Source organism: Castanea sativa, chromosome 5 (genome assembly GCF_040712315.1).
Source record: "Castanea sativa cultivar Marrone di Chiusa Pesio chromosome 5, ASM4071231v1".
Classification (NCBI taxonomy): domain Eukaryota; kingdom Viridiplantae; phylum Streptophyta; class Magnoliopsida; order Fagales; family Fagaceae; genus Castanea; species Castanea sativa.
This window is the reverse complement of record NC_134017.1, coordinates 38173328-38224633: the sequence shown is the minus strand read 5'-3', so window position 1 is coordinate 38224633 and position 51306 is coordinate 38173328. Positions and strand designations below refer to the sequence as shown.

The 51306-nt window shown below is 34.8% G+C and overlaps 1 long non-coding RNA gene across 1 annotated transcript; it reads left to right on the top strand.

The window, feature by feature from the left end:
• Positions 1-25958: 25958 nt before the first annotated feature.
• Positions 25959-26768, top strand: LOC142633338 (uncharacterized). The gene is made up of 2 exons (XR_012843884.1): positions 25959-26054; positions 26158-26768. It is a non-coding gene; the product is annotated as an uncharacterized LOC142633338 (long non-coding RNA).
• Positions 26769-51306: the final 24538 nt, after the last annotated feature.

The following is a 51306-nucleotide window of genomic DNA, read 5'->3' as shown; positions in this document are numbered from 1 at the left end:
TTTGTCTGCCAAGTGTTGGGTAATATGCTAGTTTTTCTATTTGTTGTTTCGCAACTCCTGCCATTCTTAGTGCATGTTATATATATCATTTTGAGTCACTGTTTTCTTTTATTTATCATAGTCCTTTTATCATTTTGCCTTACGTTACCTAAGTTTTGATTGTGCTTCTACCCTAACCACTTCTTTCGAATCTACTTTAGCTTTAACAATTGTTCGTTAGGGTTTTTGATTTTCTCTTTTACTTTATTAATTTATTTTTCGTTATGTGCTGCTTTAACTATGTTGCTGGGTATGTGTATTTTCAGTTTGCTACATGTGGTGGATTCAAAGCTTGCGCCACTAAGGGTTTACACTTTCCTCTTGTAAATTTGTCTACTTGTCTTGTTTCTATTAACGTTTTCTTTGTACAGGACATGGGAAACTTGTTGATGGCCGCATGCATGTCCCAACCGTTTTTCTGCTCCAAAAGGTTGAAACGCACTACCTCTAACACCGATCTCCTTCCACTTCCTCTCACGCTGATTCTCTTCTTCTTCTTCTTCTTCCTCCCATGCCGATCTTCTTCTTCCTATCATGCCGATCTCTTCTTCTTCTTCTTCTTTAGCTCTTAGATCTATAATCCTATTTCACTTTTACAGTTTTTCCCCTTTGCCCTTTCTGTCCATGTGTGCTTTTTATTGCTTTGTCTGCCTCACAGTGTCACGCATTAAGAGCACTTTTATCTCCAGCCACCCTCTTGAACAAAAAATGTGTAAATAATAACTAACGACTTGAGGATACCATCATTTTCTAACTTTTTTCTTTTCAAATAATGTTAATTTTAAAGCTACACTTTGCTCAAAAGTATAAGAACTTTTAGCTATGTGGTTGATATTTTGGCTCTTTCTCTACCTCCTAAGCCTTAGCCTACGCTTCTTTTGACTGTGGAGTCCCATGTGAACTTGATGCAGTATTACACATGTTCTTTTTTAAACATACAGTTTGGAATCTGATGGCATATTTAACCACTTCAGGTGTTTCACTTTTTATTCAGAACCAAACACTAATAATCTGTTCTTTTTTGTTGAGGATTTGTTATTTTGGAGAACATATCAGTTATTTGGTGTCTCACACATTATAGATTAAGGCAAGGAGCAAACGTAACCTAAAATCAGACCTTGTTCAAATTGTGCCAAATTTGTAAACTCATTGGTAATTATTTTTTCTTTTCTTGTTTTTCATTTAGGAATTCTCTTTATATTCTGTTTTCTTACTGTATTTCCAAAGGAGTTTAGATGAGTATGATTTCTTCACATAGATGGAGAAGGAAAGGATAATGTAACTTAGATTTTCTACTATTACCAATTTACATTTCTGTACCTAAAAATTAGTTTAGAAGGTGATGTATATGGTTGCTTTGCTGATAATTATAGAAATGTAGAAAATATTTTTAACAATTGAGGGAGTAGCATACCAACTAACAGTCAAAACACTGCAGGACTTTGCTAATAATTAGGGTATTATGTTCAGTTCCAATCTCCTGTAGACTTTAAGGTGATGTATTTTGATTATTCTAATTAGTTGGATTTATTTTTATCAGATTTGAAAGGAAAAATTTCGAGCATCAACATTGGGATTGGAATAATTGGCACCGACAAGAAATTTGGGTAAGCTTTGTTTTCCTTCCTCACTAAGCTTGTGGATGGTCTTACACTTGATGTGAATTGGTCTTGGTTTGGGTTGATATTTCAAATACCTTGCATAAATGTCACATTTATAAACTGTTTTTCAAGAAGATATAAACTGGTCTTGTGATTGCATGTTTTAAGATTTTTGGGAGAACATGTCTACATTACCATTCTCCATATGGCATGCTACTCACGGTTCCTTTGTTTTGAAATTTATTCCCTGAAGCTGAAAGTTCAGTACTGGTGTCTGGGTAGCTCTGGTCTATGCATGTTCATGTGATGGCATTTATCTTTTCTGTGTGCAAGGTCTTGAAGAATTGTGACGGAAAAATGTACCTGTGATCAACTGATCACAGTTTGTAACCTGGGTAAAATAGTTGTAACTGTTCACTTGCATGGGACTTGTAATGCTAGGCTAATACATGTCTACAGCTGGCTGATAGAACATCACAAATTTTGCTGAAGCTCTGGACCATGCATGATTTTTGGTAACAGTATGCACATATTGGTATGTAATCTTGGCTTACCTTAAAAAAAACATATATAATCTATGGACATGACTAGAAATATTCATATCATTAGTTAATTTTTTGTAAGCATACCACCTAATTTCGCCAATAGGGTCTAGCTCAATTAGCACTTCTTCTCCCTCAATAGTGGGACTGAGGTCGTGGATTTAAAACTCATATGGTGTGGCTTTCCAATAAAAAAACTAATTTAGAATGATAATGAAACGCTTCTGCATTGTCATTACTAATTTCAGAATGGCAACATAAAACTCCTTTTCCTTGATATCGTCTTTAATTAGCCTCCTTCCCATAAAAATTTATCATTTATGCTTCCTCTACTTATTATTGATACTGTCCTCGTTAAACTCTAATTTTCTTATCATTCCTAGACTTTTATGATTCTCTTATTTTGAAGTTTCTTTTGTAGTTTTAATTCATATTAGTTTTGTTGTACTTGCTTTTTGTAGAGAACCAACCCCAGCTGAAATTGATGATATTTAGCTCAAGTGGAGTAGCTTGCTGCTGGCTCTTCTTGCCTGCCATATGTCTTTGAAGAGATATTATTAATCAAATATATGTTGCATTCCTTCACATTGTAGCAGGGTGATCAATTTAATGTAGATTAATTGATAGGATTAAATTTCCAACCTGTCTGAATTGGAGCAGCAAACTGGTGAGCCTATTGAGCCTATTGCTATATATCCTCTGTCTATGGAGTGGTTTATTTTGGGCCTATTACTATATATCCTCTGTTTATTATTCAGAGATGAAAGTAAAATTACATCTTTTCTTCTATTACTGTGGCATACCTAGCACCGACAAGAAATTCAGGTAAGCTTTGTTTTCCTTCCTCACTAAGCATGTGGATGGTCTTACATTTGATGTGAATTGGCCTTGGTTTGGGTTGATATTCCAAGTACCTTGCATAAATGTTTCATTTATAAACTGTTTTCTATAATCCCTCTTTCTGTGTTCGATTTTTTGTCTTTTGCATGCGTCTTTCCCTTGCTTTCTGACTGAGTATATTTGTTTAATTTGTACATGTAGGGTATCTTTGAGTTTTATGCATACGGCTATTTTGATGCTGAAGCTGGGGTAAATGAATGGTAGGCTTTTTTTTTTTTTAAGAAATATATTTTCATTTAAAAAGCTGTGGTGGGGTGCAGCTAGAATGGTAAAATCTAGGGCATTAGTGGAGCTCGATGGAAATATATATGTAAGTCAGTGATAGTACTTTTTATCGTTGAGTTTTTTATTCATTATTCTTTCTTCGTCTCTAAAAAAATCAGGTTTCCTTCATGTTTAAATATTTTCTATATTGAGAACTATTTTCTGTTTGGCAATAGATTCTTTTGATATACAATATAGGCTTTACCTTTTGGTGCTTCTCTTACATGCATGCCTTGTTCTAAGATTGTGCCCTGTATTGCACCTTTTTATTGAAAATGTTTTACCTATAAAAATACAAAGCATCGTACAATGTATGCTTCTTTTTAGGGGGATGTCTTAATTTTCATTTGTCGCCTAATGTGTCTCCTCTCTCATAGTCTCTTGCTCAGCTTCCTCCCGATGCAGTTGCATCAATTATTGATGGCTTGTAGAGATTGTACATTGAAAAGCCAAAGCCACTAGAAGTTGCATATCTTTTGTTTGCAAAATGGAGATATTCTGATCTTTCTAGCTTTGTTGTCAAGTTTCAACTCTACTTTTTAAGAACTCTGTAATAGAGGATTGATTTTTATTTGTATTTTTGCAGAAGAACGGTGATTTTGTTGCTAAACCCATGGTCTTTTGGGTCAATATTCCACTGGAAAGACAAATTGAATAAACATTTGCTAAAATGCAACTATCTAGGTTACTTAAGGTTTATTTTTGTTTGTCCCTTCTGTTTTGTTAGTATGACTGGATCTCAAAGATGAATGTCCCTTTTGATTTGTTGTTGCCTGTATAGAGATTTATAAAATTGATTACTAGTAGCTAATTATGATGTCATGTATATACGGGATTCAAATTTTTCTTTATGCTTTTGATCCCCTGAAAATTTTTGTAAAAAGCATGAATCCATAAGCTATTGGACTTATCTTTGTAATTGCATCTGGCACTCTTGGAGTTCATGGGGGCTAACGGATCTACTGGATTTGAAGCTGTTGCTGCTGCAGAAAAGAATGCGGCTTTATTGACTGCAAGAGCTGGTTCCTTGGATCTATTTGCAATTCCCTCAATATTCCATGTTTCAGCTGCCCTTCAATATCCTGCTGGTGAGTCATGGCTTCTTTGTTTATACACGACATAAGTATAAAATACTAGGAAGCACCGTTATGGAATGGGTATAGGTATGCATTTACAGCTTATACAATGGCATTGCCATAACAACAGTTAACCTTTTTAATTTTGGTGGTTACATTCTAGAATTATTGTATAGGACCTTTGTTAACATTGTGACATACATTGTTAGTTGTAGCCTTTTGTTCTTTCTCAATCACTTATATCTTAGGGGAATTTTGCGTCGGGAGTTGCGTGGCAATTCTGTGCTATCCCCCTAGAGAGGGCAGATGACAAAACTAGTTTAGTTAATTTGCAGAGTTGTACCTTTAGGTTTAATGTAGGCCACATGGAGAGAGTGGAACAATAGAGCATTTAAAGGGTTAGAATGGTCCACGATGGGTTTTAAGATGCTTTTGTTGTATTCCTTATGTGAATGGATGACTGCTTTATCATTCCATTCATGTTCTAATACGTTCATGTTTCTTGATGATTATAATTTCCCTTTGATTTGACCGCTTGCTTGTAATTCTTGTGTGTAGGGTGATGTTCATATTTTCCCGTTCTATAATCTCTTGTTACAAAGTTTTGGTTTGTCCTGTGTCATCATGATAAAAAGTTCTCCGATATCCCAGGAAGTTTATTTTTGTGCCTTGTTGTGGAGTTTGGTAATACAATTTGAGTTTGCTAATACATCTTATTTATTGACATGGGGTTTTTGCTTTATCATGAGGTGGGCTTTCAGGTGTGTGTAAGAGATATTGTCCATAATCTTCCTTCCCTTTTACTGTCGAAATTGTTAGATATTGATTTGTTTCTTTGTAAATGTTCTCGAAACAGTGTTGATCACTGTAGTTGAGGATATCGAATGCTCCGATATAGCTGATGTTATTGTTGAACTGAATCTTCTGAGTGCTTCAAAAGAAGGTAATGTAATTCTTTCATTCCTTTGGTTTGTTTCTAGCAATTGCAATATGTAAATGTCATTAACACTTTCAGCACTATCAATAGTATATCAGGATTAATACGCTTTTGTATAATAGTGAGCTTATCTACTGATGTTGCAAAGTTGTTTTTCTTTATAAGAATTTTTGTCAACCAAGTATTGCAATTCTTTTCCTTTTTGTCTTTGGTGTGAGATTGAGAAAATATGGCAGGTTCACTGGTTTTTTGATTTCCAGATGGATGAAGAAGTCGACTTCGTCGTCAAGAACGAAAAAGAGTCCCCTTAAACAACGCGTCCTATAGGGTTCTTATTCTATCTCTGACTTTTATTTTCACAGATTTAAAAGTTAAATTAGATCTACTATATGTTTTCAACTTTTACAATTTCAATTGGGTTTGGTTCTAAATTTAAATTAAAGAAAAACTATTTTTATTAAATATTTTCAGTAATGGTTTTTTTTTTTGTTTTGAAACATGTCTATTGGATTTAAATCATTCAATTTCTTTCTCTGCAGAGATGAAGTGGAATCTTTCTACATTCTAGAGTTTCTAATTTCATTAAAGCAATGGTACTAATTTCTTTTCCTAATATTCTCTTCAATTATAGTTTGTTGTCAATTTAAGAATTTTGATTCATAACCCTTTTCCTCTCAATTTGTTGAAGTCAGGGAAAACCCTACAAGATGAAATTCTACCTAATGAGACCAAATTGGATGACATTTTCAGCTTTCTTTACATTTTATTTGCTTGTTTTGGTTTTTTTTTTTTCCCCTGCCTTGTCTTACAAAGGTATAATCCTATTCTCTGGGGGTTCCTATAGGAAGTCTTGCAAGTAACCCAAATGGTCCATGTCATATAGACGATTTTTAGAGGGTTATTTAGGTTTGGATTGTTAAAACTATTCGTTACATTAGCATTTTAGCTTTTGAAAACATATTTAGCGTGTGCTTCTGTTATTGCCTTTATTTGAATATTGCTCTTTGGCTTTCAGTTTAGAGAAGAGCTTGGCTTTCAGTGTTAATTGGATTTACCTTTATAGTTGTTGGGTAATATACTAGTTTTTCTATTTGTTGTCTTGCAACTCTTGCCTTTCTTAGTGCATGTTATAAATCTCATTTTGAGTCACTGTTATTTATCATGATCTTTTTAGCATTTTGCTTTAGATTACCTAAGTTTTGATTGTGCTTCTACCTTAACTACTTGTTTCCAATTTACTTTAACTTTAACAATTGTTTGTTGGAGTTGTTGATTTTCTCTTTTACTTTATTAATTTATTTTTCATTAAATGATGCTTGTGTATTTATTTTTTATTTTGTATATTCTATTTTATTCCAGGGCTGATGCGTTTGCATCCTTTTATGTAAGGTTGATTTGATTTTGTTGTTCTCTTTTGTATATTCTTCTAAGTTGAATTTGTTTTGTTATATTTTATATTCTTGGAAGTGTTTTTCTTGAACCATGTAGCTGGGTATGTGTTTTTTCAGTTTGCTATATGTGGTGGATTCAAAGCTTGCGCGACTAAGGGTTTGCACTTTCCTCTTGTACATTTGTTTGCTAAGTGTTGGGAAATATGCTAGTTTTTCTATTTGTTGTTTTGCAACTCCTGTCATTCTTAGTGCATGTTATATATCTCATTTTGAGTCACTTTTTACTGTAATTTATCATAGTCGTTTTAGCATTTTGCTTTAGGTTACCTAAGTTTTGATTGTGCTTCTACCCTAACCACTTGTTTCCAATCTACTTTAGCTTTAACAATTGTTCATTTGGGTTTTTGATTTTCTCTTTTGCTTTATTAATTTATTTTTCGTTAAATGCTGCTTAGACTATGTAGCTGGGTATGTGTATTTTCGGTTTGCTACATGTGATGGATTCAAAGCTTGTGCCACTAAGGGTTTGCACTTTCCTCTTGTAAATTTGTCTACTTGTCTTGTTTCTATTGACGTTTTCTTTGTACAGGACACAGGAAACTTGTTTGACATGGCTGCATGTGTGTCCCAACCATTTTTTTGCTCCAAAATAAAAGGCTGAAACGCACTACCTCTAACACTGATCTCCTTCCACTTCTTCCTCTCACGCTGATCTTCTTCTTCTTCTTCTTCCTCCCCCGTCGAACTTCTTCTTCCTATCACGCTGATCTCTTCTTCTTCTTCAGCTCTTAGATCTATAATCCTATTTCACTTTTATAGTTTTGCCCCTTTGCCCTTTTTGTCCATGTGTGCTTTTTATTGCTTTGTCTGCCTCATTGTGTCAAACATTAAGAGCTCTTTTATCTCCAGCCGCCCTCTTGAACAAAAGATGTGTAAATAGATGTTTCTTTTCAATTTTTTTTGTCTTTTATGAGTTAAAAGTCTACCACCTATCAAGCCAGGTAGTCAACATGTTTTCAATTCTTTTTTCATTATCTAGGTAGACAGTATCAGTGGCCAGACTTTAATATGCTTCTAAAAGATTTTTTAGCAATTATTTAAAAATATCTTTGTTGTAAAACAAATTTTTCAGTTTTGTCTTCTGTGTGTTTATTTGTAATTTTGTAAGTTTTAAGGTATTCATGTTCAAAAGATATGTTCTTTGGTGATTGCCATCTTTCAGTGTCTCTCTTATAGAATAATATTCTAATTGCATGATTTCCATATGTGATCAGTCTTTTAAAGAAATGGTTGTAATGTGTCTGGTGAAAGATTAAGGAAAGAGGCGGAATTTATCGAAACACACATTTTTCAAGCATGCAAAGTCTCTTGAGCTTTTTGTGAAGAAATGATTCGCTAACTTGCCACTCCTTTGGAATCATGTAAAAGCCCTCCAGATTTCCCATCATATTGCTGAGATGCACCTTCCGTATTTTCACTTGTCCTGGTAAGCTTGTCTCATGGCTGTGGTTAATTTTGCAGCTTAAAGATCAAGTGCAACTTTGTAAAGAACAAGAGGTAATATCACATATCATAAACATTTGTCCACGCCATTAAATTTGAACTTACAATGCATGTAGTAATATTTCTTTAATTTTTATCTATATTTACTACATATTTAATTCAATTGGATGCATTTCTTAAGAATAACTGATGTAGGATCTCTCACTTAACTTTAATTATCTGTCAAAACCATCCCCACCCCCTCTCTTTTCCCTAATTTTGTTTCTGTTAAGTTTTTCCAATTCTTCATATTGACAAAGGTTCCCTTTCCATTTAGTTACACTGATGATATGGAGCTTGATGATGTTGTGCATATGGCTATTTTGATGCTGAAGGAGGGGTAAATGAATGTTAAGCTTTAAAAAAAAAGAAGTATATTTTTATTTAAAAAGCTGTGGTGGGGTGCAGCTAGAATGGTAAAAGCTAGGGCATTGGTAGAGCTCGATGGAAATATATATATCAGTCAATGATAGTACTTTTTATCGTTGAGTTTTTTTATTCATTATTCTTTCTTCGTCTCTAAAAAAATCAGGTTTCCTTTATGTTTAAATATTTCTATTTTGAGAACTATCTTCTGTTTGGCAATAGATTCTTTTGATATACGATATAGGCTTTACCTTTTGGTGCTTCTCTTACATGCATGCCATGTTCTAGGATTGTGCCCTGTACTGCACCTTTTTTTTTGAAAACGTTTTACCTATAAAAATACAAAGTATCATACAATGTATACTTCTTTTTAGGGGGATGTCTTAATTTTCATTTGTTGCCTAATGTATCTCCTCTCTCATCATCTATTGCTCAGCTTCCTCCCAATGCAGTAACTGCAGTTACATCAATTATTGATGGCTTGAAGAGGATTGATTTTTATTTAGTATATTTGCAGACGAGCGGTGATTTTATTGCTAAACCCATGGCCTTTTGGGTCAATATTCAACTGGAAAGACATTTTATAGACATTTGCTAAAATGCAACTGTTCAGGTTAGTTAAGTTTTATTTCTGTTTGTCCCTTCTGATTTGTTAGTATGATTGGATCTCAAAGATGAATGTCCCTTATAATTTGTTTGAACGGGTGCTCACATTGGACCAGAGCCTACGAAAGACAGATTTTTGTTGTTGTTGTTGTTATATAATCACTAGTCACCCTCACTTTCCTATGTTATTTATGAAGGCTAATTAAGTTTAAATGCACTATAGAAACAACAACAGTGTCGCATCAACACTTGGCACTAGACACCAGCAACTTATTATAAGTGGCAGTTTATTAGTAAAGTTTTGTATCATCTTTGTAATTGAAGGTTAGGGTCACGTGCTTATTAATTGATTGTGTCACGTGCTTAATTGTTGATTAGTTAGGAGCCATGTACTTAACAGTTAGTTAGATCATTAGATCTGTGTAGCCAGCTGGCAGTTAGTGTTATAAAGGTGTGGAGATGGATTGTAAGAGGCATGCATTGAGAATTCAGACTGTTCATATTCCTATTCTTCTCTAATTCCTTTCAATTCTTCTAAGAGGCATGGCTGTCCTCTTAGTCAGTCACTCACCATTTTTCCTTTGCTTAATTAGTTTCAGTTCTTATCAATCCTTTATTTACATATTTTTCTTGTTGTACAATTCTGGTTTGTCCTGCATCAAATCTCTAGCCAACCCTAGGTGCTGAGTCCAAGTTCATCCATCTGTATTTTTCCTGTTCTTTAATTTCCTGTTACAAAGTTTTGGTTTGTCTTGCATCATTGTGATAAAAAGTTCTCAATTGTCTCTAGAAGTTTCTTTTGTGCTTTGTTGTGGAGTTTGGTAATTTAATTTGAGTTGACATGGGGTTTCTGCTTTATCATGAGGTAGACTTTAAGGTGTGTGTAAGAGATGCTATCCATAATCTTCCTTCTCTTTTACTTTCAAAATTGTCAGACTTTGATTTTGTTGCTTCATACAGGTACTTGAAACAGTGTTAACTGTGTTGGTGACTGTAGTTGAGGACATCAAATGCTCTGATATAACTGATGTTATTGTTGAACTGAATCTTCTAAGTGCTTCAAATGCCCTTTAAAGAAGGTAAGGTAGCTCTTTCATTCCTTTGGTTTCTTTCTAGCAACTCCAATATGTAAATGTCCTTAACACCGTCAACACTATCAAGTTTGCAACTCAGTGGTTCACCGAGTAATATTGCTACAACTATCATTTCTTACTGACTTGATTTTAAAACAAATATACTTGATTTTTATCATTGCTTGAAGTTATGTGTCAAAACTAATGTTAGTTTATGTTTTGGTATCTGAAAGATGTTTCTGTATGGCTTTAATTATAATTTTGGTAGATTGTGACTTGTTATGTTTGTCTTTATTGTTTGTTTTAGTTTCTTGGTGAAATTTTATGGCTTTGTTATAAATTTGAAGGAGAATTTTCATATGGTGTAAATAATTCTGTCATGTGTCTTTTGGGTTTTAGTTGGACAATAATGAGCTAATCTACTGATGTTGCAAAATTGTTTCTAGAAGAACTTTTGTCAACCAAGTATTGAAATTCTTTTCCATTTTGTTTTTTGGGTGAGATTGAGAAAATATTGCAGTTTACTGCTTGGTGTCTTGGAAAAGTAAAAAGTTATATTCATTCCTTTAACCTTGATGACAATCCTATGTTGTGACTTCTTGATCGAGGTAGGGAGATTGTTATATTAGAGGTAATGTTGCACGTGTTCCAACACTTGGCCTAATGAGTTTGACTGATTCCTGCTAGTTATTGAAATTCGAAGGCATTATGGTTGATTTTTGTGTAGGTGAAAAGTCTTATTCGTAGTGTTTTCTTTTTTGGATAAACTTATTCATTGCTTTTTTGACTTTTTTATTCAGTTTTATTTGATCTTAGGCATCATTTTTCTGTGGACTAATTGGTTTTTATGATGTCAACTAAAAATAAATAAATAAAATCTACTAACCTAGCATGAATGAAGGTGCACAATCTGGATACAATTGATAGTCATAAAGGCTTCACTAATTTAGACTGCACTGAACTCATTATGTTTGGAAATATATGGAGAATTTTTTGGCTACATAGAACACTTCTTTGCCTTTTTAGTTTGGAAATATATGGAGTTAAAAGGGACAAGGATGGTAGGGATAAATGCATGTCTTTTTTTCAGAAAACCGTTTATGTTTTTTAAAGGTGTAAATGATTTTGATTTATAAAAAAAAAGTGTATATGTTTTCTGCCTATATACTGTGATTTTCCATTGACTAAAATTTTCTAACACACCAAATACCTAAAAACACAATTTCATTTTATGCCAAAAACAAATGAAACCTTAGAGTTTTGTTGTTTTTTGGATTGGTAAGTAGTTATACATGCACTCGATGGTTCTTGAATCATGACCTCACACTCCTTTCCATTATTGTTGGAAGAAGAAGTGCCATTTAAGCTAGAGCTCATTGGCTAGGACCTTAAATATTTTGTGATGCTTTGTTTGCTTAGAATGGAGCAAGTGACCCTTCCAAAGCATAAAGTTTGGGGACTGCATTTTCTTTTTGTTGCCTGGTATAGAGATATATAAATTCATCTTTTTCTAAACCAAAATATTTGGCATGTTGGTCAAAATTACCTATTTTGAAAAGGAAGAAAGGATACAAGCTCTAGGAATATAATTTTTTTTTTCTCTTTTTTGAAATTGTAGAACTTTGGAATGCTCCTAGAACCTGCATTTTTAGTGTCATTATTAAATTTGAGAAATTTATTTCTTTGACTTTCTTGTCCCTGACTTTTTCATTATTTTATTTCAAAGCAACAACCAGCCTTGCTTTTGTTATGTGAATGGAACTACGGTTAGTAAGCTTCACCATATTTTTCCAAGCATCAAAAAAGTAGGGAAGTGTATTTATTATTTATTTATTTGTTTATGATGTTGAATATAGTTGAGTCTGTACTTTTCTTGCTAGTGGTGTAAGGCCCTTTGGAATTTCTCTTCTAGTTGCTAGGTTTGATAACTATGGACCACAATTATACCAGGTATTCGTTTTTCTGATATGCTTTAAATGATATTTAATAACTAGCTCCAATTTAGGACTGGATTATCTAATGGGTTGCACCTCTGAACATTTTGGCATACAGAAATCTTCTTTTACACTAAATTTATGAAATTCTTTTGGCATTGCCTTGTCTCAAATGCAATATGATTTACTCTTTAAAATATTAATGATGCTGTTAGTGACTTAACATTGGCTAGTTGTAAATATGAATTTTCCACTCTGGTTGTAGCATAAACAGAGAGTATAATTATGTGATGAAAGTTTCTTCTATTGCTTTGGCTTAATTAGCACCGACAAGAAATTCAGGTAATGTTAGTTTTCCTTCCTCACTAAGCATTTGGATGGTCTTACACTTGATGTGATCTGGGTTTAGGTTGATATTCCAAGTATCTTGCATAAATTTCACATTTATAAACTGTTTATATAATCCTTCTTTCTGTATTTGATTTATTGTCTTTGGCATGTGTCTTTCCCTTCCTATCACTCTCTCCTCAAATCCCCAAACTGAACCATTGTTAATCACACCCCTGTTGTGGTGTTGGTTTTAATTATGATTGAGTGATTATATCTGTGTATAATTTGTACATGTAGGGTATCTTTGAGTTTTATGAGTCTTTCACCGAGTATCTGACTATTTTGCAATTTATAATTTTTTAGTTATGTTAGAATATTATTATTATTTTTTTGTTAAATTTTTGTAACACAAATGAGGCAAAATCATTTGCCAACCTTCCAATTTGTTGGTGTTGATGATGAGAAAAGCTAGAAGTGCTATTAAGATTGTTTGCTGGAATCTGCATATTTTTACTGGTATTCCATTGGTTCACTCTTTTTTTTTTGGGGTCTATAAGATTAATTTAGAGATTTTCATTTTGAACGACTTATTTACAGAAAACAACCAATGGCTTAAGTAGTTTTTTTAATGGGATAATAATCTACTTGAACGAGTTCTTTCTTTTTTGCACTTTTTTTTGGTGTGGAGAATTTGTTTAACTCGAAAAACAGAGCAAAGATTGAGGTCTACTGATGTAGACATACACAAATGTTGAGATAGTCTTTATCTGAGCTGTGCCTTTCTTATCTTCTACTTATCAAAAGCTTTTAAATTGATGTCAAATTTGTTCAAACAATTTCAGCAAAACCTTTTGTGCTTTCGGCTTCTAATGCCCATTGCATCATAATCATGAGTCTTTCTGTTTCCTAGTGGTTTTGGCTCTTTGTCTACCTCCAACCACTTATATAGTCTTTTGCTTATTCTTCTTCTCATCGTTGTCCACATGTCCTGCAAGAAAGGATTTTTTTTTAATGCATATTTCATAATTTTTGTTGTTGTTGGGGGTAGGGGGAGCTCTTTTCTTGTGCTAAAATGTTATTTCTAATAGATGCTTCATAACACTTCCATTGTGTGTGTACTTAAAAACTGTGTATCCCACTACCCTACAAGAATTAGCTTATTTTAATGGTATTCTCTTGTTCCTTTTTAAAATACCATAGATACCATCCTATCACTTAACCACTTAACCATTGATAATATTTTATCCATTTTGTAATACATTGACATTCAAGTTGGATGTTGATAATGTTGTCATGGCCTAATGGGAGATCTAAAATTGATTACTAATAACTAATTATGAATACATATATTTATGGGATTCAAATTTTCTTTATGCTTTTGATCCCTTGAATTTTTTTGTAAAAGCATGAATCCATAAGCTGTTGGAATTATCTTTGTGGACTTATCTTTGTAAATGCATCTGGCACTCTTGGAGTCCATGGGGGCTAATGGATCTACTGGATCTGAAGCTGTTGCTGCTGCAGAAAAGAATGCGGCTTTATTGACTGCAAGAGCTTGTCCCTTGGATCTATCGACAATTCCCTCAATATTTTGTGTTTCAGCTGCCCTTAAATATCTTGCTGGTGAGTCATGGCTTCTTTGTTTATACACGACATAAGTATAAAATACTAGGAAGCACCGTTATGGAACGGGTATAGGTATGCATTTACAGCTTATACAATGGCACTGCCATAACATTTACAGCAAAACCTATTGTGCTTTCGGTTTCTAATGCCCATTGCATCATAATCATGAGTCTTTCGGTTTCCTAGTGGTTTTGGCTCATTGTCTACCTCCAACCACTTGTATAGTCTTTTCTTCTTCTTCCTTCTCATCGTTGTCCACATGTCCTGCAAGAAAGGAGTTTTTTTAATTAAAATGCATAGTTCATAAATTTTTTTTTGTTGGGGTTAGGGGGGAGCTCTTTTCTTGTGCTAAAATGTTATTTCTAATAGATGCTTCATACACTTCCATTGTGTGAGTACTTAAAAATTGTGTATCCAACTACGCTACAAGAATTAGCTATTAATGGTATTCTCTTGGTTCTCTTTTTAAATACCATAGATACCATTGTAACACTTAACCATTGATATTCTATCAATTTTGTAAAACATTGAAATTCAAGTTGGATGTTGATAATGTTGTCATGGCTTAATGGGATTCCTAAAATTGATTACTAGTAACTAATTATGATGTCATATATTTATGGGATTCATATTTTCTTTATGCTTTTGATCCCCTGAATTTTTTTTGTAAAAGCATGAATCCATAAGCTGTTGGACTTATCTTTGTGGACTTATCTTTGTAATTGCATCTGACACTCTTGGAGTCCATGGGGGCTAATGGATCTACTGGATCTGAAGCTGTTGCTGTTACAGAAAAGAATGTGGCTTTATTGACTGCAACAGCTAGTTCCTTGGATCTATCTACAATTCCCTCAATATTCCGTGTTTCAGCTGCCCTTCAATATCCTGCTGGTGAGTTATGGCTTCTTTGTTTATATAGGACATAAGTATAAAATACTAGGAAGCACCGTTATGGAATGGGGTATAGGTATGGGTATGGCACATAGCAATTTTTGAAAAATGCAACTATCCAGGTTAGTTAAGTTTTTATTTTTGTTATTCCCTTCTGATTTGATGTCAAAGATAATAGTCCCTTATAATCTGTTTGAATAGGTGCTTACATTGGACCAGAGCCTACAACGTAGATTTGTCGTTGTTATGGTATCACAAGTCACCCTCACTTTTCTATGTTATTTTTGAAGGCTAATTAAGTTTAATTGCACTATGTAAAATTTTGAAACTACTTTGGTTTAGACAGAAACTACCATGTGCGTATTGTCTCCTTCCCAAGTAGCAAAAGGGGCATTCCGAATAGGTATTCATCTGGGTATTGCTTTATGTGTCAACTGGTTAAATGTGTTACACTAAACCCCACCCCTTTAGGGCTTTTGGATATAACACAATGCCTACCTGTGGTATTTTTGTGGAAATAATATGCAATCTTATAGTTATTTTCCCTCAAAATCTATCTTCTTATTCTATTCTTAACATAATGAAATTTTTGGGTGACTTTTCTTTTGTGCAGAGTTTTAGGTCATGGAATCTTGCATAAGTAATTTCCTTTGAAACGGTTTGTTCCCTAACGATTTGGTGAGCTTGATTCAATTACTACTTGTGTTTTATTGTTGGACCATGCGGGGGAATGTTTTCAGGTTTTATGACTCTGCTACCCCAATTTCCATGTTTAAAAAATTTAATGCTGATATATATACTAGGGCAGCGAAGTTGCATAGGGACCTAGATATCGATATTATTTTCCTTAAATTTAAAGGTTTCTTTAATTAAGATGCAAGTTAAAAGACTTTGCTAGGGTGACATAGGGTTGAGATCAAAATTCTCTTTGGTTTTCTCAATAATCTCATATTGGTACTTTTCTCAATATTGTGTTTTAAAAATTTTATATTGAATATAGATAACCTTGTTGCCGCTGTGTTAGATCTTATTTACGATTGAACTTAATTCTCCCTTAACTATTTGTTTGACCTTTTTGGGTTATTGATTTTCTCACACACACACACAAACACACACACACACACACACATATATATATATATATTTGTGTGTGCTTGTGCGTGTATCTTCCACACAATCATTTTTAGTCTATATATTATTATTGGAGCTTGGGATTTGTGTTTTCTCTAGCTGCATTCTTAGAGTTTGCTTAATCCTTGGGGTGATGCATTTGCAGTGCTTTAACTAAGGTTGATATGATTTTGTTGCTTGTAATGATACATCCTTTTGAGTAGTCTTAAAATTATTGCAATTTAAAGTTGTTCTAAACTGTGTAGCTGGGATTCCATGTTTTTCAATTAGTTCATGCAAAAAGTCAATACCAACATCACTAAGGGTTTGCGCATTTATGTAGTGCTTGTTCATCTATCCTATCATCTAGTTTTTGTTGGTGTTTTCTTGCTTTTAGTTAAACTGGGTTATCCTGTTATGGTGGAAACTCCATGTTCAGTTTGGATTGCCACTTATTTTCTGTTTATAGGAAGCATGATTTTTTGGTGTTTTGCCGTCGAGTCTCATTTGGCAATATTGCTCTCTTTTCCTATCATATTTGTTTATCTCTCCTATGTGCATAAGAATTTTGAGGATCATTTTTTGCTTGTTTTAATTCTTTCTAATATTTGGGTCCTTCACTGCTTTTCCTAGGTTTCGATTTCGGGGTCGATTCTAATATCGAATTCACGGGCTAAGCTAACAATGGCTCTTAGTAGTCCCCAAACAAGCATCTAGAAATTATTACTACTTCTACCTCGCTCTACAGAGTGGTTTATTTTGGGCTTATTACTATGTATCCTCTGTTTATTATTCAATTTCTGTTGCCTAATTTTAAAGTCTATGCAAAGTCTTCTGCAATGGTATGGGATCAGATTTTCGAGTTTTGGTTTGAAAAAGTAGGAAGCAGGCAAAACAATATCATAGATTGTATAGAGTATATAGTCTCCATTCCAATATTTTGCTAGGTTGTGGTATGACATGTTTATCATCTTGATGCAAGCCATTAAAAACTATTTAATCATTTGTCTGTTCCTTGTTAATCTACAGCCTTAGGTGTATAGCTGACTAGTATTTTGCACACAAATCACAAAATCAAGCACACAAAATACAAAATTTCAAGAATTTATCTTCTTTAATTACCCTGGTCATATTGCAAATGTGGGAACCAAATCAGTGCCAAGTTCTGGGAAGTAGCACGACATTGATTCCACTGGTTGCTACTGCAGTGACTTGGAATTTCAACTTGAGAGGGTTAACATGTACTACAATGAAGCAAGTTCTGGTAAATTTGTGCCTTGTGCTGTTCTAATGGACTTGGAGCCTGAGACCATGGACAGCTTGAGGTCCGGTCCTTATGGCCAGATCTTTTGGCCAGACAACTTCGTTTTAATTCTTTCAAATTTTATGTTTGTAATGTTTGATTTGAAATGTGAAATGGGTAGGTAATGTTTGGGGGTTATTATTTTTCCACAATTTTTTAGCTTTTTGAAAAATATTTTTGTGATAATGTGTGTTTGTTTTTTTGGGGGGTTTAGGATTTCAGGTGTGTCAGTCATTGGGTGTAGGAACTGGGTCTGGAATGGGGACGCTTTTGATTTCGAATATTAAGGGGGAGTACATGTTTTGGCCTTACTGAATTATAGTTATGATGATAGACTACCTTTCTTTGTTTTGTTGATAGTATGAAATAAACATAGCCTAAAAGATCTAATTGTTGGGAAATTTACCAACATAGCTTGCAAGTTTTTTCTAACTGTTTGTTTGCACTGCCACTTTAAAGTTCATTTTAATTTCCATGCAGGTAGATGCTGATTTGGTGCTCCTTGGAAACATAATTTTATATGCAAGTGCCAGAACGTGTATCCTCAAGACTGTTCTCACACTTTATTTGCATGGTGTGGCTTTCCAGTAAGAAAACTAATTTAGAATGATGTTGAAATGCTTTTGCTTTGTCATTACTAATTTCAGAATGGCAACATAAAATCCCTTTTCCTTGATCTCGTCTTTAATTAGCCTTCTTCCCATAAAAATTTATCATTTATGTTTCCTCTACTTATTATTGATTCTGTCCTCGTTAAACTCTGATTTTCTAATCATTCCTAGACTTTGATGATTCTCTTATTTTGAAGTTTCTTTTGTAGTTTTTAATTCATATTAGTTTTGTTTTACTTGCTTTTTGTAGAGAACTAACCCCAGCTGTAATTGATGTATTTAGCAGAAGTGGCATAGCTTGCTGCTTGCTCTTCTTGCCTGCCATATATATGTTTGAAGAGATATCATTAATCAAATTTGTGTTGCATTCCTTCACATTGTAGCAGGGGTGATCAATTTAATGTAGATTAATTGATAGGATTAAATTTCCAACCTGTCTGAATTGGAGCAGCAAACTGGTGAGCCAATTGACTGGTGTCCCTTTTTTTAGTACGCTAGTGGCCTTAGACTAGATAATAGCATACCTTGTCAGACATAACTTTTCAAACACTCGTTAAAATTGGTTTTACCTGCTAATTAATGTATTCCATGTTCCAGGATATGTGCTGGGGTTTATTGCCTTGCCTCTTCATGTGGCTGACTTAAGCAGTCCTAAAATCATCAAGCCTTTGGCCGATTCCAGTTAGGATGTTAGCTACAACAATGGGAGGGGTACACAACCCCACGAGACTATTTGAAAGTATCTTAAAATCACATTCAAAAAACACATCTTGTATACATCTCCCAAGCAAAGAGAACTCCTTCCTCCGTGGCCTTTGCTTTGATCTCGAAAGGTCCCAGTGGTTGGAAACTCAGTTTACTCATATCTGCTGTAACTCACCCCTCATGGTCTCTAATCATCACGCTTACACCAGCACACCGAACTTGATTAAAAATTGCACCATTCACAAGAACTAGTGAATGCCATCAGTGTAAGTGCATTTTACTTTGATTACATGTCAGTGGAAACAAATTCCTTTTGATTCTCCATGCTTGCTTCTTTATGGTCTTTTAAATAGAAGGACTAAGGAGAAAACATTCTCATTACTCAGGTCATTTATAGGTTATGTCAATTTTAGTTGACTGTTTAATTTACGTGATATGTGCAGTAAACACTTCTTTGTTAGGTACAAATGTGGATGTAAGCACTCGTAAATTGTTGATTTTCCTTTATATGGCAGAAACCTTAGTATGTTTTATTCTTGTTCAAGATAGATTTTGTTAACATGATGTGCTCATTTTAACAGTGGAGGGTTGAAATTTCCATCGAGTATGCATTTACAGCTTATACAATGGCACTGCCATAACAACAGTTAACTAATCAACCTTTTAATTTTGGTGGTTACATTCTAGAATTATTGTATTGGACCTTTGTTAACATTGTGACATACATTGTTAGTTGTAGCCTTTTGTTCTTTCTCAAACACTTATCTCTTGGGGGAATTTTGCGTAAGGAGTTGCGTGACAATTCTGTGCCATCCTTGGGGAGGGTAGATGACAGAACTAGTTTAGTTAATTTGCAGAGCTGTACTTTAGGTTTAATGTAGGCCATACAGAGAGAGCGGAAAAATAGAGCATTTGAAGGGTTAGAATGGTCCATGACAGGATTTAAGATGCTTTTATTGTATTCTTTATGTGAATGGATGACTGCTTTATGATTCCATCCATGTTCTAATATGTTCAAGTTTCTTGATGATTGTAATTTCCCTTGATTTGACTGCCTGCATGTAATTCTTGTGTGCAGGGTGATGTTCATATTTTCCAGTTATTTAATCTCCTGTTACAAAGTTTTGGTTTGTCTTGTGTCACGCTGATAAAAAGTTCTCCAATATCCCAGCAAGTTTCTTTTTGTGCCTTGTTGTGGAGTTCGGTAATACAATTTGAGTTTGGTAATACATCTTATTTATTGACATTGGGTTTTTGCTTTATCATGAGGTGGACTTTTAGGTGTGTGTAAGAGATATAGTCCATAATCTTCCTTCTCTTTTACTATCGAAATTGTTAGATATTGATATTGTTTCTTTGTACGTGTACTCGAAATAGTGTTAACTGTGTTGATCACTGTAGTTGAGGACATCGAATGCTCTGATATAGCTGATGTTATTGTTGAACTGAATCTTCTGAGTGCTTCAAAAGAAGGTAATGAAATTCTTTCATTCCTTTGGTTTGTTTTCAGCAACTGCAATATGTAAATCTCATTAACACCTTCAGCACTATCAATAGTATATCAGGATTAATATGCTTTTGTATAATAGTGAGCTTATCTATTGATGTTGAAAAGTTGTTTTTTTTATAAGAACTTTTGTTAACCAAGTATTGCAATTCTTTTCCTTTTTTGTCTTTGGTGTGAAATTGAGAAAATATTGCAGGTTTACTGTTTGGTGTCTTGGAAAGGTTAAAAGTAATATCGAGTCCTTTAACCTTGATGACAATCCTATGTTGTGACTTCTTGATCAATGTAGGGAGATTGTTATCTTAGAGGTAATGCTGAACGTGTTCCAACTAGATATCTTAGACGTACTTGTTAGGAAACATTATCTAGGAAATTAGGTGAACCGCCCTGTTTCTTAAATTCTTCTCACATGGATATCCCTTCAGTAAAGCATGTATATTGGTGTATCTTCTTCTGTTAGTACTCTCAATCTTGTTAAGATACTAGAATCATGATTAGATTAGTACATGAAAGTATCATCCTTCAATTGTGTTTGCCCAATTCCTTACCATTGGGAAGGACCATCGTATCAGCTTAAAACTTTAAAGGAGACATATACAGATCGTCTCTCAATCCCTCAAAAAAAACTGGCTCAGTTTTGCTAAAACTAAGATTAGAGTTCACTGATTTTTTGATTTCCAAATGGATGATGAAGTCGACTTAGGCGTCAAGAACGAAAGAGTCCCCTCAAACAACGCATCCTATGGGGTTCTTATTCTGTCTCTGACTTTTATTTTAACAGATTTAAAAGATAAATTAGATCTGTTATATGTTTTTGACTTTGACAATTTTAATTGGGTTTGGTTCCAAATTTAAATTAAGGAAAAACTATTTTTATTAAATATTTTTGGTAATGGTTTTTTTTTTTCTTCTTTTTTTAAAACATGTCTCTATTGGATTTAAATCATTCAATTTCTTTCTCTGCAGAGATGAAGTGGAATCTTTCTACATTCTTGAGTTTCTAATTTCATTAAAGCAAAGGTACTAATTTCTTTTCCTAATATTCTCTTCAATTATGGTTTGCTGTCAATTTAAGAATTTTGATTCATAACCCTTTTCCTCTAAATTTGTTGAAATCTGGGAAAACCCTACAAGATGAAATCCTACCTAAATTTTAATGGTTGGTTATCTTTTAAACTTAATATTTTCATTTTAATTTTCGGGTCTTTGTTTTTCCCTCTTACCTATTCTGTTATTTGTAACGGGGGAGTGAAATTGTGGGATTTTGAATATTTGCTCAAGTTTATTTTTTGTTTACCATGAAGAGTTTTCTAATGAGCATATAAGTGACATGTATGGTTTATGTGAAGGAAGCATTTTTCTGCAATATCATTCTTCCATATCTTTTTTGTTCTTTAACCTGCTTCTACAACAGTTTTTATTTTATTTTAATATTTAGTGATTCCAATAGTAGTGTACTTTTGAAAGTTGTTTTATTCTTATAAACTTTATTATGAGTGTAACCAGCTTGATTCTATTTTTTGGTTCCTAAGTTATTTGTTCTCATTTTTCTTTTCTTTTTAAAAATTTAAATATGCAGTGTAGCCCTTGTCCAACTTCTTTACATTTATTTTCCTCAACTTTCTTTTTGGTCCTTCATAATTACTCTAAATTGATATAATTAACTTGCTATTTTGGTACCATTTGTCTATACCATTGAATATAAAAAAATGGCTACCTCATGCACACATATTGCTTTTCCTACATCCTGATGACAAACATCCTATACAGCAGCATTTAATTTAGAATTACATTGCTATCAATTAATAAGAGCCAAGGTCAATCTTTGCAACGTGTTGGACTTTATTTAGATAGACTAGTTTTCAGTCATGGACAATTATATGTTGCCCTCTCCAGAGTTACAAGTAAAAATGGCCTTAGGGTACATATTGTAGAAAATGATTATGGTGATCACCTTGATACAATAAATATTGTATATAAAGAAATATTTGATAATCTGCTTAGAGGTAACACATACTGTTTTTTAAAATTATTTCTAGTAGTTTATAGTGTAAATTAGATTGTCACTTATGCAATCTTTGCAAACACTAGACTTTTCTCCAAAGTTATATACAAACTCTACTGATGTTTAGAGTGTTCAAATATAACAGATTTATGTCACAATGGAGTGTGAAAAGTTTGAAGCAGATATCTGTGGACAAAGACAACTTGACTGTGAAAGGAGTTTTACGAATGTGGGATGCAGTTAACATATCAAACGACCATGACCTGATCAGTCTTGGTATGATATTGGTTGACAAAGAGGTAAGTTCAGAATTTCTCATTCTTTTATTCATTGTGGTTCATAGGAATGGTAGATGAGAATATCACATTGTTAGGTAAGTTTAAGATCTGGTATGATTCAAGTTTATAGTTGTTTTGTTGAGGTTTTATATTTCAATTTTTTGTTTGTAGAAAAAAAAATACATTAGTTTTTCCCTATGTAGCAATTTAGGATGTGGGACCCTCTATGATAGTGGGTTTTGGACGCAATAATAATGATTGCAAATTTGCTTACTTATCAAAAAAAAAAATAATGATTGCAAATTTGCAACTGTTAAGACTTGATTTTACACAAATTAAATTTTTACTGTTGGGTGATTCCTTGAATACAAAAGTCAATATATCATGATCATTGTGTGTGCATTATGTTGTTGTAATCATTATCATATATTTGGTTGATTATTATGTTTTGCTTGCATGCATTAGTAGTTAAAAGGCATATTTGGGTTCTCTATTTCCCTGTTTGGCTAGTGAGAAAATGTGCGAAATTTCTTTGGGCTGTTTGCTTTGTCTGAAAGGATAGGTAATGTGCCATCGTATAGTGCTCATATGTGTGTGTCGATTTGCAATTAGGCTCTTTTGTTACTTTTCCTAGGTTTCGTTTCCATTTTTTTTCGGTGGATTATTAACTCTAGTCTCAGTGCGTAAGCATTTGAAATTTCTCATGCGATTCTTATGCTTTTTTGTGCCTGTCTTGTTTGATTTTTGGTCATCTTGTGTTGGCAACCTTAATATCAATTTCAATAGCTAATCTGACAATGCCTCTTATAGATGTGGGGTAGTAATATAATAGTGTGACCTGAATATGGTCATAAAAGGAAATCAAGATAGTGTTTTCTCTTCTAGCGGCATGAGTTGGGCTTTTGGGGAATTATATGGATTTAACTTATGTTTTGGATTTGCTTCATAATTTGTTAACTTGGAATTTTGCTAATTAATTTCCTTGTTTCCAAATACCAGGAAGCAGAGAAGAGCTTGGCTTTCAATGTTAATTGGAATTACCTTTATATTTGTTGGGTAATATGTTAGTTTTTCTATTTGTTGTTTTGCAACCCCTGCCATTCTTAGTGCATGTTATTAATCTCATTTTTAGTCACTCTTTATTGTTATTTATTATAATCTTTTTAGCATTTTGCTTTAGGTTACCTAAGTTTTGATTGTGCTTCTACCCTAACCACTTGTTTCTGATCTGCTTTAGCTTTAACAATTGTTTGTTGGGGTTTTTGATTTTCTCTTTTACTTTATTAATTTATTTTTCGTTAAATGATGCTTGTGTATTTATTTTTTATTTTGTATAGTCTATTTAATTCCCGGGGTGATGCGTTTGCATCCTTTTATGTTTGCATTCTTTTTATGTAAGGTTGATTTGATTTTGTCGTTCTCTTTCTTATATTGTTTTGAGTTGATTTTTTATTTTTTATTTTTAAATTTTATTCTTGGAAGCATTTTTCTTGAACTGTGTAGCTAGGTATATGTATTTTCAGTTTGCTACATGTGGTGGATTCAAAGCTTGCGCCACTAAGGGTTTGCACTTTCCTCTTGTACATTTGTCTATTTGTCTTGTTTCTTTTGATGTTTTCCTTGTACAGGACATACGAAACTTGTTGGACACGGCCGCATGCGTGTCCCAACCATTTTTCTGCTCCAAAATAAAAAGCTGAAACGCACTACCTCTCACACCAATCTCTTCTTCTTCTTCTTCTTCTTCTTCTTCTCTTAGATCTATAGTCCTATTTCCCTTTTACAGTTTTGCCCCTTTGCCCTTTCTGTCCATGTGTGCTTTTGATTGCTTTGTCTACCTCACAGTGTCACACATTAAGAGCTCTTTTATCTCCAAACACCCACTTGAACAAAAGATGTGTAATAATTTTTTTTGCCTTTTATGAGTTAAAAGTCTACCACCTATCAAACTAGGTAGTCAACTTTTTACAATTCTTTATTCATTATCTAGGCAGACAATATCAGTGGTTAGACTTTAAAATGCTTCTAATAGATTTTTTAACAATTATTAAAAAAAATAAATATATATATATTTATATCCCCGCTATACCCGTGTCCTAATCTTTCAAAAATTGCCGTGTTGTACTGTACTGTTATCCGCGTCCGTATTTCCTAGATTGTAGGATATAGATTTCACGTTTGAAGTGTGCATATCTATGTTTTTGTGTTTAGCCTATGTTTTCATATAATTTACACATGCCGTTTCGGTTTTGACCTGAGATAATTAGATGGAAAATCAGTTTTTTATTTCCTGTTGCTTTGTGATGCTTTATGTGCTACCTAAGGCCCATGTGGTTTGTCGTTACAGTGATGTTTTGGCTTAGCTTGATTTTCAGGTGTCTCATGCCTTTGATCTCTTGACATGGGCTTTGATCTAATATCTTCAAATCAGAGCTCAAGTTGGTAATATCACAGGTTTAAACATATTTCTCTCTAAATATGTGAATTATCTCTAATTTTCCAGAATGTTATGGCTGCTTTGTTTCAAAGCCGTCCCTCCTTCTCTTAAAGTTTTCAAAATTTAAATCACCTAAAATTTTGGCTGCCAATTAATGTGTGCTTTTATTTGATCTCAGGTTCAAAAGATACAGTCTCTCACATTAAATATTGGAGTTGTTTACAGGTTTGTCTTTTGTGTGTTTATTTGTAATTTAGAAAGTTTTCTAAGGTATTCATGTTCAAAAGATATGTTCTTTGGTGGTTGCCATCTTTCAATGTCTCTCTTATCGATTAATATTCTAATTGCATGATTTCCATATGTGATCAGTCTTTTAAAGAAATGGTTGCAATGTGTCTGGTGAAAGATCAAGCAAAGAGGCGGAACTTATTGAAACACCCCTTTTTCAAGCATGCAAAGTCTCTTGAGATTTCTGTGAAGAAATCATTCGTTGACTTGCCACCCCTTTGGAATCATGTAAAAGCCCTCCAGGTTACCCATAATATTGCTGAGATGCACCTTCCGTACTTTCACTTGTCCTGGTAAGCTTGTCTCATGGCTATGGTTAATTTTGTAGCTTAAAGATCAAGTGCAACTTTGTAAAGAACAAGAGGTAATATAATAGGTCATAAACATTTGTCCTCCCCATTAAATTTGAACTTAAAATGCATGTAGCGATATTTCTTTAATTTTTATCTATATATACTACATATTTAATTCAATTGGATGCATTTCTTAAGAATAACTGATGTAGGATCTTTCACTTAACTTTAGTTATCTGTCAAACCATCCCCACACCCTCTCTTTTTCCCAATTTTGTTTTTTTTTTTTAAGTTTTTCCAATTCTTCATATTGACCAAGTTTCCCTTTCCATTTAGGTACACTGATGATATGGAGCTTGATGATGCTGTGCATATGCCTATTTTGATGCTGAAGGAGGGGTAAATGAATATTAAGCCTTTTTTTTTAATAAATATATTTTTATTTAAAAAGCTGTGGTGGGGTGCAGCTAGAATGGTAAAAGCTCGATGTGTATGCTAACAGGTTGATGCTTATCGGAGAAGATGTAGATGATGATTAAGGCTGAGAATTGCTGGATAATGTTTTGGAAGGGTGTAACTTCATGATGCCATACATTGGTATAAGTCATTGGCTTCTTGGAAAAGCCATGTATGAAGATGCATTCCTGCCCGAATGGGTATTACATGGAGCCAAACCTAGAGAGTAGATTTTCTTTTGTGGTCGTAAGTTGCCTTTTGATTGGAGTTTTTCTAGTGCAAGGGCTAGTTTGCTTAGTTTGTAGAGAGGAAATTGAGCTAGGAATACCCGAGCCACTAGGCTTAGGACTGGCTTGCTTGGGCTGGTTGGTTTAGGTGAAAAAGCCCATGACAAGTGCTAGAGAAGTTCATGTCAGGCCTCAATTTGCTTTGGGCAAGAAAGGGTCATGTTTAGCATAGCTTTGGTTCAGCACTTTCACATTCAATCTTGTGGATCTAGTCCAAGAGGCAGTTATGTTAAGCATCCAATTACCAGAAGAGACGCAATTACTATCCTTCTGCTCTATGAGTAGTCTGGTTGACGTGTATTCCTTGTTTTATATGTCACTGTCACATATGCTGTGCTGGCATTATTGCAAAAAAAGTTTTACCACAAAACTCCCACTTTGGGCTACCACTAAGCCTACAACTGTTTCAGTGTTTCTCCTTTCCACTCTATTGGCATCTAATTGGGATCACATATCATCAACTAGCTTAGCCAATACCCACCAAGTATGGTGTGGAGGGTGAGGTCTCGACGAATTTTGCTAGCCATCTAAAGATGTTGGCAGTGATTACCAATAAAACCATTAAAGCTTAGAAATACTTTGAGGGAAAACAACTGTAAGTTTGTAAAATGTGAATAAGAAAAGACATTGATGATAAGAAAATGGAAGTATGCAAAGATACAGTCTCTGCAGAAAGAAATTCAACCAAAACAAAGCAAGGGAAAAAGGTAGACTACTTCATATCCCAATGTGTTGATTAAAATTGAAATTTGTGCTTCATGATGGGATTTCACTAGCTGTAATGGTGATATATTTTGGGAATAATGACTGTTCATAAGAAAGGAAACACATTTATGCATAACATTTTACCTTCACTTTCATATGGCATTCAGGATCAATGTCAATACTGTGCTCATCAACAATGTGGTCTACCATCTTCACAGAGATATCCTCCTCATGAGACCTGACAATGTCCAAGTAAAAACCACACAAAAAAAAGGATTAAATTCTCCAATGAAATGGTAATTAATAGTTACAGTTAAAATAAAAACTAAATTACACAAGCCTTTATCACAGGAAAAAAAAAATGTGTATATATATATATATATATATTATTTGAGTCTTATCTAAGTAAGATTGAAAAAAAGGTAAAGAGCATATTCTACTAAAAAGACAGTGCACAGAAGGTCTGTTATCTTTAATTATTACATAAACTCTTCCTTTAGAGTGTAAATAGTGAACATATGTAAAAGAGGTACAAGGTGACACCTGTCTTTAAATCAGATAGCAAAACCATTTGTAAATCACAATGAAAAGAAAATCAAACTACAGGCCTCTTTGACTATTAATTCACTGATACTTGAGAAGCTATACAATGAATTATCAGAATTCTTATGGTTCCTTTGTGCTGGCACATGCATTTCCATTATTCAAAACCTTAGACAAGCTCAAGATTTAAAAACTGCGTGTGGACAATGCCATGAAAACCTTAAAAGTTTACCTTAAGTGCATTAGGAAATTGAATAAGTGACCTAGAAGTACAACTGACATGTCAAGTTATGGCACTAAAATCATTGTGACTTATAATATGTGGTAGAACTATCCTGATATGACGTTCAAAAGAAATCAAGTTTGTCTCAAAGAAACTAACAAGAGAGTAAAAATGAGAGCACACGGGACAAACTTATTCTTCTTGAACAATTCTAATTTCATAAATTAAGTACTCTTTATAACTAATTTCATGCATAATTGATTAAGCCAATATTATGGAAGAAAAAATATCTTATTATGTCTCTTTAGTATATTGGTCTAGAGATGGTGATTCCAACATCGCTACCTTTAGATGTTAAGCAAATGACTCTGCATTGATGTCATTTTTTTTCTTAGTATGAATGTAAAAGTCACTATGTGAAGCCATTAAGAACCCGAGGAAGAAACTCGTGGTCAAACATGTGGCTGAATGGCCAACATCATGCCGTAGTCTTAGAAAGACAATCAAGAGAAGAATATATAGGGTTTATAATTTAAAAAAAAAAAAACAATTTGGTATGACGGGTAAAAATTAGTCACCAGCAAGTTTTACTAATTGAATGTTTGAACACTCAAATACCAAGCTCTGAGCCCTGCAATGATGAGGTTTGGATAAAGATAATAATGTCATTAATAGCATCCAAAATGAAATTACAGCGTGAGGACATGTTCTCACTTGATAAGTTTTAATGATATCAACAGCTTTGTTAGCCAACCAATATCCCCCTCTAGTTAAAGTTCAAACCAAGACTGCACTACCGTTGTGTGTGCAATAAACCTTGTGATACAAGGAAATTTTTAATTAGTAACTAGTTTATAAGCCCACTAGTATCGCTTATAAACTATACTAGGATTCATAAAAGATGCAGAGTAGGAGTTGTGTTCTGGGTTTGAAATTTTTTTGATTTGAAATATATTCATGCAATTGAAAAGAGTCCTTAAAATATGAATTCCTGGGTTTGAAAAGTCCTTGAAATATATGTCTGGGTTTGAAATCTTGTCTCCTTGTTTTCTGTTGATTTTTTGTCTTGTTATCTTGTTTTTTTAATATATATATATATATATATATATATATATATATATTTTTTTTTTTTGGGAGGAGAGACATAAAACAGGATAAAAAATACATATTTGTCTTTATTTTTAACAGAGGTGGGTTATGGAAGACAAACCGAGCAAATCTCAAGTAGGCAAAGTGACATTTTTCAAACTACGGGTAGGCAATGTGAATTCAGGTCAAACCAAAAGTGGATTTTGTGTAATTACCTATTTTTTTTACTTCTATCTTGAATTGTTCACCCATGCATTTAATTTTTTTTACTTTCCCATTATGTGCTGTGGTACTCACAGGAAATGTATATGTGAGGTGTGATCGGCTATGATAACACATGTGAGCCAACCTTTTTTGATTCTCAATTTTTTTTTTTACTTTCTAATGCCTCATCTTTTATTTTCCCAATCCTACATGGCAACGTCTTCTCCCTTTCTCACAGATCTGTTTCTCTCCCTCTCCGGAACAATAAAAATGTTAGGTTTTTTTACAAAAAAAAAAAAAAATCTTGCAAAAGCTTGCCATCACTGTGCTCCTTTCTTCTTCTTCTTCTTCTTCTTCTTCTTCTTCTTTTCTTTTAAAGATTTTGCAGAAGCATTAGTCTTTAACGTTTGACAGATTTCATGGAGGTTGAAGCTTTAGCAATGGTGATAAGGTACTATGAGCCAGTAAAATACTTCCTTTTTATAAAATAAAAATCCTCCCCTTTTTTTTTCATAGAAAGGTTTTTTCTTTTTCTTTTTTCACTTTTTATTTTTACCACTATCAGATCCTTTGTCATCTTTCTCTTATAGAACTGCTCTTTTCTACAATGATCTAAGTATCAACATAGTAAGCATTTTAGGGCAGAAACAATCTTTTAGGTCTTTAATAAAAATTTCAGTGTATCTATTGTTTTGGCTTTAAGATGGGTATAATTTGACAATTTCTAGTGGAGTTTTTTCCTTACATTAGAAAGTAAAATCAATTGATTTTTTAAGTGGTTTTCACTTACACCTTTGAATTTATGATACAAATGCTATACTATGTTAATCTGTACCCACTTTTTATTTACCATACATTTGACCTTTACCTAAACTCAAAATGGATGGGGATTGGCAAAGCCTCCCCACGGCGACTGGGGTGGAGAAAGAAAATGGAGTCACCACCTAAATTAGGTCTAGGAATCATAAATATAGCGTCCTTCGTGAAGGACTGATCTATTACTAGAGCACGTGTCCGGAGTTTAGGTATTGGGATGGAAAGATGTTAGGCACCCAACCCTACTCGACTCGTGGGTCAGCTTTTACTGATTGTGTCTTATGTCTTAATCTCATTAAAGACATATTCAAAACTTGTATTCTAGACTCACACACACACTAGCATACATCTAGCAAACAACATGGCATTTTTTGTCCCAAACCCTAACTTATATCTATCATGCATATCATCATATCATATCCAAGGCAGCAAATAAACAAACATATATCATATCCAAAGTGGAAATGTAGACATATTAAGATCAAACAAACATGCTATCATATCCAAGCAGTGGCGGAGCTAGGATTTTAGTCTAGAGGGGGCAAAATTAAAAGACGATATTAAAAATGAAATTTATCTAAAAAACGTTAATCAACAATAATAACAAAATAAATAAACAATTGTAAGCAAATATGAATATATTTCATATTATTAAAATAAATAAACAAAGATAACCAATTCATAACTACTAAAAAATTTACAAACTGATGAAGTAAAAATATAATTAGTGTTACTTAAAAAATATAATGAATAAATGTTTGAAATGATTTTTTATGATTGGTGACATGCCAATTTGTAAGACATAAGTAGTAAAATTTGTAATATTTCTAGCATCATTCAAAGATAAAATGCTGTAAAAAGTATCACAAATAGTAAAAAGTATCACAAATAGTAAAAAGTATCACAAATAGTAAAAATGGTATAAATAATTATATAAAATAAAAATAAAAAATAGTGAAATAGGTAGTTTGGTCACTTTCAAGTTTCAACAAGTAGAAGTTTTTTTTTTTTTTTTTTCCTCCATGTGACTAGTAATACAAAAAAAAAAAAAAAAAAAAGGAGTCTGGGGGGGCAGGTGCCCCCCCTCGCCCCCCTCTGGCTCCGCCAGTGTATCCAAGGCAAAGCATTGCAAACATACATTATATTCATCAAAAGCAAGATCAAAATCAAATCTCCAAATAGATGCATGTTCATGTAAATGCATGCCTTACCTCACTACACCACAATACCTATACATCAATGCATGGACATGTTATATGCATGTTCATGGCAAAACAACAAGATTATTCCCTAAACTATCATACAAAGAATAGACAAACCAACAAACATGGAGGCAGAAACTCATAAACACAAAACAAGACAAGGCATGAGATATTATATAAATAAAATAAAGATACAGAAGCAAAAAGGGTTCAAATAAGGGTTTTTGGGCATGAATCTGTGTGCGCATACATAGGGCCTGCGTACGTAACCTAGTTGTATGTGTACACATACTTTAAGTATGTGTGCGCATGCAATAAGTATACATACGCATACACGCCCTAAACCCTAAACCCAAAAAACAAGAACACAGGCAGAACAAAAACTAAATCTAACAACCTAACATGCTTAAAAACAAAAAAGCTATGTAAACCTAAACTAAACAAACATGTTATAACACAAACAAACAGAGAAAACAAGGAAAAGAAGATCAAAACAAAGAAAAAAAGGAAAAAGAACTAGAACATTATACCTCAAAACACAAAGCTCCTTAGCTTGATTTTTACCATTCCCTTTAGTCAATCTATTCATAATCAAATAAAAAGTGATCAGTAAACTTGAAACTCGAAGATCTAGGACAGAAAAGGCCTCAATCAGAAAAATATTGACTCGATGATGTTTTGTGAAAAACTCCCTCTTTGATTCACTGTTTCTAATAATTCTTGTGTTTTCCCTTAGGATTTTTTGTGTCTTGAAAAGGTACCATTTATGGCTTTTTATAGTCAGAAAATTGGGGTTTGGAACAGCTCCTAGACGATGTATAATTCGTTCCAAAACCAAACTTCAATGCAGAAAAACTTGTCTTTCATAGTTTCTGGAACCTTAGTATGTGTACGCATGCATAAAGGAGCTCCTAGATGATGTGTAATTTGTTCCAAAACCAAACTTTAAGGTAGAAAAACTTGCCTTTCATAGTTTCTGGAGTCCTAGCATGTGTACGCAAACGCGTGTATGCGTATGCATGCCTTAGGGTTTCTGTGGCCTTTTTTTTTCCTTCCAAAAATAGCTTATTTAGTTCATAAAAGAGTTATATTTTTCAGAAAAAACTTTCCTCAAGTAAATTTCAATCTAATCAAGCCCTAAACCAACCTTGGGCTTTAGAATTCCAACATCATTGGGGAACGAGGGCTCGAGTCGTAAGGGGTACAAAATGCGGCGTCTGTAGATTCCCCTCTTTTGATTTGTGAGCTCCACTAACAGAATCAAAAGACTAAGAGACAAAACATTTTATTTCAATGTACGACTCGGGCCCAACCCATGCACATGGCATAGGGATGACAATTTTGCCCTACCTAGCTTGATTCGCCCCACCTCGTTTTGCCTCCCCGCCCTACAAAGGTGGTGGGGCGGGGATGGAGATAGATTTTAGCCCCGCACCACAAGGTGGGCGGGGATAGGTTTAGATTTTTTAGACCTAACCTGCCCTGCCCTGCCCCGCCCCACCCTGCATTGATAGGGGTTAAACTGTAAATTTTTCATACTTTAAAACCCTACTATTTAAATAAACATATTATTAACTTATTTTATTCTACCCAATAAGGTCTTTTGGCTCTTCTTTTCTATAGTAAGGTTGGAAATAAGGTACCAATTTTAATATTTTCTTTTGTCTTCTATCATAAACAAATTTATATACTATTGAATCATTGATTTCGAATTATGAGATTTTTGTTTTTGTTGCGATATTGACTTGTTAAACACTTTAACAATATTGTTCAATTTTTGCTAAACATTAGTTTGATTTGACGGGATAAATTTATTTGTAATTTCAAGTATATTTTTATTAATGAAACAAGTTTTATTAAAAACAATTGTAATAGTTGTGGATAAATTAACAAGTAGAGTTTTACGGGATGGAGTGGAGCTTCGTGGGGCCCCAAGGGGCGGGGATGGGGTAAGAAAGTTTTTCCCATCATGCGGGGCGGGGCGGGAATGGAGTAAGACAAAACCATGCGGGGCGGGGGCAAAGACCCCATCCTCACCCTGCCCCAGAACCTGTAATGATAGGTTCACTATCTCAGAACCCATTTTGCTAATTGTAAGCAAAAATGCGAGTAACTCACTATCCTGGAGTCACAAAAAATGAAAAACAAACATGGCCAACAGCTGTAACCATTAACCAAACAAACAAGGTGCTCTTACGAGCTTAAAAGAATATATACATACATACATATATATATATATATATATATATATATATATATATATATATATATCTGTGGTGTCAATCTGGGGCTTTTGCCTCAAACTTCTTCTGGTGGCTTGTGCCTCTGGCTAATACTTGTCTTTTGCCTTCGACTCTATCTCTTCTATCCTGTTGAGGTTCTTGCCTTTGGGTGACTTTTGTCATTATCTCTACCTCTATCTCTTTTATTGTGCCTGCATATTCAATTCCCTTGGGATATGTGCACAATTTCTGTACTCTTATTTTTTTGACTTGTATAGGGCATGTGCCTGCATATTCAAGTCCCTCATGATATGTGCACAAGTAGCCTTGGTAGCTCTGACTCACAAGGAAGTCCTTGGTGTAAGATCCACTGGGGAGAATAACTCGCTGAGGAGTGTGTTGGTGGCTCACAGGGAAGCCTTCTTTGTAATTTTGACCTAGAGAAAGTCTCTAATGGTGTGTAGTCCATTGGGAAGAATTTTCTTCTTCTCCTTCATGACTCACTGGGGAACTTGCGTTGATTCTATTCATGAGGGAGTTTCCTCAATCCTTTGGGGGAATTCTTTTCGTTACAACCTTCGAGGGAGTTGTCCTTGTGCCTTGGACCCATGGGGGAGTCCTCTATGATATTTGGGAGAAATTTGTTTATTCTATAACTTACTAGGGATTTGTTTATTGGTTTTAACTAACGAGGGAGTTTCTTTAGTGATTTTTGATCCACTGAGGGATGCTTTGAGATTCTTGTCTTCCATATTACTAAGGGTATTTTTGTCATTTTTGGGTTCCTTTTTCAATTTTTCTTTGCATTTCCTACCTTCTAGTATTCCACTAGGGATATTTTGAATTTTTGTTTTTTGCTAAACTACACTAAATTTTGTGGGAGGCCTAAACTACATGTAGTTTAGTCATCAGACCTTCCCGCCTCTTTATTTTTCTCCAATGTTTACCAACCGTTTCTTTTTCTTCTTATTCTTCTTCATCTTCTTCAACTCTTCATATTTTGTCTAACTCCTCAATTTCCATTTTCTCTCTATAAAACTTTATGCCTCATGTTGCGGACCCTGCTTTGGAAGTAGTTGCCCTCATTACTTCTAGGATCTCCCAGCCTTTGGAGTGTGCTGTTTTGAGGGTCCTCTACCAAGCTGAGAGGATCTGTTGCCAGCTGGTGGGCGAATGCACCACGAGTTCTGTTGAATCCCCTATAGTTCATGTTTACCCCACTTTCTATGATCGACGTTGAATACCAGCTATGGAGGAGTGGCATTCCATATGTCGAGCAGCTTGTGGATGACATGGACTAGGCCGAGTTTAGTGAGACTCGTCTCATGCCCTCCTTCTTTGTGGAAGCAACGAATTAGGATCTATTTCATTCATGATTGATAACGTGCACAATGTAAATTTCAGAATTTAAGAACAAGATAGCGTACCTTGGTGTGGAGAAATTCAAAACAAAGATTAGAAGCACTTGGGAACACTTTTAATCTTCACTCCAATTCCACTTTACGCCCAAGATGTGTGGTCTCTCAATCAGTTTTTCAAAGGGAGAATGAAAGTGTGTCTCACACTCTCTCACACACCGTTTCTTTTTCTTTTCTAATCTTTTCTAATAAAAATTCTGTATGTTTCTCCCTTTATAACTAACTGATTATTTAATTGGGCTGGCCTATTGGGCCTTTCCAATTGGGCTTTAGTGTGTGGCTTGGAGTGGGACTAAAAGGGACCAATAAGACACTAGCTCCAATGGGCCTTGGGCTTTTCCGTCAACTCTTGACAAGCCCAAAGTTACCATTAATTATATTTAATACCACTATATAAATATAATTGCACTCTAGGCCTTATTAATAAATTATATCCCAAGACTTTATTATGCATACAACCTCTTCATTAAAATATTCGTAGTAATCCAAAGTCATGAATATAGACTGCCACTTTGAAGATTACTACATCTTAATCCTTGAGTACCCGGTTTAATGCTTTATGTTATTCGTCATATATTTATGAAATTCAATTTCATAAATATATACTTTAGTAACTCCTTACTAAAGTGGTTGGGCCCCACTTTGGTAACTAAATCCATTAAACTTATCTCAAGATATTTTGCTTATTTAAGAGACTATGAATTCCATCTTGAGAATATATGTTAAATCAACACTAAATGAGGATGCCCAACATATTTGAGGTTTTGACCGTAACTAATAGATCTTGGGCCTTAAAGTTTAAGCAATCTACATCTCATGATCAAGTCCATTATTCTCTCGTCGTTAGAGTTGATGTAAATAGAAGTCGTGAGATTTATTATTCATTTGAGGTTCATGATGATGAAGATGGGGAAGGTTAGGATGAAAGAGATAAGGTTGAAACATATCAACATACCAACTAGAAGTCTCCACTTCCATGATCAAGACAAATCATCTTAGTTGATATGTTATAGTCTTCGCAGATGAAACGCCCAATTTCATCACCGACTACGAACTAAACTTCTAAGTTTACAAAGAACTTGTGATTTATATCTTCTGTGACTTTTCACATAAATCACATACAATGCATCTCATGGACTATGATAATGTCTTAGTTCATTTATAGATAGTCTCATATAATTAAACAATTTAATTATTAAATACATGCCAATAAATTGGGTTTTAGGGCATAAATCCCAACAAAGCAAACTTTGCATGCATTCTCTCTTTCACTCACGGGAGGTGTAGTAAGGTGGAACTATAGCTTAGGAAGAACCCCTTACTTGATTATCATCGAGCTCTTCCTCCATATCAAAATTTTGTGCAAATAGATGAGATTGAATGGGATTGTTCAAAGTTGATAGAAATCGTGGAAGTTAATGCAGTGGAATTCCAAGGGATATGGGATGAGGTGGATGAGATTTTGAAGAATGTGGTGGCTGTACGGGGGATACTCCCCAAAGGGATAACTGAATTAAAGAAAAAGGGGTCATGGAGGACAATGTGGCAAACATTACTGGGAGTGGGAAGCACTACAAGACATCCTTTTTGGAGAATGATCATCCTGGTATGGACCTAGGAGAAGGGTCCAAGCCCACGAAGCCAAAAGAGAAGGAAGAGAAAGAGGAAGAAGATAGAATTATGACTCAATTAAAGAGGACTCAAGCTCATATATCTATATGGGGCTTGCTAATGGCTTCTCACAAATACCATAGTTCTCTCTTGGATGCCTTGAGTGGAAATGAAGTATCCATAGAAACTACACTGCAAAAACTGCTATCTCTCATGGGAATTGAAGCCCTATCTCATCCCCTCCTTGCTTTTTTGACAAGGAATTGCCTCCTGAAGGAGCCACTCACACTAGACCTTTGCAAATCACCATCGAGTGTATGTGTGCCAAGGTTTCAATAGTGCATATTGATAATGGATTTGCATTAAATGTGTTTGCATGGTCCTATGAAGATATGCTGGTATCAATCTAGAGATAGCTCAACATCACATTGATACCCATGCTCACACTCGTTAAGCAAAAGTTGAGGCGTATGAGAACTGAATGATTCCTAAAGATCAAAGAAGAGGTCACAAGTCAGATATGGATAGTAACCAGAATGGACTAATTGAAGTACCTATTTGAGAAGCCCACCTTGAGTGGAAGGTTGTTGAGATGGTTGATCCTATTAGCAGAATTTGATTTAAAGTATGTGGCTAGAAAACCAATCAAAGGAAGCGTCGTGTCAGATTTTTGTGCCAAGAATCACATAGAAGGAGATGATGGAAAAGAGGATTTTCCAGATGAGGACACTTTGGACATCGAAATAGGGGCATGGAAGATGTACTTCGATGGAGTAGTGAACCAATATGGGAATGGGATAGGAGTACTTTTGATCATCCCCAATGGATCTCATTTGCCTTTGGCAGTCAAATTGAACTTTGAGGCAACTAATAACATGGCAGAATATAAATCTTGTATTGCTGGAATGGAAGCTCTTTGGGAGTTAGGGGTAAAAGAATCAGAGGTCTTTGGGGATTCAACTTTAGTCATAGCCCAAACACATAAATTATGGAAGGTAAAGGAAGAACATTTGAAGCCTTATCAACAATATTTAAAGGACCCAACCAAAATCTTTGATAAGTTTGAATACACTATCATCCCTAGGGTTCAGAATCAGTTTGCAAATGCCTTGGCTACCTTAGCCTCTATGGTTGAAATACCCAAAAGAGTATGGACACGACCCCTAGAGATTGAACAGAGTTATGAACTAATGCACAAGGGGAAAGCCAAGTCTTCAGTCTTTGCCATGGAAGAAGAAGGGGTTCCTTGGTATTATGACATCGTGAAATTCTTAGAATTGGGATTGTACCCTGATAGTGCCAATAAGAGAGAACGTCGTTCGAAAAGAATGATGGCTATGCAATATATCCTATGTGGAGGACAACTCTATAGGAGATCTTATGATGGTATACACCTCCATTGTTTGAAGAAAGAAGAAGCTGAAAGAGTCATGGAAGAAGTTCATCAAGGGATTTATGGTCTTCACATGAATGGGAGAATGTTAGCTAAAAAGATCCTAAAGATAGGGTACTGTTGGAATACGATGGAGACTGATTGTGTAGACTTTGTGAAAGGTTTCCATGACTACCAAACACATGCAAACTTGAATCATGTGCCACCTAGTGAGCTATACAGCATGACCTCTCCTTAGCCTTTCTTAGTCTGGGGCATAGATGTGATTGGAAGGATAGCCCTTAAGGCTTTGAATGGACATGAGTACATCCTAGTGGCAATTGAATATTTCACCAAGTGGGTAGAGGTGGCATCTTACTTTGTATTAGAATCCAAGCATGTGGCTCAGTTCATAGAGAATAACATCATTTGCCGATATGGGGTACCATAAGAGATCATCTCAAATAATGGCTCCCACTTTGAGGGAGAGGTTTGAAGGATCATGGAATTATACAATATTGAGCATCACAAGTTTTTACCATACTGACTACAGGCTAATGAGGTCGTAGAAGCAGCCATTAAGAACATCAAGAATATCTTGGCCAAGATGGTAGTGACATACAAGGATTGGGCCGAAAAACTCCCATTCACCTTATGGGGTTACATAACTTCTATTTGAGCATTGATTGGGGCAACCCCTTACTCTTTAGTCTACGGAAACGAGGCATTTCTTCCCATTGAGGTAGAGATACAATCTTTGAAAGTGCTAGTCAAAACTAAGGTCCTAGAGGAAGATTTTGGATGAAAGAAAGGTATGAGCAATTGGCTTTGATAGATGAGAAGAGGGCTAGGGCATAATACCGTGCACAAGGGTACCAAAAGAGGATTGTTAGAGTATTCAATAAAAAGGTGAGACCTAGGAACCTTGAGGAAGGGGACTTGGTTCTAAAAGTGCTTAGAGATGAGACTTTTGATCCAAGAGGGAAGATGAAGCAAGATGATTTGGACCTTTTATCATCAAGAAAATCATGTTAGGAGGCGCTACAAGAATTACAGATTTGGATAGGGAAGAGATGCTTTGCCCAATCAACTGTTAGGATTAGTGCCCTTAAATCCTATTGTATGATGCTATGTATGATATTATGTAAGACATGATGTATGACTTAATATTGTGATTGATAAAGTTATTTTATTATTATCCAAAATAATGGTAACATGAATATGGGACATTATCATATAGGCCATGAGATGCATTGTATGTGATTTATGTGAAAAGTCACAGAAGATGTAAATCACAAGTTCTTTGTAAACTCAGAATTAATAGTTCGTAGTCGGTGATGAAATTGGGCATTTCATCTGTGAAGACTATAACATGTCAACTAAGATGATTTGTCTTGATCATGGAAGTGGAGACTTCTAGTTGATATGTTGATATGTTTTAAGAGTTAAAACATATTGAACAGGACCGCTGTGAGATTTATTATTCTCCTAATGACTGTCAAATGAATAATAAATCTCATGACTTCTATTTGCATGAACTCTTAATCCTGAGAGAATAATGGACCTGATCATGAAGTGTAGGTTGCTTTGATATATCAGGAGTGAGATCTGAAGTGACGGTCAAAACCTCAGTATGTTGGGCAGCCACATTTAGTGTTGATGGAACATATATTCTCAAGATGGAATTCATAGTCTCTTGATAGAGATATAAAATATTCCCTTGAGATAAGTTTAATGGTTTCAGTCATTCAGAGAGTTAGGCCTAACCACTTTAGTAAAAAATTACTAAAGTATATATTTATGAAATTGGATTTCATAAATATATAATGAATAACTTTAAAGAATTAAACCGGGTACTCAAGGATAAGATGTAGTAATTTACAAAGTGGCAGTCTACGTTTATGACTTTGTGTTACTACGAATATTTTATGAAGGGGTTACGTGTATAATAAAGTCTTGGGATATAATTTATTAATAAGGCCTAGAGTGCAATTATATTTATATAGTGGTATTAAATATAATTAATGGTAACTTTGGACTTGTCAAGAGTTGACGGAAAAGCCCAAGGCCCATTGGAGCTAGTGTCTTATTGGTCCCTTTTGGTCCCACTCCAAGCCACACACTAAAGCCCAATTGGAAAGGCCCAATAGGCCAGCCCAATTAGATAATCAGTTAGTTATAAAGGGAGAAACATACATAATTTTTATTAGAAGAAGAGATTAGAAAAGAAAAATAAACCGTGTGTGAGAGAGTGTGAGACACACTTTTATTCTCCCTTTGAAAAACTGATTGAGAGACCACACATCTTGGGCGTAAAGTGGAATTGAAGTGAAGATTAAAAGTGTTCCCAAGTGCTTCTAATCTTTGTTTTGAATTTCTCCACACCAAGGTACGCTATCTTGTTCTTAAATTCTGAAATTTATGTAGTGCACGTTATCAATCATGAATGAAATAGATCCTAGTTCGTCGCTTCCGCTGTGGGTTTTGTATGAGATGCAAAACCAGATTTTTTCCTTCATCAACATAGATAGGCTCCAAAGATATACTATTTGAAAGAAAAAAAGTTTGCTAGGTTGAACCCTACTAGATCGAAAATCCGAGAGGGTGGTTTAGGCAAAATATAGGAGAAAAGACCATGGGCATGGCAAAAATTCCTATAAGGACGCCATGGGAAAAAATTACATGGCATGGAAAAAAGAAAAGAAAGAAAAATAATGACAATAAGCAAAGATAATAAATGGATGATTCTCTTATTGCTCGAATTGAAAGATAATACTTTTTTTCTATAGGGGATTTGGAACATTCCAATCCTTTATTAAATTAAAAAAAGAAAAGACATGAGAATCATAGCGTGTAGAAAAGTAAAATTTAGGGCCTATCAAGGTAGTCAGTCAACCCTCTTTCTTTTATTGGACTTCTTATAGGCTTTCTCATCTATGTGAACCCACTTTATATTAGCCTCCAACCATTTCTTGTACCCTGAAGTGGGATGAAGGAATTGTAAAAGGCGGATGCCTTTGGTCTCCATCCTTCATGACCAAGTCTTATGGATTCTACCTAAGATCCTCTCAGTAAATGCCAAGGTATGGAAGGAACCATCATCACTAGGAGCTCTTTGACAGTCACCAAATTGCCTTGCAATGCGACATGTAGAGTAGTAAGACAACAGCGAAACCTGACTAAAGGAACACAATTATCCTTAAAGCTGCTATTGACCATGCCTGAAATATGCCACCAATCCACTACCTATTGAATATCTGAGACTTCAATGTGATTCACGAACTCAGTGAACTCATCAAAACTCATCTCGGTGTGTTTGGGCCTATGGTCACGATAATGCTTGGGAAGGTATTGACTAGGAGGAACGGTGGGTGGATGAAGCAATTAAAGCCTTTCATATAGCTATCTGAAAAAGAGAAGAGAGAAGAAAAGAAAAAGTGAGCATGAATGGAAAAAAGAGAGATAAAAAGAATACAAATGCAAAGACGATATAAGAAGCCTCGATAGGTTGAAAACTGAAAGGCAATCCATGCAAAAATTAGAGGAATCTCGCTAGGTTTAGAATCTAGGCAAACTTAGGGATTATACCTGGAGAAGGAGAGGGCTCCCCATAAAAAAGTTCGCTTCCTATGGACCGCATCCAAACCATTGAGAGTTTCAACTGAGATCATGCCTACAGGATTTCCACTCCTTAGATCGCTAACCACCCAACATATCCTTTGATCTATGCGAACTGTCTAATGTACCAAGATGTATCTTGCAAGAAGACACAAACAAAAAGCATTGAGATAATAAGAATGTGACCTACTGGCCACAGGAATAGTTAGTAGAGAGAAGTACACAAAAATTGAGTGGATATTCTGAAGGAAAAATTCTGGTTTTGTATCTCATACAAAACACATAGTGGAAGCAACAAACAATGATCTATTTCATTCATGATTGATAACGTGCACTATGTAAATTTCAGAATTTAAGAACAAGATGGCGTACCTTGGTGTGGGGAAATTCAAAACAAAGATTAGAAGCACTTGGGAACACTTTTAATCTTCACTCCAATTCTACTTTATGCCCAAGATGTGTGGTCTCTCAATCAGTTTTCAAAGGGAGAATGAAAGTGTGTCTCACACTCTCTCACACTCTCTCACACACCGTTTCTTATTTTTTTCTTAGCAAAAATTCTGTATGGTTCTCCCTTTATAACTAACTGATTATCTAATTGGGTTGTCCTATTGGGCCTTTCCAATTGGGCTTTAGTGTGTGGCTTGGAGTGGGACCAAAAGAAACCAATAAGACACTAGCTCCAATGGGCCTTGGGCTTTTCCGTCAACTCTTGACAAGTCCAAAGTTACCATTAATTATATTCAATACCACTCTATAAATATAATTACACTCTAGGCCTTATTAATAAATTATATCCCAAGACTTTATTATACATGCAACCCCTTCATAAAATATTCGTAGTAACACAAAATCATAAATGTAGACTGCCACTTTGTAAATTACTACATCTTATCCTTGAGTACCTGGTTTAATCCTTTAAAATTATTCATTATATATTTATGAAATCCAATTCATAAATATATACTTTAGTAATTTCTTACTAAAGTGGTTAGGCCTAACTCTCTGAATAACTGAACCCATTAAACTTATCTCAAGGGAATATTTTATATCTTCATTAAGAGACTATGAATTCCATCTTGAGAATATATGTTCCATCAACACTAAATGTGGCTGCCCAACATACTGAGGTTTTGACCATCACTTTAGATCTCATTCTTGATATATCAAAGCAACCTACACCTCATGATCAGGTCCATTATTCTCTCAGGATTAAGAGTTCATGTAAATAGAAGTCGTGAGATTTATTATTCATTTGATAGTCGTTAGAATAATAATAAATCTCACAGCGGTCCTGCTCAATATATTTTAACTCTTAAAACATATCAACATATCAACTAGAAGTCTCCACTTCCATGATCAAGACAAATCATCTTAGTTGAGACGTTATAGTCTTTGCAGATTAAATGCCCAATTTCATCACCGACTACGAACTATAAATTCTGAGTTTACAAAGAATTTGTGATTTACATCTTCTGTGACTTTTCACATAAATCACATACAATGCATCTCATGGACTATATGATAATGTCCCATATTCATGTTACCATTATTTTAGATAATAATAAAATAACTTTATCAATCACAATATTAAGTCATACATCATGTCATACATAATGTCATACATAATATCACACATAGCATCATACAATAGGATTTAAGGGCACTAATCCTAACATATTCAACTTGTTAAACATGCACCAATGCTGCGTTGTGACCAAAGAAACCCCCAAAAGAGCTTGGACTAAGGCAAGAAGATCCCCACCAGTAGCAGGAAGAATGAGAGTATTAATCTTACATTCACCGATGATCGCATTGAACTCTTCAATAGTGGGGCATATTTCTACATCATTGAAATGAAAAACATGCTGAGTAGGAATCCAAAAGTTGGCAATAACATGAAGAAAAGGGTCATCCACCTTGATTTGTTGATATGGGAAGATGCAAGAGAGACCAAAAGGAATAAAGGCCTCTTTGAAACTAGGGCTAAGCTTCTTGATCCATGCCGAGACTTCTAAAGAAGAGAATTTTGCCATTGGAAAGCCTTAAAGAGTGTTTTCTAAGCTTAAAATACGTTTGGTGGGGGTTTAAAGGCCCCCAAGAACTATTTCATACTTAAATGGGCAGCTAGGGTTTTTTTGACCAGCAACATGCGTACACATGGTCAAGGTTGCGTACGCATGGTCAAGACATGCGTACGCAGGCGCATGTATGCACATGCATGAAGGAAGGCAAAGACAAATTCCTTTTCCTATTTAGAGTGTGATTCCCCCACCAAGACCTTTTCATGATTCCTACAGCCTAAGGGACTACTCAAGGCACAATTGAGCTAAGATTTTCAAGCATCAAGATCAAGAAAAGCAAAATTGCATAGAATTGTGCAATTATTCCCATAAGTTGTATATTAAGTGCATGTCCTAAATAAAAGCAGAAATGTAAAATATAAAAGCAGAAATGTAAAATATGTTCTTAAATACAACCCAATGTCTCAAATAAAAGATAAAGTGAGGAAATACATGCTAATAAAAAAATAGTAAAAAGAAAGTGTTGTGTTTGCGTCTTTCTGTCTACAGGATCACCAAAAGTGCCTCTTCTTTGGTAGGTAACTAGGAGTAGTCTCTAAATCACCACCACCACCACCACCACCACCACCATCATCATCACCCGAGTAGGCAAATCCTCTAGGACCATAGATCTGCTTGGAATAATCGGTCATCTTCAGCTTAAGATTCCTTGCAAGCCAAACTAGCTCTTCATACTCCTATACAGTGGGATGAATTTTGAAAGAAAAAAGGTGTTAGAACAAGTGTTGTGGGATGTGGAAATAGAAAGGAAAGAGACAAGAAGGAAGGAGAACTCACCGCTTATGTACCCTTGGGAAAAAGGTAACCCATGACGTTTATGTTATGGCCCACTACAAGCTCATGAGCAAAACCATTAGGCACATAGACATAGACCGACTAAGGAAGATAAGGAGGGTCGATGGGAGCACCAATAGCAGGGCCAGCCTGACGTGAGTATCCCATTTGAGCATCATCCTTTGAAGCAATGTAAAAAAAAAAGAGTAATGAATGAGAAGAAAGGAAGCACGTACCGCAAGAGTGAGGGAAGGCATGAGGTGAGTGTCGTTGAACTTATCAAAGTCCAATTCATCTGAAATCCACTGGGCATAAGGAATGCCATTCCTCCACAACCGATACTCGGCATTCGTCATGGAAAGTAGGGCAAACATGAACCTTGGAGGATCCATCAAGACTTGCAGTGCATCCGCAACCACCAATTGGCAGCATACCTTTTCCACCAGGTATAGTGCCCTTAAGCCAGAACCCTCAAAGGGCTACTTCTAAGTCTGGGGCCGCAACGGGAGGGAGGTCGTCCAATGGGTTCCAAATGACCTAAGACAACATATAGGGTTAGAGGAGAAAAACCCTAAGAGACATGCAAGAAAAATAATGAGCGGCACTTAATTCCTAACTCACCTCATCAGAAGATAGCCCAATGAAATAAACCCTAACTGAAGGGAAGCTCTTTAGATCTACATCTGAACCACGAGCAATGAGACTATAAAGAACAGACCAATGATAGAAAGGAAAAAGTAAGATGACAGTTTGCAAGAAAAGCAGTTGCAAGAAACAGATATGAATAGTTTGCAAGATGAAGACATGGATACAATTTACAAGAGCATGATGCATAGTTCAGCCTAAATGACATGCGAATGGATCTGATTGCAAGAAGAGGAAATGTGTAAGCCACAAAAGAGAAAAGGAAGAGAGACTGACCTCAAAGAGCTTTCAAGGCCCCACAAACTGGTGCAAAGTTCCTCGGCTGAGTGTGTCCAAGGAAGAGTATAAGTAGGCAAAACATGCATGCCCCTAGTGTTGGAAAAATACATGTTTGTATTGCATACAAAACATACGCAGCAAAAAATTAACGGATCTACTTCATTCGCAATTGATAACATGCACTATGTAAATTTCAAAATTCAAGAACAAAAGAGTGTACCTTAGTGTGGTGAAATTTAAAAACAAAAGACTAGAAGCACTTGGGAACATTTTTAATCTTCACTCCAATTCCACTAACGCCGAAGAAGTGTGGTCTCTCAATCAGTTTCCAAGGGAGAATTAGAGAGAGTGGCTTACACTCACATATACACACACTTTCACAATAATGTTGTTCCTTACTTAAAGATTTGTATGTTTCTCTATTTGTATCTAACTGATTTCTAATTGGGCTGGCCTTTTAGGCCTTTTCAATTGGGCTTAAGTGTGTGACTTGGAGTGGGACCAAAATGGACCAATAAGACACTAGCTCCAATGGGCCTTGGGCTTTTCTATTAACTCTTGACAAGTCCAAAGTTACCATTAACTATATTTAATACCACTATATAAATATAGTTGCACTCTAGGCCTTATTTATAAATTATATCACAAGACTTTATTGTACATGCAACCCCTTCATAAAATATTCGTAGTAATACAAAGTCATGAATATAGACTGTCACTTTGTAGATTACTATATCTTAATTCCTTGAGTACTCGGTTTAATCCTCTAAGTTATTCATCATATATTTATGAAATCCAATTCAATAAATATATACTTTAGTAACTCCTTACTAAAGTGATTAGGCCTAACAGTCTGAATAACCAAACCCATTAAACTTATCTTAAGGGAATATTTTGTATCTCCGTTAAGAGATTGTGAATTCCATCTTGAGAATATATGTTCCATCAACACTAAATGTGGTTGCCCAACATACTGAGGTTTTGATCATGACTTTAGACCTCACTCTTGATATATCAAAGCAACCTACACTTCATGATTAGGTTCATTATCCTCTCAGGATTAAGAGTTCATGTAAATAGAAGTCGTGAATTTATTATTCATTTGACAATCTTTAAGAGAATAATAAATCTCACAGTGGTCCAGTTCAATATGTTTTAACTCTTAAAACATTTCAACATACCAACTAGAAATCTCCATTTACATGATTAAGACAAATCATCTTAGTTGATATGTTATAGTCTTCGCAAATGAAATGCCCAATTTCATCACTGACTACAAACTAAAATTTTGAGTTTACAAAGAACTTGTGATTTATATCTTCTATGACTAAATCACATAATATGCATCTCATGGACTATATGATAATTTCCTAATATTCATGTTACTATTATTTTTAGATAGTAATAAAATAACTTTATTAATCACAACATAATGTCATACATATCATTATGCATTAGGATTTAAGGGCACACATCCTAACACCTAGTTGGCCTCTCGAGCCTCTCCAAAGTCGAAGAAGAGGGCTAGCCACCTCAGATATACCGTTTGCCCTTCATTGGCGAAGAGATATGCTCCTAGAAGGTACAACAAGAAGGCCTTAGCCATCTAGGCCCAGTCGTTGGCCGTCACCTGTGGGAGAGGCTTGTAATCTATCTTAATGTCAAAATAGTGGATCGTCTCAGTGGTGTACCTCCTCCTGAGCAAGTCTATGCCCAACTGAGTGTCCGACTCACCCTTTACGTTTATGAGAGTCCCATCGCACCAAAGGCTGGTCATGCGGTGGAAGTCATGGGGAGTCACAGTCATCTCCCTATTAGCAATGTGAAAGGTGTGGGTAGTGTCCCACCACCTCTTAGCCAAAGACTGCACTAGAATGGTACTGGCAAATCTCTATGGTAGTAAGTGGATGATTGGCTCAAAGCCTATTGCACGAATATGGGCCCTTGCCTCAAACTGTGGTGTCCATCTAGGGCTCTTGCCTCAAACTTCTTTGGGTGGCTTGTGCCTTTAGGTATTACTTATCTTCAGTCTCCATCTCTATCTCTTCTACCTGTTGAGGCCTTTGCCTTTGGGTGACTTTTGTCTTTATCTCTGTCTCTTTTGTTGTGTTTGCATATTCAATTCCCTCGGGATATGTGCACAAGTTCTATACTATTATTTATTGACTTGTATAGGGCCTGTGCCTGCATATTCAATTCTCTCGGGATATGTGCACAAGTAGCCTTGGTAGCTCTAACTCATGAGAAAGTCCTTGGTGTAAGATCCACTAGGGAGAATAACTCGCTGAGGAGTGTGTTGGTGGCCTATGGGGGAGCCTTCTTGGTAATTTTGACCTACGAGGAAGTCTCTGAGGTGTGTAGTCCATTGGGGAGAATTTTCTTCTTCTCCTTCATGACTCACTAGGGAAGTTGTGTTGTTCTACTCACAAGGAGTTTCCTCAACCTTTTGGGAAGATTCTTTTCTTCCTTCGAGGGAGTTGTCCTTGTGCCCTACACCCGCGAGGGAGTCCTCCATGATATTTGGGAGAAACTTGTTTATTCTATAACTTACTAGGGATTTGGTTAATGGTTTTAACTAACGAGGGAGATTCTTTAGTGATTTTCGATCCACTAAGGGATGCTTTGAGAGTTCTTGTGTCTTCCATCTTACTAAGGGTATTTTTTTTGTCATTTTTGGGTGCCTTTTTGAATTTTTTTTTTTGCATTTCCTACCTTCTGGTATTCCACTACGGATATTCTAAAAGTTTTTTTTTTTTTTTTTTTCTAAACTACACGTAGAATTTTAGCTTAATTTGAATTTTGAGTAAAAAGATATGATCCAAATACTAAAACTGGTTCTGATTTAAAAAATCAGCTTACTTTTATCCAAATCTCTTTTTTTTAGGATTTTCTTCATACATTTTTTGCTTATTTTTTAAGCTGATTGGACTTAATTTTTAAGCAAACCTAGCTTATTTTCTAAGCAACTAACACCTTTGTAAATAGGGGAGGCCTCCCAACATTCAAGGCCCCTTTTTCTGGACCCTTCTTTTTTTGACTTCTCTCTCCCCTTACGTTAAAGAAGTTCTAGAAGCCCTGCTTTAGGGACTTCTTTTTTGTTAAGAGGCTTCACTTAAATCCTTAAAAAATTGTTTCTCTTTGAAGAAATCTTTTCTTGAGGATTAAGTTTATGCAGGTATACCTCTAACTTTGTTTCCATAACATGCTTTCATATATGTTTTAGTTTCCATGGACATGATGCTTTCTTTTGTGTTTAGATAATCATGTTTCTCATATGTTATCACACATTCTCTTTTGTTTTCAAAAGTTTTCACATGATTAATTGGTGAACATGTCTAGATCTAGGGTTGAATCTTGCCTTAAAATTTTAGATCTGCAATTTTTCTTTGTGTTTAAAAAAAAAAAAAACTAGAATCAAATTTACAAGTTTTCTTCATTTTTTTATTATTTAGAGTCAGATCTGTATTTTTTCTCTTTGTTTCTTTTTCAAAGTAAAACCAGATCTGAATTTTATTTGTAAAGTTTGATCTAAATTTTATTAATAAAATCTGATCTGCATTTTTTCCAAATAAAAATCTGGTCTGTTTTTAATAAAAAATCTGATCTGCATTTTTCCAAATAAAAATCTGCTCTGTTTTTAATAAAAAATCTGATCTGCATTTTTCCAAATAAAAATCTGCTTTGTTTTAAATAAAAAAATCTGATCTGCATTTTTTCCAAATAAAAATCTGGTCTATTTTTAATAAAAAAATATGATCTGCATTTTTATAAAAATAAAAATCTGACTTTTTAATTTTTAATTTTATTTTATCAAAATCAGATCTGCATCTTTCAATAAAAAAAATTGTGTTTTCAAAATAAATATCTGTTTTTTCCCACATTAAAAAATCTCAATCAGATCTGAATTTTTATTTAAAACCTATTCTTTTTTCTTTTATGGAAACTCAAAATTTAATTTTTCATTAATTATTCTCATCAATTCCACACAAAATAAAATAGCAGCTCTAAGGTTCTTGAATAAAAGCTTAATCCTAAATTTAGGATTTGACATAGCATCTGTTGCATAACATTTCATACTTTGAATATGGGTATTTAATGGTTATTTAGAGTCTAAAAGACCAAACTTCGTCTGGGTAGAATGGGTGCCTAATGCCTTCTCATTTCTTAACCTAGCCCCCGAACTTAGGTTTTTGGATAGTAGACTAGTATTTTATCTTTTGTTTTGGTAGATTGTAACTAGGATCAAAGGTTTGTAATTTTTACATAGTGTATCTAGGACCAAAGCCTTATAAAGTTATTCTCTCAAGTTGCATTTGTATAATCAATTAATGAATTTGAGGCATTTTTGGACATGTGAATTGTATTTTATTTTTTCTTATTTTTTTATATAAAAAATAAGTGGCGACTCCACACAATTACCCAAAAGAGAGGTGCCCTAAGCACGCATATCTCTTTTTGAGAGCACTCTTCAAAGAAGCGCAGTCTCTCACATCATGATCTGGTGCTTCCCATTTCAGAAAAGTCATTGACATGAGCCCTAGTGAAGGTCCATGGTCCAAGAACATGCTTTAGCGTTGGAAGGAGGAAGCGGACCATTCCTTCACTCATCAAATGGCCAATATCATCCTGAATCATGTGGTCGAACATTCTGGCACGTGGGAAAATTGGGAAAAGCCATTGAAAGCATAAGTACTTGTCCTAGCAAAGGTCCTCTTCTTTAGATGTTCCTAGAAAAATCTTTAAGTCCATTTTAATGAAGACCCAATTACAAAATCACTCCCTTTCTTCTCATGAACCTTGCCCCATGTTTCATTGGGCTTTAGTCCATTTACAACAAAACTCTCATCTTACTCTCATGGGCTTTCATTAGAACGTGCTTAGAGATTTTCAATCCTTGTCTCAAATATGGGCTTACAATGTATCCATCACCTTTGGGCTCTTCTTCTTTTTTCATTTATTATCATCAAATTTTTTTTTTTTTGAAGTAGCCCTCTAGCTAGAATATGTTGTAGCCTTCCTTTTAAAGTCCATGAATTTCTCATCATTTTGGGCCTTAGCATACAACAAGGAGACCTAAGATTAGGGAATTTCATATTGGCTTTGTAGGATGTTGGATGCTAAGTCCATAGCATATTTGTTACCTTAGGCCCAAGGTTCTCCTTTTCAAGAGGCTTTTTGATTTGACCTTATGATAGCAACTAGGATATGCTCTCATGAACCTTTCAAGTTAAGATATACCTTTGGAATTTGGGACAAGCCTCTTATATGTGAGAACTTCATTCCTTTTATCCCAACATCTTAGAGTATGCCATAACTTTTAGGTCATCCTCAAAATTTTTACATCTTTTATTTGTCCTTTAGAATTAAGTGAACACAAGATATATGATTGAACAAACAAGAGATATAAAGGGTACCCTTTCATTGATAGGATCTAGGATCTCTTTAAGTGTGGGTAGGCTCCTTAAAGCTAAAGGGATAGTGAAAGCTTGGATTTGTGCTAAAACACAAGAGCTTGTTTAGACCCCAAATTAAAAATTACGGCTTAATTGTTTTACTCTAACTTATCTAAGTGCAGAACAAGAGTAAATGAAGTGCAATCATCGGATCTACTCTAGTGCATACACATGAACAACAAACAATAAAAGTAAAGTACAAGAGTAAGGGAAGAGAGATGCAAACATAAGATAACACCAAGACTTCAAAATCACTCCACTGGTAAATAAGTTGGAGTACACGAATAACAAATGATCCTCCAAGCCTAGTGTGAGAGACCTCGCCAAAATTTTGGGTTGCCTCTCAAAAAAGAGAGATCTTGCGATGTGCTTTTTAGGGCATCTCTCTTTTTGGGTAAGTGGTGTGGAGTCACCACTTATTTTTTTATACAAAAAAAGAGAAAAAACTAAATGCAAAATACATAACTGAATTGTTCCTCTATCATTGATTGAATAAACAAGATACATGTTTGAAAATTTGAACATTACATTGCTTTGGGTCCTAGTTACAAACTACCAAAATACATGGCTTTTTGTCTTAGTTACAATCTACCCAAAAATAAAAACAAAGCTAGATCTATTTAGCCAAAGACCTAAATCCGGAGGCTAGG